Consider the following 72,089-nt stretch of genomic DNA (forward strand, 5'->3'; position numbering starts at 1 on the left):
ACTTCCTTTCATTGCTGATAACCTGTATCAAATCTTGGGAGTGTTTGATGGGGGACAGTGTAGAGAGAGCTTTACTCTGTATCTAACCCCGTGCTGTCCCTGTCCTGGGAGTGTTTGATGGGGGACAGTGTAGAGGGAGCTTTACTCTGTATCTAACCCCGTGTTGTCCCTGTCATGGGAGTGTTTGATGGGGGACAGTGTAGAGGGAGCTTTCCTCTGTATCTAACCCTGTGCTGTCCCTGTCCTGGGAGTGTTTGATGGGGGACAGTGTAGAGAGAGCTTTACTCTGTATCTAACCCCGTGCTGTCCCTGTCCTGGGAGTGTTTGATGGGGGACAGTGTAGAGAGAGCTTTACTCTGTATCTAACCCCGTGCTGTCCCTGTCCTGGGAGTGTTTGATGGGGGACAGTGTAGAGAGAGAGAGAAAGTGTGCAGGAGAGACGATGTGTGTATGAGAGTGAGAGGCAATGTAAGAAACAGAGAGGGGAACGTATTTTTGAGGGAGAGGGGAGAAATTGGAAAAAGACTAGAGGGGAAAGTTTTACACAAATGGGTGTTTGTGTGTGGAATGAACTGTCAGTGATGGATATGAGTATAATTACAAAATGTAAAAGGCAGTTGGATAAGGACATGGACAGGAAAGGGCTGGAGGGAGATGGGCCAGGAGCAGGCAGCTGGGACTAATTTAGTTTGGGATTAGGGTTGGGATGAAACGGATAGCTTAGGTATACAGCACTTTAAATCCTGAATCCCAGGGAGCTTTAGAAAGGTAGCATCAGACTTTTAAGACCATGTTGAGAGCGGACTGTCAGGATTACCCGGATGATTGGGATAAAGGAATCCCATTCATATTGTTTGCCATTAGAGAGGCCCCAAATGAATCTACTCAGTTCACTCCCTTCGAGTTCATCTTTGGGCATGGAGTGAGAGGCCCTTTGAAATTAATTAAAAAGAAATTGACAGGACAAAGTAAGAGATCTCACACTTCGTTATGTATCAGAGGTGAGGGAGAGATCAACTCGAGTTAGCTAAAGAGGGCACAGTATAGAATGAAGCAGGTGGCAGGTAAAACTCTGAGACACGGACATTTTTCTGAGGGGATGACGTGTGCAAACTGCTATTGGGGATAGTAGATCCCTTCAAACCCAGGTTTAGTAGTCCCTATCAAACTGCGAAAAATTTGAGTCAGGGCTGAAAATGTGTTGCTGGAAAAGCGCAGCAGGTCAGGCAGCATCCAAAGAGCAGGACAATCAACGTCTCGGACATGAGCCCTTCCTCAGTCAATTCACCTGCTCCTTGGATGCTGCCTGACCTGCTGCGCTTTTCCAGCAACACATTTTTAGCTCTGATCTCCAGCATCTGCAGACCTCACTTTCTCCTCAAAAATTTGAGTCAGGTCAGGTATGTCACGTGAATATGTAACTCTATTATACTAGCGGGAAGGAACTGGAGAAACAGGTGTTAGTTACTGCCCCGCTGAGTGAGGAATCAAATCCAGACAATGTGGATTTTGAGGCGCCTCAAAATATGTTAAAAAGTGAAGATGTCCTTGAGGAGTGGGATTGGTTAGTTAACTATCTGTCTCAGGAGCATAGAACGCAGCTGAGAGATCCGTTACTGCGGTTTCAGGACATATGTAAGAATCCGATGGGGAGGTTTAATGCTATCGTATATGAAGTGGACGCTGGGAATGCTGTTCCAATAAAACAACACCCCTATAGGCTTAATCCTTTCAAAGCCAGACAGATCCAGATGGAGGTGGAGGCCATGCGCAACGAGGATATCATCGAACTAAGTCAGAGCGAGTGGGGTTCACCGATCGTCTTAGTTCCCAAACCAGACGGGACTCAACAATTCTGCGTGGATTATCGGAAGGTCGACACCGTTACAAAATCGGACTCCGATCCAATTCCGGGATTGGAGGACTGTCTCGAAAAAGTCGGACAAGCCAGTTACGTCACCAAGTTGGCCTTACTGCGTGGTTACAGGCAGGTACCTTTATCAGAGACGGTGAAAGAAATTTCTGCGTTTGTAACCTGAAATGGGCTACATCAGTCTATAGGTGATGCCCTTTGGAATGAAGAACGCACCCACCACATTCCAAAGACTCATGAACAGGGTTGTGGCTGGGTTAACAAACTGTGCAGTCTACTTGGACGATGAAGTGATCTTTACTAAGTCCTGGAAAGATCACATTGAGCAGAGCTCTTTGAATAACTACGAGAAGCAAAACTTGTGATAAGCAAAACTGAATTCGTGAAAGCAGAGGTGATGTTCGAGGAACGTAACATTGGTCACGAAATCTTTTCTGAACCCTTTCAAGTTTCACAACATCTTTCCGATAGGAAGGAGACCAGAATTGCACACAATATTCCAACAGTTGCCTAACCAATGTCCTCTACAGCTGCAACATGACCCCCCAAACTCCTGTACTCAATACTCTGTCCAATAAAGGAAAGCATACCAAACGCCTTCTTCACTATCCTATCTACCTGCAACTCCACTTTAAGGAGCTATAAACCTGCACTCCAAGGTCTCTTTGTTCAGCAACACTGCCATTAAGTGTATAAGTCCTGCTAAGATTTGCTTTCCTAAAATGCAGCACCTCAAATTTATCTGAATTAAACTCCATCTGCCACTTCTCAGGTCATTGGCCCATCTGGTCCAGATCCTGTTGTAATCTGAGGTAAACCTCTTCGCTGTCCACTACACCTCCAATTTTGGTGTCATCTGCAAACTTACTAACTGTACCTCTTATGCTCGCATCCAAATCATTTATGTAAATGACAAAAAGTAGAGGACCCAGCACCGATCCTTGTGGCACTCCACTGGTCACAGGCCTCCTGTCTGAAAAACAACCCTCCACCACCACCCTCTCTTCTACCTTTGAGCCAGTTCTCTATCCAAATGGCTAGTTCTCCCTGTATTCCGTGAGATCTAACCTTGCTAACCAGTCTCCCATGGGGAACCTTGTCAAACGCCTTACTGAAGTCCATATAGATCACATCTACCGCTCTGCTCTCAATCTTCTTTGTTACTTCTTCAAAAAACTCAATCAAATTTGTGAGACATGATTTCCCACGCATAAAGCCATGTTGACTATCCCGAATCAGTCCTTGCCTTTCCAAATACATGTACATCCTGTCCCTCAGGATTTCCTCCAACAACTTGCCCACCACTGAGGTCAGGCTCACCGGTCTATAGTTCCCTGGCTTGTCCTTACCACCCTCCTTAAACAGTGGCACCACGTTTGCCAACCTCCAGTCTTCCGGCATCTCACCTGTGACTATCGATGACACAAATATCTCAGCAAGAGGCCCAGCAATCACTTCTCTAGCTTCCCACAGAGTTCTCGGGTACACCTGATCAGGTCCTGGAGATTTATCCAACTTTAACTGTTTCAAGAGATCCAGCACTTCCTCCTCTGTAATCTGGACATTTTGCAAGATGTCACCATCTATTTCCCTACAGTCTATATCTTCCATATCCTTTTCCACAGTAAATACTGATGCAAAATATTAATTTAGTATCTCCCCCATTTTCTGTGGCTCCACACAAAGGCCGCCTTGCTGATCTTTGAGGGGCCCTATTCTCTCCCTAGTTACCCTTTTGTCCTTAATGTATTTGTAAAAACCCTTTGGATTCTCTTTAATTCTATTTGCCAAAGCTATCCCATGTCCCCGTTTTGCCCTCCTGATTTCCCTCTTCAGTATACTTCTACTGCCTTTATACTCTTCTAAGGATTCACTCGATCTATCCTGACTGTACGTGACATATGCTTCCTTCTTTTTCTTAACCAAACCCTCAATTTCTTTAGTCATCCAGCATTCCCTATAGCTACCAGCCTTCCCTTTCACCCTGACAGGAATATACTTTCTCTGGATTCTCATTATCTCATTTCTGAAGGCTTCCCATTTTCCAACCGTCCCTTTACCTGCGAACATCTGCCTCCAATCAGCTTTCAAATGTTCTTGCCTAATACCATCAAAATTGGCCTTTCTCCAATTTAGAACTTCAACTTTTAGATCTGATCTATCCTTTTCCATCACTATTTTAAAACTAACAGAATTATGGTCGCTGGCCCCAAAGTGCTCCCCCACTGACACCTCAGTCACCTGCCCTGCCTTATTTCCCAAGAGTAGGTCAGGTTTTGCACCTTCCCTAGTAGGTACATCCACATACTGAATCTGAAAATTGTCTTGTACACACTTAAGAAATTCCTCTCCATCTAAACCTTTAACACTATGGCAGTCCCAGTCGATGTTTGGAAAGTTAAAATCCCCTACCATAACCACACTATTATTCTTACAGATAACTGAGATCCCCTTATAAGTTTGTTTCTCAATTTCCCTCTTATTATTGAGGGGTCGATAATACAATCCCAATAAGGTGATCATCCCTTTCTTATTTCTCAGTTCCACCCAAATAACTTCCCTGGATGTATTTCCGGGAATATCCTCCCTCAGCACTGCTGTAATGCTATCCCTTATCAAAAACGCCACTCCCCCTCCTCTCTTGCCTCCCTTTCTGTCCTTCCTGTAGCATTTGTATCCTGGAACATTAAGCTGCCAGTCCTGCCCATCCCTGAGCCATGTTTCCATAATTGCTATGATATCCCAGTCCCATGTTCCCAACCTGAGTTCATCTGCCTTCCCTGTCCCTGCCTGCCCTGACTGTTTGACTCACTTCTGTTCTCAGTTATACCCATCTCAGATCGATCTCTTTCCTCACTATCTCCCTGGGTCCCACCCCCCCACCTTACTAGTTTAAATCCTCCCAAGCGGTTCTAGCAAATTTCCCTGCCAGTATATTAGTCCCCTTCCAATTTAGGTGCAATCCATCCTTCTTGTACAGGTCACTTCTACCTCAAAAGAGATTCCAATGATCCAAAAATGTGAATCCTTCTCCCATACACCAACTCCTCAGCCATGCATTCATCTGCTCTATCCTTCTATTCCTGCCCTCACTAGCTCGTAGCACTGGGAGTAATCCAGATATTACTACCCTTGAGGACCTCCTTTTTAAATTTCTGTCTAACTCTCTGTAATCTCCCTTCAGAGTCTCAACCTTTTCCCTTCTAATGTCATTGGTTCCAATGTGGACAATGACCTCCTGCTGGCCCCTCTCCCCCGTGAGAACATTCTGCACCCTCTCTGAGACACCCTTGATCCTGGCACCAGGGAAATAACACACCATTCTGCTTTTTCGCTGCTGGCTACAGAAACATCTGTCTGTACCTCTGACTACAGAATCCCCTAACAAAATTGGTCTCTGGGAAGCCGACATACCCCTCGTTGCATTAGAGCCAGTCTCAATACCAGAAGCTTGGCTGTTCGTGCTGCATTCCCCTGAGAATCCATCACCCCCTACATTTATGCTTTCCTTTATTGGTCAGAGTATTGAGTACAGGAGTTGGGAGGTCATGTTGCGGCTGTATAGGGCATTGGTTAGGCCACTGTTGGAATATTGTGTGCAATTCTGGTCGCCTTCCTATCGGAAGAATGTTGAGAAACTTGAAAGGGTTCAGAAAAGATTTACAAGGATGTTGCCAGGGTTGGAGGGTTTGAGCTATCGGGAGAGGTTGAACAAGCTGGGGCTGTTTTCCCTGGAACATCGGAGGCTGAGGGGTGACCTTATAGAGGTTTACAAAATTATGAGGGGCATGGATAGGGTAAATACACAAAGTCTTTTCCCTGGGGTCGGGGAGTCCAGAACTAGAGGGGCATAGGTTTAGGGTGAGAGGGGAAAGATATAAAAGGGAACTAAGGGGCAACTTTTTCACACAGGGTGGTACGTGTATGGAATGAGCTGCCAGAGGAAGTGGTGGAGGCTGGTACAATTGCAACATTTAAGAGGCATTTGGATGGGTATATGAATAGGAAGGGTTTGGAGGGATATGGGCCGGGTGCTGGCAGGTGGGACTAGATTGGGTTGGGATATCTGGTCAGTATGGACGGGTTGGACCGAAGGGTCTGTTTCTGTGCTGTACATCTCTATGAGTCTAAGAGCTTACGTTCGAAACATTGGCTCCGCTGCTCCTTGGTTGCTGCCTGACCAGCTGTGCTTTTCCAGCACCACACCTTTTGACTCTTAAAAAGGTTGAGTTAAGACAGAATGAGCAGATAGGAATCAAAGATGAGGGCAAGTGTTGGAATTCTGGACGACTAGAAGCAGATTGCTCATTGGTGGAGGGATGCAGACATCATTGAACTGAACGGGGGTCTGTGAGATTGTCATGGGATGAAGTGTTACATTTCCTGAGTCATTGGCTCCCTTCCTGAATACAGCCGTTTACTTTGGGATTGGTACATTCCGAATTAGACTGCGACCACGACCTCAGACCATGGTCTAATTTGTGTGGAGGAAAGAACTGGAATCAATCGAGTTAATGATCACAGAAAGCAATAAAAAGGTACGTACACATTCTGGGAACAAGAGATTATGAGGAATAATAAACCACTTATTCAAAATGGCGGGAAACTGAGGACATATCGCTGACATTGCAAAGCTATATCAGCAAGACAAACGTGTTTTAAAAGCTGCAAAAAGCTTTACCTTTTTGGGTGATGAACAATTACCTGATTAATTCTTCCAGATACATTAATGTTTCACATCAGGAATGAAAATAGAAATCAGAAGGAACATTTTAGCAAATGACACACTGATCAGTCCATGTGCTGGATGTAAGCGGAGTAGAACAGGAAAACATGTATTCCTCATTCAAGGAAGCTTCTGGAAGGACAGGTATTTGGGATGTTGGGAATGATTAGAGAGGTTGAAAACAGGTACAATGATGGTAATGGAAGGAAGGGTTCCAGTGATGGTGGACAGGCAGTTGCGTGGTTAGACCTTACGCAGGACAGTGGTTGGCAGATGCTAAAGCGAGCTGAAAAGAATGGAAGGCAGCGAGTCACCACAAACAGGCATTTTCTTCCAAATTGATGGGAGTATAGTTGTGGTGCTCTCCAGACATGGCTGTTTGACACACTCCATTTCAGTACACATTAGATGACTCAAACTTACAATGACCGGCCCAATTCCAAGGGAGGATATGGTAACTGTCTTAAGACGGGCAGAGGAAGAGGAGTCAACAGGAACTCTGATGAACAGGCATGTCAACTTGAAACATTATCCACTCCATGGATATTACTTGCCCTCGCTGTGGTCGGCAGCATTTGTTGTTTTCAGACCCAACAGAAAGTCTAGTTTGGAAAACACTTTCAGCCGAGGATTTATCCACCTCTCTCCAAACAGAGACACGCACGAGAATTCCTAAAAGCATAGAGTTCCGGTTGGAATGCCATCAACAAACACATCGACTTGGACCCCATTTACCACCCCCTGAGAAAAAGAGCAGGAAATGTCATCACCCGTAGGAAATGATGTCACTACAGGAAACGACATAACACACAGAGTTAAGTAGCAGAGATAGGTAAATAATAGGGAAACAGTGGGGGAAAACAACTCAGACTTAAGTAGCCCGTAGTGTTAGGTAAGGGGTAAATGTAGGGGTATGGGTGGGTTGCGCTTTGGCGGGTCGGTGTGGACTTGTTGGGCCGAAGGGCCTGTTTCCACACTATAAATCTAATCTAATCTAATCTAGTATAGATTTATTTCCTCATTGTTGTTGCTAATATGTATGCTAGATCAGAGATTGAATGTATTTTCTTATAAGCCATATGCTATAAAGCCAGGCCTTGAAGAAACCTAAAAGGTTTTCGTATTTCTAACAGATATTTCTATTTAAAAGATAGATTGATTGTGTTGTCAATAACAATGGAACCTGAGCATACAGAAAATAAATCTGCATTAACACCCATTAATTCAGAAACATGATCCCCTTGGCAAGTCCTGCATTGCAAGACTGTTGCTTAATAAAGTATTAGGTTTTAATGAAAAAAAAGGCATTTCTTTAAATCAGTTTTCATCAATTTATAGCCACTTTTATGTACAAATGATCATTTTTACATGTTGTTACAGTAATCAAGTACTGATTTGCTGCAATTGAAGTTGGTCTAAGAATCCAAAATCTTATCAAATGCTGATTTTTGATTCTTCAGTTAAAATCACATGAATTCTGCAATTTTCCATTTGAGCACAAACAAAATGAAGTAAATGTTATAGTCTGGACACAACCATAAAAGGTCAATAACCATCTGTTGTAGTTTTTGAAATATTGGTAGCAGGCATGTTCCGTTTCTCCTCGACCTTGGCCTGTAACAAGGTATGCTCCACAACTCCTATCCGAATATCCGTTGGAGTTACCTTGGGCTGACAAGTGGGGAATAACATTAGTGCCACACCAAGGCCAGGCAATGACCATCTCCAATAACAGACGAGCTAACTGCCTGGCATTCAAGGGAGTTACCATCTCGGAATGCCCCACTGTTAACATCCTGGGGGTTATCATTGACCAGAAACTCAACTAGACTCACCACATAAACACTGCGGCTACAAGGGCAGACCAGAGACTGGGAACACTGCAGCGAGTAACGCACCCCTGACTCCCCAAAGCCTGTCCACCATTCCTGATGAAGGGCTTTTGCCCGAAATGTCGATTCAACTGCTCCTTGGATATCGCCTGACCTGCTGTGCTTTTCCAGCACCACACTCTTGATTCTAATTTCCAGCATTTGCAGTTCTGACTTTTGCCTGTCCATCAGGAGGGGGAGGGAATACTCCCCACTTGCACCTGGATGGGGGCAGCTCCAGCAACACTCAAGTAGCTCCACACGATCCAGGGACAAAACATCCCCCGCTGGATTGGCCCCACACCCACAAACATCCCCTCCCTCCCCCCACCGACGCTCAGTAGCAGCAGTGTGTACCATCCCCTCCCTCCCCCACCGACGCTCAGTAGCAGCAGTGTGTACCATCCCCTCCCCCCCCACTCAGTAACAGCAGTGTGTACCATCCCCTCTGTAACAGCAGTGTGTACCATCCCCCCACCCCCCTCAGTAACAGCAGTGTGTACCATCCCCTCCCTCCCCCACCCCCCCTCAGTAACAGCAGTGTGTACTATCCCCTCCCTCCCCCACCCCCCCTCAGTAACAGCAGTGTGTACTATCCCCTCCCTCCCCCCCCACTGATGCTCAGTAACAGCAGTGTGTACCATCCCCTCCCCCCTCAGTAACAGCAGTGTGTACCATCCCCTCCCTCCCCCACCCCCCCTCAGTAACAGCAGTGTGTACCATCCCCTCCCTCCCCCCACTGATGCTCAGTAACAACAGAGTGTACCATCCCCTACCCCCCCTCAGTAACAGCAGTGTGTACCATCCCCTCCCTCCCCCCACCCCCCCTCAGTAACAGCAGTGTGTACCATCCCCTCAGTAACAGCAGTGTGTACCATCCCCCCCCTCAGTAACAGCAGTGTGTACCATCCCCCCCCCCCTCAGTAACAGCAGTGTGTACCAGTTACAAGACCCACTGCAGAAACTCACCAAAGACCCTCAGGCAGCACCTTCCAAACCCATGGCCACTTCCATCTGGAAGGACAAGGGGCAGCAGGTACATGGGAACACCACCCCCTGCAAGTTCCCCTCCCCTCACCCTCCCGACTTGGAAATATATCGGCCGTTCCTTCCCGGGTCAGAATCCTGGAATTCCCTTCCTCAGGGGCATTGTGGGTCTACCCACAGCACATGGACTGCAGCGGGTCAAGGAGGCAGCTCACCCCCACCTTCTCAAGGGGGACAACTAGGGACAGGAGGACGATAAGTGATGGGCCCAGCCAGGGACCCCCACAAAAGAAATAAATAAAAGAAAAAGTTAGTTTCTGAGGCAGATCAGACTCTGCAGGTGCATGTCCCTTCCCCATTGTCCAATCATCGACTCAAAGAGAATGATGGCCGTGTTAGAGATTAGTTATTGTGAGGGGACAATGAGGTAAAATAAATGAGAACTGAGCTAGCTCTTTCCCAAATTGAGGGTGAGGTCTTTCAGTGAAGTTGTTAAGGCAAAGAGGTTAATTAGCAGTATTTATAAACTGAGGGAGGACTGGGCCTGGGGGTTGGAGAGTTGAGTGATCACTTACTTATTTGGCTGATGGGGGCTTGTTAATTAAGTAAGTGGGCTCAATGAGTGACCTTCACTTGGGTGTAACAGGGCCTTTGTAGGGGGACAGAAGAAAAATAATGGAAGTGATGAGTAGGTTTGGTCATGCCTCTGACTAGGCAAATGTTTTAGGTTGACTTCTTGCAGTTGGGGGAAGTTGAATTGTTTTAGAATGAAGGTAGAGTAGACTAAAATGCAAGTTAGTGTGAAAGATTAAAAGACAGCAGGTGTGTTTTTGTTGGTGTAGGGTTGGCTGGTTAGGGTTAGCTTTTGGGGTTGAGAGAGGGGATAGGTTAGATATCTGGAGGGGTTATGAATAGTGATATGATGTTTAGCTGTTTGACTGATCTTTGAAAGTAACATTGGAATTAGTAATGAGAAACTAGATGAGGTGGATGCTAGTCTGAAATTGTTGAGCCTGGGTGCAGATATCTGCTTTTGAGATGTGTAGCATTTTTCAAGCTTATGTTGAGTACATTGGAATGAAGGTGGATGGGTTGGAGTGGGAGTAAGGTGGGGATGTAAATTGGCAGGTAGTTGCTGTATGGTCTCAAATTAACCTTTTCCCACTTTGTTCTTAGTCTTTCACCCCTGCTTTGAATGTTGTGTTTTGGGGTTGAGATGCAAACACTTGGAACAAGGCTCACTTTTCATTTGCTGAAAATGTGTTGTTGGAAAAGCGCAGCAGGTCAGGCAGCATCCAAGGAGCAGGAGAATTGGCATTTTGGGCATGAGTCCTTCAGGAAGGCTTTATTTTGCAAATAAAGTGTTTCAACAACAGTGCCATGTTCTTCTATCCATCCCCTCCCCTTTTGGAATCAGGTTTGCTCGTTTCCCATGAGCTGAGAAACCTGTACAAACGATCCCTGACTGCAAGGGGAATAAAAAACATCATGTGTTTAACTTGGAGTGTTACCTTTTTTGAGCTGAAAGGGTTGATTTGAGGTAATGTTTTATCGATTGTGTATGTGAAATTGTACTTTGGGGATGCTGGTGTTGGACTGGAGTGTATAAAGTTTAAAATTCTCTCAACACCAGGTTAGAGTCCAACCGGTTTTATTGGAAGCACTAGCTTTGAGTGACGCTCCTTCAGGTGGTTGTGGAGAATAAGACTGAGGCAGACTTGCAAACACAGACTTGTAGGCTTTTTTGCTACAAATTCTTGCTGCTCCTTCATCAGGTGGTTGTGGAGTGTAAGAATTTATAGCAAAAGTTTACAAGTCTGTGTTTGCAAGTTTGTCTCAGTTTTATTCTCCACAACCACCTGATGAAGGAGCAGCACTCTGAAAGCTAGTGCTTTCAAATAAACCTGTTGGACTATAACCTGGTGATGTGATTTTTCTCTTTTAAATTACTTTCTAAAACTGTGCACCAGCCAAGATTACCAATGAAGGTACTAACTTGATCGTTCCCTTGCCTGAAGCTAAACCACCTGGCAAAGGGCTTTTGCCTGAAATGTTTTTGGCTCTTGCTCCTCTGCTGTGTTTTTCCAGCACCACAGTCTGGTCCCTGAACTTAAACCAACACCAGTCGTGTCTCAGCTGAATGGTGACACCTTGTGGCTGTCTGGTAGACATTAAAACCTCTCCTTTCCTGTGCCGGAGACTGACTGACTGTGGATAGCAATTTAGATTTTTAAATTGGATAAAGAGTAATTTTAGGTTTTAGCTTTGGGTTGGTGTAAGGTTTGTAATGGAGCTACCTAAGGGTGTGACTTTTGTGCTTCACCTTTTCTACGTATTAGTGATCCAGTAATACAGGGCAACTTTTTTTTCTCTCAGAGGGTGGTACGTGTGGAATGAGCTGCCAGAGGAAGTGGTGGAGGCTGGTACAACTACAGCATTTAAAAGGCGTCTGGATGGGTATATGAATAGGAAGGGTTTGGAGGGATATGGGCCGGGTGCTGGCAGGTGGGACTAGATTGGGTTGGGATATCTGGGTCAGGTTGGACTGAAGGGTCTGGTTCTGTGCTGTACATCTGACTATAAGTACGCCAGGGCACCATTCCAAATCCTGTAAATGATACGAAATTTGAGCATAGTGTAGAATTTCAAGATAGCTTGCCACCCATCCATCCACCAACAATCCTCCTGTAGACGAGCGAGAGGGGGGACTGGTGATATTGGATGTCTGCAATTAATTTCCAGCCTATTATTTTGAGCAGATTTTTTTCATCTGAACTGAGACGATAGTGCTGCTTCAGTGGATGTGTATCCAATTAAATGTGGATAGATTAATCCAGCTCTGTCCAATTAACTTGATTTGAGATTCTATTGATCCATCTGACTAATAATTGCTTATTAATTTGAGTAACTGAGTTGTAATGTTAACACCAATTTATCAATCAGAAGTTGAAATTTGCTATAAATTAACTTTTTTACAAGTTTATTTTAACCAAAAGAAAAATTGCCATTGGTTGGTTATGCTGTAAGTTTTTAAAACATATGGGGCTTAATATCTCTCCCCAGGGTGGGGCAATGTTTAGAACATGAGGGGCATCAATATGAAACAGTTGCTCTGAAACCTGAAGGGAAATTCAGGAGAAACCTCTTTTTGTTGGGGGGGCCGGTGGGGGGAGGAAAAGAGAATTATGGTGCTTGCTTCCTTGTTGGGGGAGGGGGAAGGAGGAAGAGATTAGGGGAGAGTGAATGTGAGGTTTGCTCACTTGGGTGGGGTGGGAGATGGAGATATGTCAGATTTGCTTCCCCTAGGGGTGGAGAGAGGAAATGTGGGACTTCCTCACTTGGGGGGAGGATGGACAGAAGGTGTAGAGAATAAGATTTACTTCCCCAAGAGTGGAGGGAGAATGGAAGAAGGTGGAATATTACCCTTCTCCCCACCCCAACCTCCCCCCAAGAGGGTTGATGTGAACTATATCTCAGGGGTGAGCTGGAAAAACACATGGGCATCGATATTTGTATTTGTGAAACTTTACTCTAGAAACTTTCTGTTACTCCTTTCAGATTATAGCGGGGGGGGAATTTCTTTCCTTTATAGTTGCTGCTCTCTTGCCTTGGACTGTTATCTCTTCTGGTCCTTAACTCCTTTGCTAATATTTTGTCTGTTTCCTCTAACACACGTACTCACCCATTTTAACCACCTCCATTCTGATTGGTCAATGCCAACATCTTGGCATTTAATCTCTGAAATCCTACCAATGATCAGAGGATTTAAGGCTTCAAGATCAGACACAAGGCCTGGCTTTAGGGGCAGATGTGGAAGCAGCGACTAGGAATAATTTCCAGGAAATTGGCTGGACCCTTGAGGGAAATACAGCTGTGGGACTATGGTGGGAAGGTGGGACTGACTGGATTACTCGACTGAGACCTGACATAGGTTTGATGGGGCTGAATGACCACCCCCCCCCCCCCCCGGTGCCACTGAATGGTGATCCTTGGGGTGACTGCCTCATGGTGCCAGGGACCCAGGTTCAATTCCAACCTTGGGTGACTGTGCAAGCTCCACACAGACATTGTCCCTGCGTCTGTGTGGGTTTCCTCCCACAATCCAAAGATGTGCAGGTTAGGGTGGATTGGCCATGCTAAATTGTCCCATAGTGCCCAGGGATGTGCAGGTTAGGGTGGATTGGCCATGCTAAATTGTCCCATAGTGTCCAGGGATGTGTAGGTTAGGGTGGATTAGTCAGGGTAAATGTGGTGGGGGAGTGGGTCTGGGTGGGTTACTCATCAGAGGGTCAGGTATGGATGTGTTGGACAAAATGGCCTGAATACACACTGTAGGAATTCTGTCTAATATAATTTTTAACATTTTTAGGAGTGCATTTTCTCAGTGAATACAAGTACAGGTTTTTTTATGATGGGACTGTAGTAAGTGGGCCTGTAATGTTGGTGATTGGTAAGTGTTACACAATGCTATTTGACTTTCTATTTCTTGCCCAAACCAGGAGGCCAATAGGTCGATGGCCATTGTAATGAATTCCCACAGAGCGAACTGCTGTAAAGATTCACTTGCTGAGGTCAGGTGTTGAGGTGCCACCAGAGACGTTAACAAACTAACACTGGTTTATACTCAGTCTGGTGTATCTGCAGCAGAAATCCAGAAGATTTGTTGAGCGGTTTGTCCACTCTCTACCTGAAAACCTAGAGCTGGGGATCCTAACATGTGGGGGATAATTGCACTGTGGGTTTTTGGAGACTAGGCTCCTTACGCATAGATCAGTAAAATTACCAGAGTGTTTAGCAATGTGAATTGAATTAGAACATAGAACAGTACAGTGCAGCACAGACCCTTCAGCCCTTGATGGTGTGCCAGCCTTTTATCCTACTAAGATTAAACTAACCTACATACCCTATATTGTACCATTATACATGTGCCTAAAATGAGTTGCTTCACTGTCCTGGTGTGTCTGACTACTCCCATTGCTGGCAATGCATTCCATGCACACCATGCTGTAAAGAATCCATCTTCCCTAAACCTTCCTACAATCACCTTAAAATGATGCCCCCTTGTGGTAGCCATTCCCACCCTGGGGGAAAAGTCTGTCTACCCACTCTACCTCTGCCCATCATCTTGTACACCTCTTTCAAATCACTCCTGCTCTCTCTTCACTCCAGTGAGAAAAGTCCTAGCTCCCTTGACCTTTCTTCATAAGATGTGCCCTCCAGTCCAGGCAGCATCCTGGTAAATCTCCTCTGTACCCTCTCTAATGCTTCCATAGGCCTCCTATAATGGGGTGACTGGAACTGAACACAATACCTCAAGTGTAGTCTAACCAGGGCTCAGAGTTCAGCATAACCTCATGGCTCTTAAACTCTATGTCCAGCACTCTCAGCAAGTGCTCCCTAAACAACCTCCACACTTCTGTTGTGCATTTTCCTGTGAACATCTCTTCCCAGTTTATGCTCCCCTGTTCCTGCTGAATAGCGTTGTAATACTCCTTCCCCCAATTAAGTACACTCTCATACCATCTGCTCCTATCCCTCTCCATGACTAATAGCAAAAGTCAGGGAGTTGTGATCACGAGCATTGAAATGCTCTGACACTTGGTCTGGTTCATTGCCAAATCCAATATGGCCTCCCCTTTAGTCAGTTTCTCTACCTCCTTGAGTCTGGAATGATTCCTGGACAAACCTATCTAAAACTACTCCATTCAAACCATTTGAACTAATGAGGATCCAATCAATATTAGGGAAGTTAGTCACCCATGACGACGACGCGATTACTTCTGCACCTTTCCAAAATTTGCACCCCAATTTGTCCCTGTTATAATTGGGGGAGGGGTCTGTTGAAAACTCCCAATAAAGCGACTGCTCCTTTCCTGTTTGGCTTCCACCCATACTGACTCTGTAGACAAACCCTTCTCAACCTCCCTTTCTGCAGCTGTGATACTAATCCTGAATGGTAGTGCCACAGTTTCACCTCTTTTAATTCCCCCTCCTATATATTCCTTTTTGAACCATCTAAGCCCTGGAACATCCACCAACCATTCCTGCCCCTGTGATATCCAAGTCTCTGTAATGGCTACAACATCATAGCTCCAAGTACTGATCCATGCTCTAAGATCATCACCCTCATTCCTGACACTACTTGTGTTTAAAATAGACAAACTTCAACCCATCACCTGACTGTAACCTTGCCCTATCAACTGTCCATCCCTCATCACAGTCTCTCTGCATTCTGTGTCTGGCTGTTCACTAGCTACCCCATTCTCTGATCCATAGCTCCGGTTCCCATCCCCCTGCCAACCTAGTTTTAAACCCTCCCAGAAAGCTCTAGCAAACCTCCTGACCAGGATCTGGGTGCCCCTTCCTTTCAGGTGCGACTCATCCTCCATGTTCAGGTCTCATCTTCCCTCAAAGGTATCCCAATGATCCACGTATCTGAAGTCCTCCCTCCTACACCAGCGCTGTAACCACATGTCCAGCTGCACTCGCTCTCTGTTCCTAGCAATCCTGAGATTACTACTCTGCTCATCCTGCCTTTTTTAAATTGGATTAGTGTGGAAACAGGCCCTTCGGCCCAACACTGACCCTCCGAAGCGCAACCCACCCATTCCCCCACATTTACCCCTTTTCCTAACACTATGGGCAGTTTAGTAAGGCCAAGTCACCTGACCTGCACATTTTTGGATTGTGGGAGGAAACTGGAGAACATGCAAACTCCACACAGTCAGTCGCCTGAGGCGGGAATTGAACCCAGGTCTCTGGCACTGTGAGGCAGCAGTGCTAACCACTGTGCCACCGTCCCACCCACTAGGTTAGTTTCCAACCTAACTCCCTCTATTCTCTTCAGGTCCTCCTCCCTTTTCTGAGCTGGGGTTGGTTTGCCAGCTGGATTTCAGATGGGTAATTTGACCCACCAAGTGCCTTTGACACTTTGACTAAAGAAAGTGGTTACTAGTGAGGGGAGATGTTGGCTGTTGGTTTGTTTGGTTTGAGGGGATAAGGGGATTAGCTCGCAAGGCCTCCATTTGTAGCCCATCCCTAACTGCCCTCGAATGAGAGGGGCTTGAGGGGTATTTTAAGAATCTAACATTGCTGTGGATCTGGAGTCCCATGTAGACCTGGGTGGGGGGAGCAGATTCCCTTCCCTAAGAAGAACGAGTGAACAAGTTGGGTGTTTGACAACTGATGATGGCTTCATCACTTTTGTCCCCTAATGTCTGTTATTGGGTGGTTCAGTGACTAGCTCTGCTGCCTCATGGTGCCAGGGACTTGGGTTCAATTCCAGCCTCTGGTGACAGTGTGCAAACTCCACACAGATATTCTCCCAGTGGCTGCACAGGCCCCTCCAGCTGCTCCAGTTTCCTCCCACAATCCAAAGATGTGCAGGTTAGGGTGGATTGGCCATGCTAAATTACCCATAGTGCCCAGGGATGTGCAGGTTAGGGTGGATTGGCCATGCTAAATTGTCCCATAGTGCCCAGGGATGTGCAGGTTAGGGTGGATTGGCCATGCTAAATTGTCCCATAGTGTCCCAGGGATGTGCAGGTTAGGGTGGATTGGCCATGCTAAATTGTCCCATAGTGTCCCAGGGATGTGCAGGTTAGGTGCATTAGTAAAGGGTAAATGAGGAGTAATAGGGTGCTGGAATGGGCCTGGGTGGGTTACTCTTTGGAAGGTCGGTGTGGACTTGTTGAGCTGAATGACATGTTTCCACACTTGAGGGATACTATGATTCTAATCCGACTTCAGGCTCTACAAACTAGCCCTGAGAGATTGGAACCCATCGTTCCAGAGGATTAATGTGGATTCTCTGTCCAGTGACATTCCCACTATGACATTCTCTCCTCTGCTTTTTCCCAACATTCTCCAGGCTGAGGGCTCTGGGACAGTTTTGTGTTCTTTCACACTGTGTAGCTTTTTAACTATGTCGCATTTTTCTTTCTTTTTTTTTCAGTTGGCGAGTATGGACTTGGAAGTTGAGGGGATTCTGGAGAGACTTTGGGATGCCATGGAACGCGGTGGGATATCGGAAATGGCGCCTCTAGTGGAGGCGGAGAGGAAGAGGGTGGAGTGCGTGACGGTCCATGTGGCGGTCACTGGGACCTCCCGAGCGGGGAAGTCCACCTTCATCCGCTCTGCCATGGGCTTTCAAGATGGCGAAGAGGGTGCCCCCACCACCGACCTGAGCCAGCAGCTGGTGAAGCCGGCACCGTATCAGAGGCCAGGATCCCCCGGCTGTACGTTCTGGGAGCTGCCTAACGTCGAAGGGACCGGCTTCTCGCCGGGGGACTACTTGCGGGCGGCGGAGGTGGACCGCTACACTGGCTTCTACGTCCTCTCATCGGGCCGCTTCACCTGGCAGGCGGCAGCCCTCGCCGATGAGCTGAGGCGGCTGGGCAAGCCCTTCTACTTCATCCTCACCAAGATCGACGCGGACGCGCGCGGTCACAAGGACGCGGAGTTTGCCCGCGAGGCCCTGCGCGTCGTTGCCGCCAATCGCTTTGCCCACTTGGATGTGGGCTACGCTATTGGCCGCTTCTACTGCGTCTCCTGCCTCGAGAGTGACCGGTTCGACTTCCCAGCCTGCATCCGGGCCCTGCAAAAGGACGCCATGCCTGCTCTTCAGAGGCACGCCCTCCTGCTGTCCCTGCCCCATCTCGCTGACAAGACCGAACTGAAGAACTCGCTGAAGGCGTTGATCCCACTGTCGGCCGTCTACAGTTGCGTCATCGACCCCCTCCCGGTCGAGCAGCTGCCTTACCAGGCAAACGTCCGCTTCCTGTGCGACGAAATCCGGCTGTACCGCCTCCTGTTGGGCCTTGACTACCAGGCCCTGAGCAAGAGGGCCAGGCTGATCGGGCAGCCCGCCTTTGTCCTCTCGGACGAGATCCAGACCCGCATGGCCAGGGAGCTGACCGAGAAGGCCGTGGCGGAGGAGCTGCTGAGGTGGACGGAGAAGAATGTCCTGGTGTCCCCCAACAATGTGAAGTGGATCCCCCTCCTGGAGAGCCTGCCTGGGGGGAAGCTCTCTGGCGCCTCCACCATCAGGCTGCTGGACGCCATGTTGGAGCAGTTCATGGACGATGTCTACCGGGTTCAGAGAAAAGTGGCCAATGTGCTAAGGGGTGACTGACCTCGCTGGAGGTTCAACGGCATACCGACTAATGGGGAAACTCCCCACTGCAATATCAGTCCATTTTGTGTCCTGTCTCGCAGTTTCGTACTCCCCATGTGGTTTGTGCCCCTCCCTAATCTATTCTATCAAAGCAGAGGGATTTCCCACATAACCAAATGCTTTATTTCCTCTCTGATAACGCTTCAACTTACTTCAACAGGAGGCCGTTTTCTGTTGAGGTGACTTAATGAGATTGGTGACTTCCATTTGGTATCCAAGGTAACCGAACATGAAGGCCTCACTTTTGGGAGGCATTCCTTCCACTGAATTGGGTTACGTGCTGGTAACTGCCCAACCACCTCAGTTCACTTCAACCCTTCATTTAGTCAACCCCACACTTTGAATAAGCCTCAACTATTTGCAGAATGCGGTTCGCACCACTTGTACACTTTTTTTTAATCCCCATCTCGGAGTTTTGATGGAATAGTGGGGACTTTTTTTTTCTAACCCCTCCCTGATCTGTTTTAAAGTAATAATATCCATTTTCAGGTACATGTTGTGACAGTATTTACCATCAGTAAATGGAAGCTCTCCAGGGTATCTACCATCAGGCTGCTGGACACCATTTTGGAAGAGTTCATACGATGTCTACTGGTTTCAGAGGAAAGTGAACAGTAGATGGAACCCCCATTGTGTGTGAATTGATCTGAGATGGTTAACTTTTTTATTTTTGTGAAGGTGAATAATATGAATGTAAACAAATTTCTCAATTTAATCGACATTGTGTCTGGGGGATGAAACATTACCAAACTGTGTTCTCAGGGGATTTGAAATTTTTTAATATCTGAAACACATTGACACTTGTTGAGCCCAATTTATTTGGAGAGAAGGACAGATTTTTCTGTGAAAGGAAATCCTTTGGTTACAGACCTCCCTAGAGGAGGTGGTATTGCAAACACACCACTATGGGAGAAGAGAAAATATGATACACCTGCAGCAGGAAACTGAATTGAAGACGGAAATGTCTACAGGAGACCAAATAAAAACGATCATGATGTAGGAGCTCAAGATTTGATGAAGGACGCAAATGGTTTGGTTTTCTCAAACTGATTATAGCAGAGAGTCTCATTTTTGCCTTTCCTAAGTATTCACGTGAAAGGAATATAAAACTGTCAGAATTCATATGTAACTGGCAGCTTTATTAATATTGATTTGTATCTTGATCTTAATTGAATTATGAAGTGTGCACATGGACTATCCACTGACTTCTTAGTAATGTCACTGAATAACTTAAATCATGCCACCGAAACCTTTTTTTAAGAATAACTTCAACATTTTACTAACTGTCGGGTGTGTCTCACATGCACCATTCTTTCAGTTCCGGTCCTATTCTAGAATTTTCTGTGTAAAGTTTCCACTAATAGTCCTAGGGCCAACAATTGGAGCAAATGTTTTTCCTGTGTGTGAGGGATTACTTTAATAAAATTTGAGTAACTTTATTTTTTTTTCTGCATATTCTAGAGTTGGCTGGCTCTTTGTTTGCTTCCCCACCCCCCAACCCCAATTAGCTGTAATTCCTGTTTTGTACTGTAAATAGCCCTAGCTATAGGTTGTTTCTCTAACCCTGGATAACTTCAAACACACGTTCAAAACAGTCAGCACTGAAGGTGGCCTTTCCACGGAGATCTATCTCGAACCTGAATGGCCATCCACGTGGTTTTCAAGAATACAGTCGAGGTTCCTGTCTCTGATTTTCTTTTTTCAGGCAGAGTCTGTTTAAAACCTGCATTGCCCTCTGGGTGAGAGTTTAACCTCTCTGTTCCTATTAATCCTTTTACCAAATAAGAAGTAAATCTGTTTTCTCCCCCACCCCTGGATTTGTTCCTTTTTCCAAGTGAAGTGCTCTCTGGGACGCTGTGTGTGGCTGCAAACGATTCATTTTTAGGTGGCTCTTGGTGCATTTCTGCTGGCTGTGAAGGGTCAGTGAGACTTAGCTGCCATGTGTGAAGCTGCTAGTTGATGTTGGGTGGTTTTTTATTTGATGTTGGCATCTGTTGCCAAGCTGCCACAGAAATTGGCTGTTGTGGTGGCATATGCCAGTCCATAGAGGTCATGACTCTTCTCTTTTTGGCTAGTGGTTCCCTGATTGGTCCTTTGTTATGAAGTTGAAGGTGTGTACTATACATTCTTCTTTTCTCTCTAAAGAGTGAACGCTGAACTGAACTGAGATTACAAGTACATGTGAATATGACTAGATGACTGTGTCTCAGTAGTGGAAAACTTGAAAATATACTTTTTTTTGTGAAATGGATACCTGAATTTTGGTTCCTGTTTTTGACAACAGAAGATGAGGTGTCCTTCCTTCTGCCTTGAGCCCCTCCAACCACATGGCATCAATGTTTTAGATTTTTTTTCACCAATTTCTCCTCCTTTTTTTCTCTCTTTTCCACCCTCCCTGCCACTTTATCCCAGATCTGAACCTCCAACTCAGCACCACCCTCTTGAACAGTCCTCCCTGTACATTTTCCTTCTCGCCCTCCACTCTGATCACCATCACCACCCCGCCCCCACAACACACACACACCTTCATCTACCTATTGTGTTCCCAGCCCCCAACCCTCTCCCATTTATCTCTCAGTCCCTTTGCAACTACCCCTCCCATTCCTGATGAGAGCTCATGCTCAAAATGTCGACTCTTCTGCTCTTTGGATGCTGCCTGACCTGCTGTTTTTCAGCACAACCCTTTTTTTTTGGACTCTGATCTGCAGTGCTCCCTTTCTCCTAGTTTAAATTATGCCCCAGGATACAAAAACACAAACCCAATTTGATGTTGGCAAAACAAAAAAGTCAATGAGACAATCCTCCTGGGGAGGGGGAGAACGGGTATAAGAATATAGACACTTTGACCCAAGAGCAACTGCTGGAGAGCTAATTACCCATGTAACATCTTACTCTTAAAACTCGAAAGTCCTCTCTATTAAAGGCATCTTTTTCATGTGAAACATACCCTCAGTAAAAAGAAAGACGACCCAGGGAGATCAGCAGCCAGAAGAATGAAGATACAAGAAGATAGTGACTGTGTGGTTTTGAAATTAAGTTAATGTAATTTTTAGTAAGTGGAACAGTATATTCAAAGTTTGAGAAGATTTGTAGCTTGGGTGCTTGTTGTTGTGGTTCTGTTCACCGAGCTGGGAATTTGTGTTGCAGATGTTTCGTCCTCTGACTGGGTGACATCCTCAGTGCTTGGGAGCCTCCTGTGAAGCGCTTCTGTGATCTTTCCTCTGCCATTTGTAGTGGAGTGAATTCTCCTAGATGTCACCTAGACAGGGGACGAAACGTCTGCAACACAAATTCCCAGCTCGGCAAACAACCACAACAAGGAACAGTATATTGCCATAGAACTGGAGGCATATAGTAAGCAGTTAAGAGAAAATGAGGCTTAGAGTTGTGAATAGTTGTTTTATGTTTAGAATTTTAAAAAATTACTTTTAGTTTTTAACTAGGTGAATTTGGAAGTTTTTTTCTCATTCTGAGACGAGCATTTTCTGGATGTAATTAACAGGGATTCACCCCAGCATAAGATTGTTTTGGGGTGTCCATGTAACCCTGAAGTTTTTTTTTCCCCCAGCATGCTGGCCATCTGTCTCCACCTACCTCCCCAGTACAGAAGATCTTTGGGCAACTTTGCAATGCTCTTGGAAACTCTCTCTTTTTTGAGTTGACTGTATAAGGTGAAATGAGTCTTATTCGCTCTATATATTGGCCCCTCCATCACTTTTTTTATATAGACTTTGCTGAATTGTGCACTAGCATCCTGTGGTCTAAGAAAAAAATGGATGTTGGTTCATCTGTCTGTGTGTGTGTGTGTTGTCTTTAATTCAGTCATGGGACACTAGGATGACTTGTGGGCTAGCCCTTGAACCTTGCTAGGCCTTTTAGGAGGACAATTTTGAGTCAACTATATTGCTGTTGATCTGGAGTCTCATGTATGCCAGAACAGGTGAGGATGGCAGATTTCCTTCCCTGATGGACATTAGTGAACCTGGTAGAGGTTTTTTCCAACACTCTCTATTCGTGGTCATATTCTTGATGTCCTTTATCAAAGAATCTGAAATTGAGCTCAAATTTCACCATGTGCCATGGCAGGATTTGGACCTAGGTCCACAGGACATTAATCCAGAAATTCAGCTAATATTCTTTTTCTTGTCATGTGCAATCCAGTATAGGAGTACAGTGAAAAGTTTACAATGGTACCATCTTAGGTACAAAGTAATACCACTTTACTGTCATCTCATTTAGCATTTTGAAGGGCCTAATTTTAAAGGCTAAAGTCTAGAACCTGTCATTTGGAGGGAGGCTTGGAAGTTGAAGATACCTGTCCCTGACTCTTTTTTTTATCTGCCACCATCTCTGACACCCAACCACGTCAGCGCAAAGTGTTCTATCTGTTTAATTTACTTAAACAAGGTATGTCCACCAGCAATGACATCTCTCTCAACTCAACACAAGTGAGCAGAGAGAGACCCTAACGTAACTCAACTGCTTCCAGGGCATGTTGCTTATGCTGCTGACCTCTGAAGCAATTTTGGGGTGTAACCTTTTGCAGAGGTCAAACATTCTCCACCAGCCCACGTTGAGTCACTGGCTTGTGGTACTGATAAAAGGAACCAGTTTATTCAGGAGATAGGGTTTGGATATAGAGAAATGAATGGGGGGGTGAGAATGTACAGACCAGTGGAGGGACTATTCAATCTGTCCCTTAAAACACCATCTAACTCCAATGCTGGATGCATTGGACCTAGTCGCTATCTCTGAATCCATTAAACCTGTAAAAGTGAGCTTTTTTTTTTAAAATGTTGATCAGAAACATTTTTCTCCAAGTAGAGTTTTGTAATTCCCTCTGAATTTTTATTAGAGAGAGCTTGCAGAACTCTAAATCGGTTGAGGTCAGCAGTACAAGCAACATGTCCAAGTGGAAGTTGTTTTGAGTTACTTTTGGGTCTCTCTGCTCACTGTGACTCGAGAGAGAGAGAGAGGATATTGCTAGTGGATGTAATTGTTTAAGCTAACTTAATAGGCAGAATGCTTTGCGCAGATGTGATTGGAAGTCTGAGACTAATACACATTTATTAAAAGTTGGAACCAGAGTATTCTGGGCTCGTCTATCTCAGCATTGTTTCTGCTATAAAGGAGCTTTTGTATACTTAGACAGTAAAAAGTAAATTGTCATAATCCTACAACATGGAAACAGACCCTCCAGTCTGACACATTTCCAAACTAAGCTAAGTCTCGGCTTCTAATCCAACGAACTTATTTGAAATCACAAGCTTTTGGAGCACTGATTTTGAAATAAACCTGTTGGACAATAACCTAGTGTCATGTGATTTCTGGCTTTGTCTACCTCAGTCCAATAGCAGCACCTCCACATCAATCTAAACTAGTCCCACCTGCCTGCACTTGGCCTGTATAATGTGTTTTTAAACATTGTTTCATCCACCCTTGGATCTTTTTTTTAATCGTTCTCACCTTTTTTAAATGTGCCCTCCTAGTCTCAAACCCCCACCCTAGGGAAGCGGCACCTGCCTTTCACCTTATCTATACCCCATATATGATTTTACAAACCTCTATCTGGTCATGCCTCAGCCTCCTACACTCCAGTGAAAAATGTCCCAGCCTATCTTTATAGCTCAAACCCTCCATTCCTGGCAAAGTCCTCGTAAAGCTGGACCTTCTCCAATTTAGTAATATCCCTCCTGAAACAGGGCAACCACATCTGGACACACTACTCCAGCACAGGCCTCACTAATGTCCTGCACAACCTAAACATGATGTCCAAATCCTATTCTCAAAGGTGTGAGCAATGGAGGTAAGTGTGTCAATGCTTTCTTAACCACGTTGTAAGGAGGTTAGGCCCAAACTACTGGAGGTGGTTGAGACTTGCTTCTTGAATATAAGCAGGGAAAGGCAGGAGACACTACCTTACTCAGATGATGGGGAGAACATGGCACTTGTTACCATAGGGAGTGATCCAGTTGAATAAAATTTAAGGGGATATTGGGTACAAACATAAATGTCGAAGGAAGGATGGAATTGAAGGATGTGTTGATGGGTCGAGCTGACAAGAAGGTCAGGGGTGGTTATGTAGAACAGCAATCACAGGTAAGAAACAAATGGGCAATTTGGCCTATTTCTGTGCAGCAGTTCACCCAAAGCATTAAGTTTATCCCCTACGTTAGCCTTTCACACTTTTTACAACTATATAATTGTTTAACAACTTTGTTTGAATGTTCAAAACCTTTATTGGATTTTTTTTTTAAAAAACTGATTAGAGTTTTTGTGCCAGAAAAGAAGCTCAATAGTAATTATGGCACCACAGGTGATGGTCATGGATTTGTTGAGACAAAAGTGGCCATTCAGCCTACTCCTGGCTGGCTCTAGAGAAATCCAGACAGTCCCTATTCGCCTTGCTCTATGCCTGTACCCTAAAACTTTCCCTTCAATACCTATTGCTCGAAACGTCGAATTCTCTATTCCTGAGATGCTGCCTAACCTGCTGTGCTTTGACCAGCAACACATTTGCAGCTGTGATCTCCAGCATCTGCAGACCTCATTTTTTACTCAAAGATTTTAACCTACTGCGAATCCTCTTACAAGGATGCCTTCCTTGAAGAAGCTCTCTTCCTCCCTCTACAAGGATTTCAGTGAGTCCCTCTCTCACTGCACCCCCCAGGTCATCCTCCATCGCCCCTCCCCCTAGTCCCTCCTCCCTACCTTTTATCTCAGCCTGCTTGGCTCTCTCACTCTTATTCCTGATGAAGGGCTTATGCTCGAAACGTCGAATTCTCTATTCCTGAGATGCTGCCTAACCTGCTGTGCTTTGACCAGCAACACATTTGCAGCTGTGATCTCCAGCATCTGCAGACCTCATTTTTTACTCTATTCTTCATTGTCTCTGCTTCTGCCATTTTTTTTGAGGTAGCCAGTTCCAGCTTATTACCACTCGCTCTGTTTTAATACAAAATGGCCCCTTGACATCCTCGCGGTTACATCTTTTACCCCAAGCCTTAAGTCTGGTTTCCCCAGTGAATGGGATTAACCTTTGGTATGTTTATTTGTTCAGACATTGGAGGTCTGTTGAAAAAGTGCATGTTCTCTTAGCCCTTCCTCTTAAAGTTTTTGGAGAAGCAATACCCCCCACCCCCCAGTCGTCATAATGACATCTGAGAAGATGTTTTCTTTCTCAGGCACCTTTGGGAATAAGGTACCCTTTCTTTATTGACAGTATTAGGTCCTTTTGAGGCTCCTTTGGTGGGAGCATGGGAAGGGGAGGGTCTCCTCAGGGCGGGAAGGGCTGATTAACCGTCAGCGTCACGTGGCGCCGATTTGAAATGCCGCGCCGCGCCACGCGCCGGTCGGACACGGGGCCGCCTGATTGGACCGCCGTCGGCCGACGCGCGTCGTGATTGGTCTGCGGTGGTGAGTGGCCACGCCCCTTAGCGGTGCCCGCTCATGGACTATATAAAGGCGGGGCGCCCACAAATTGGGGCAGTAGTTATTTGGGGCTGTGAAGGATAGGGAGGGTGACTGAATAGAGCCCAACAGCATAGTCATAAAATCCTTAACAGAGGCAACACTATATTAAACATAAAACCCATTTTTAGTTATTGGAAGATTTTTCTTTCTTGAAAAGTGTTCCCAAAGCAATAGGCAGCCAAGATCTCATTGGCATGCCAGTTTGTGTGGGGTCAAAGGTCAATGTCCCTCAAATTTGCTCAGGGAGGACACAAAACTCTGTTTTCTTTTTATCTGACCGTAACTCAGCATTAGTGAACCTTGTGTGTAGTGTTCTCTGGGAAGGCGGAGCGTTTGCGCAAGGTGTCGGAGGATAAATTCTGATTAAAAATTGTGGCATTAAGTCAGCCAAGAGTGTCAGATTCGAGGGAAGCAGGGGACCAATCAACAAGGAGAAATAAGACGGTCAACCATCTCAGAGTGTAATAGTAGGTTCAGGTAAGATGGAAGAATAGGAGTTAGGCATGCAATCATATTGTAAGTTGTGCACATGGGATGAAATTTCAATTGAAGTGACCCAGGTCATCTCTATTGTAATGGGCATGGTGGCTCAGAGGTCGGCACTGCTGTCTCACAGCACCAGAGACCCGGGTTCGACCTTGGGTGACTGTCTGCGTGGAGTTTGCACCTTCTGCTCCTGACTGTGTGGGTTTCCTCCGGGTGCTCCTGTTTCCTAAAACATGCAGGCTTAAGTGGATTGGCCACGGGAAATAAGGAGTTGCAGGGATAGCTTGGGTCTGGATGGGATACCCTTCAGAGAGTTGATATGGACTTGATGGGCCGAATGGCCTGTTTCCATATTGTCGGGATTCTATGATTCTTCTACTTTTTGGGACGATGGTGGCCCAGTGGTTAGCATTGCTGCCTCACGGTGCCAGGGATCTGGGTTCGATTCCACCCTTGTCGAGTTTGCACATTCTCCCCCGTTTGGATAGGCTTGCTCCGGTCTCCTCCTACAGTCCAAAGATGTGCAAATTAGGTGAATTGGCCATGCTATGTTTCCCCATAGTGTTCAAGGATGTGTAGTTTAGGTGTATTAGTCAAGAGAAATATAGAGTAGGGGAATGGGTCTGGGTGGAATGCTCCTCTGAGGGTCAGTGTAGACTTCTTGGGACAAATGGCCTGCTTCCACATTGTAGGGATTCTGCTATCATATTAATGGTGGAAGTCTGAGATAGTGATAGTGTAAGGGGCATCGAGGTGTAAGCATTCTTGGATTATGTTCAGAATAATTTTCTACAGCACTTTGCATTCTTTCTTATGGGAATGAACACAGTGGTTTTTGGGAATGAGGTGTGGCGAGTGGAGCCAATGTCAGTTGAGCAGCATTTGAAGGACAGTGACCATTTATACAATAAAGTTTACGATGATGACAGAAAGTGATAACGGTCAGTCTAGAACCAGAACAGTTGAAAATGCGTTGCTGGTTAAAGCACAGCAGGTCAGGCAGCATCCAAGGAATAGGAAATTCATCGTTTCGGGCATAAGCCCTTCATCAGGAATGAGGAGAGGGTGGCAGGCAGGTTAAGATAAAAGGTAGGGAGGAGGGACTTGGGGGAGGGGCGATGGAGATGTGATAGGTGGAAGGAGGTCAAGGTGAGGGTGATAGGCCGGAGTGGGGTGGGGGCGGAGAGGTCAGGAAGAAGATTGCAGGTTAGGAGGGCGGTGCTGAGTTGAGGGAACCGACTGAGACAAGGTGGGGGGAGGGGAAATGAGGAAACTGGAGAAATCTGAGTTCATCCCTTATGGTTGGAGGGTTCCCAGGCGGAAGATGAGGCGCTCTTCCTCCAGCCGTCGTGTTGTTATGTTTTGCCGGTGGAGGAGTCCAAGGACCTGCATGTCCTCGGTGGAGTGGGAGGGAGAGTTAAAGTGTTGAGCCACGAATGGTTGGGTTGGTTGGTCCGGGCGTCCCTGAGGTATTCTCCGAAGCGTTCTGCAAGTAAGCGGCCCGTCTCCCCAATGTAGAGGAGGCCACATCGGGTGCAGCGGATGCAATAGATGATGTGTGTGGAGGTACAGATGAATTTGTGGCGGATATGGAAGGATCCCTTGGGGCCTTGGAGGGATGTGAGGGAGGAGGTGTGGGCGCAAGCCTTGGAGGGATGTGAGGGAGGAGGTGTGGGTGCAAGTGTGAGGGAGGAGAACCAGAACAATCAACTAGCAGAGAGCTGACTTCATGGGGACAAGAAAGAAGCTGGGCCAGATAGACTGGAACTAAAGGTTGGTATAAATGAACAGTGGGCCACCTTCAAAGAGGAGATGAACTGAGCACAGTCAGGATATATTCCTCCAAAAGAGAAAGTGGGACAAACAAATGCAGAGCTCCTGGATGATGAAGGAAGCGAAACAAATTAAGGAAGAGAACAAAAAGTGTGCTTTTGATAGGTCTCGGATTGAGAACCAAGCTGAGTATTGGAAGGGCAGGGAAGAGGGGTTACGAGAAAGGTCTGCCGACGACCATGAGTGGAAATCCCAAAAGTCTTCTCTCAGCACATTAACGGAAAAAGGTGGAGGGCTGACTGGGGACAAAAAAAGTGATTTGCCTCCAGGCAAGAGGCGTAACTGATATGTTAAATGAATAGTGTTTACCTGGCAAGGCAGATACTGCCTAGGCCATGGTCACATGGTGTTTTGGTGAGGTAAATGGTACGTGTGAAAAATCTTTTTCATCCAGTGAGTATTCAGGTCGGGAATGGACTTGCTCAAATGTGATGAAGGCGAGTTCAGTTGAGTCACTGAAGAAGGCTTTGGATGATTCTGTAAACACAGGTACAAACAAAATGCAGGGTTTCTGGTGGAGAAAATGCAGGAGAATGAACGAAATCCGAGAGCAGCAGCAGACCAGGTTAAAAAAACTGAACTGCGGATGCAGTAAATCAGAAACAAGAACACAAGTTGCTGGAAAAGCTCAGCAGCTCTGGCAGCATCTGTGAACAGAAGTCGGAGTTGACGTTTCAGGTCCAGTGACCCTTCCTCAGAACGTAGTTACTTGGTTCCTGCTGTATGGAAACGTTCTGTGATCTTGGGAACATCAATTGTCACGTGCTATTTAGAGGCTGAGAGGAAAGGGATGGACAAAGTGTAGTAGAAAGATGGAATCAGTATTCTGCTTGTTACTCTATCAATAAGAGTTCATAGGTGCTCATGGATAGAAATCGGATGGTTAAGGAAGAGGAACAGTCTTCAATCTATCATTTTCAGATTGGCAAAATGAAATGAGTCGCGTGCTGCAAGGATCAGTGCTGGGCCCACAACTGTTTACAGTTTATGTAAATGATGGATGAAGGAGCCAAATGTACGGGTGAATAAAGATAGGAAAGTAAGTAGTAATGAAGACATAAGCAAGCTATAAAGTGACATAGATAGGTTAAGTGAATGGGCAAAGATCTGGAAAATGGGGTATAATATGGGAAGATGACAAATTGTCCATTTTCGAAGCAAATTCTCTCAATGATAAGAGATTGCAGAGATCTGAGATGCAGAGGCATCTGGATGTCAAAGCACATGAATCACTAAAGGTTAGTACGCAGGTAAAGAAAGTAATTAGGAAAGCTAATAGAATGCTATCCTTTATTGCAAGAAAAATTAAGTACAGAAATAAGAAAGTTGCACTTCATTCATTCGTGGCATTCGCGAGAACACATCTGGAGCGCATAGTTTTAATTTGTTCATGGGATGTACACGTCTTTAACTAGGTCAGTATTTATTACCCATCCCTAATTGCCCTGGAAAGATCATGATAAGCTGCCTTCTTAAATTGCTGAAATCCTTACAGTGTAGGGATTTCTAGATTGCTTTTAGGAAAGTAGTTCCAGGGTTTTTTACCCAGTGGCAGTGAAGGGATGGCGTTGAAGCTGGGAAACAGGATGGTATGTGGCCTGGAAGTAACTTGTAAGTGGTGGCACTCCTTTGCATCCACTTTCAGCTTCAAGGTGATTTGGAAGGTGCTAGAGGAGCTTTTGTGAATTCCTGCAGTGCATCTTATAGTTTGGCAGCTGTGTGTACAATGTGAGTGGATGTTGAAGATGCTGCATGGGATGTCAATCAATTGAGCTGTTTGGTTCTGGATGGTGTTTTGCATCTTGAATCTGGTTGGAGCTGCGTTACCTGGGCAGGTGGGGGTTTCTGTCATGCTCCTGAGTTGTGTCTTGGAGGTGTATTACTTGTTGCAGAATCCTTGCCCCTGACCTGCTGCTTTAGCTGCAGTATATGTATGGCTAGAACACTTCAGTTTTTGATCAATGGGACATGCAGAAAGTTGACAGTAGGATATTCACTAATGGTAATGCAATTAAACATTGGGATCATTGGTTAGATTTTGGCCTGTTGGAGATGGTCATTGACTGAGTCTTGTGTGGCCCAAATCATATTTGCCACTTATCATGTCTGATATTGTCTGGGTTTTTCAGCATATGGCATGATCACTTTGGTAACTAAAATGTTGTGAATGGTGCTGAACGTTGTACAATCATCAATGAATAACACCACTTCCGACCTTTTGGCAGAAGAACGATCATGGATAAGGTAGCTGAAGATGCTTGGGCATTGGACACTACCTTGAGGAACTCCTGCAGTGATTTCCAGAAGTTGAGATGATTGACTTCATCTCACAACCACAACCATCTTCCTTCGTGCTCGGTATGACTCTAGCCAAGGGAGAATTTTCGCTTGATTCCTTTTGACCAGTTTTGCGTGAGTCCCTTGATGCGATGGTGGGTCAAATACTGCCTTCATGTCAAGCACGACCATTCTGACCTTACCTCTGGAGTTCATGATGGACATGGAAGTCCTCCACCCAGTCTACATTCTGTGTCCTTACCACCCTCAGTGTCTCCGCCAACATGGAGGGTTCGTGGGTTGAGGGGTGTGTGCTTTAGGAGGTAATTGGCAGGTGATTTCCTGGCTCAAGTTTTTTCTAATTCCAATAGATTTAAGCTTTGTGGGGTACTCCATCTTGATTATGTACAATTGTGCTACCACGTCTTGTGGTAAGGAGGATATTTGGTGGGCTGTTAGGTCTGTCATTGTCTTGTGTGAATTCGATGCCAGGTGTTCCATCCAGATTCTTTCTTTCCTTTTAAATTTTAGAGTCATTTTGAAACAAATGATTGGCTTCTTAGGCCATTTCAGAGTTAATTTACTGTTAGTTTGGATTCGCATGTAGGCCAGACCAGTTAAGAACAATGGTGAACCAGGTGGGGTTTTCCAAACAGTCAACCATGGTTCTGTAAACATCATTACGCTGGTGTTTTAATTCCAGATTTTATTGTGATGTTGTCATTTGAACCAATGTCCCCAGAGATTAGTCTGGAATTCTGGATGACAGGACCACTGACGTAACATATGTTATCACCCCCTCTTGATAAATACAGTCCTACATACAGATTTGTCTCCCTACTTAAGCAAGGGTCTAAATGCTTGTTTACTAGACTGATACCTGGAATGAGTGAACTGTTTCCTTAGGGAATGTTGGACATTTCGGGCCTGTGGTTTAGAAGCATAAGACGTGATCTGATTAAAACATATGCGATCCTGAGGGATCTTGTCAAGATGAATATAGAAAGGATGTTCCATCTTATGGGTAAATCTTGATCTTGGGGTCACTGTTCCTTTTTTTAAAAAAAAAAGGCATTGCCGGTCTATGACCAGAGTAAGACAATTCTATTTCATTCCAAAGAGTAGAGGCCCAGCCTGCTCAGCCTTTCCTCATAACACAAACACCTTAATCCCAGGAATAAACTAAGTGAAATGTCTTTAAACTGTCTCCAGTGGAAGTATAGCCTTCCTTAAACAGTTTGTTTTTTGTTGTTTGAGGGATGTTTAACAGTGGAGCAAAAAGATTTACCCCATCAGGCAAGATTTGATTGGGAAGTAAGTTAAAACTCATGAATTGACAGTGTCTTAACTCCTCTTACCTCTCATTCTTTTTGCTGTGAATTGTCTATAACTTAGGGCTCCTGAATTATGGCCCTTTGAATGCTCAGTACTGATAAAGCTCAGGAAAAGGACAATTAAGCAACGAGTTACAATGAGTGTTTTACTGGCGATCTTCATAATCTGCAATGTCATTCTCAGAGGTAAGACTTTCTGACAGCTAATCAGTTGTTTAGATTATTGTTGCTTGGCATGGCTAGATCATTATCAGGATCAAAGTGTCAGGTCTTTCTGTTCTCATGATATGTATCAACTGCACTTCAGTTGGGACCACTTCTACCTCTGTGGCAAATTGGACTTGGGCTCAAGTCTCACCTGATGTTTGGAAATAAGGCAAGTCAACTTTTTTGTTTAAGAATATGTTTGTTTTTGAATGTAGTGTGGATTGTGTCAGTTGCTGACTGATCCCAAATGTTAAAATATGGGCAGAGTTTTCAGAGCAGGTTGTTGGGTCATGAAATGATTGTTACTGGTGTAACAAAAGTATTACGTTTATAAGAGATACACGACGATTATAAACATGGTTAAAACTGTAGAATGATAATTAAAACTGGGCCATGTACAGTGTAAATACATGAAGAGGTCACTCTGAAGTGCATACCTTTTGCCACACTTTGTAAACCAACATTTGTTGTCATTGCATTGCCCTCCCTCAAGGTTTTTAGCCTGCCTGGGTGATGCTCGGAAACTAAGCTGAAAAACAATCTTTTCATTAAGTGCTTCCATAATAACCAAGAACCTTCAGGGTAAATCATTACCAACAACCTGCTCTAAAATATCTTGAAGCAACATTCAAAAACAAACAATTGAAATCACACAGTGCACTGCATTTTAAAAAAAACTGTATTTCCACTGTTAATGAATGTTTTATTTTTAAAAATCTCTTTGGCAAAAGTAATCAGTTCTTCCTTGGACCTTACTCTATCTGCATAGCAAGCTTTTGGGATATATTGTTAAGTGATAAAGAAGGATGAAAACATTACCTCTTTTCACCATCAGCTGTGGGGATAATTCAGGTTATTGGAGTCGTGGGCTTATCCCAAGAGGAGAAAGTGAGGACTGCAGATGCTGGAGATCAGAGCTGAAAATGTGTTGCTGGAAAAGCGCAGCAGGTCAGGCAGCATCCAAAGAGCAGGAGAATCAACGTTTTGGGCATGAGCCCTTCTTCAGTCTCTTAACGCAAGAGACTGGAAAATACAGAATCAAATCCCATCTGAAGGAACTGTGGCCAGTTGTGGACCACCCATTTCAGAGAGCAAGCAGATATAGGAGGGATTGCAAGGTGGATTGACCAGAATAATAACCTAAGCTAAAATGTTTAAGTCGGGTTCAGTGACTGAGCCTATATTCCCTTGAGTCTGGAAGACTAAAAGTCATCTAATCGAATCGTCAGTCCCCGATGGTTAAATAATTGAATAAGGATGGCAGGGAAACTATTTTCTCTGGTGAAGGCAGATGGGATTTGATGGTGGAGTCCAGACCATGGCAGCATAACTTGAGGAAAAAGCTTGACAGTTCAAACTGTCACACAAAAAGGAGTAGAAATCGGGAGGCAAGCTCTTTGAGATCCTGGAGTCGACTGCCATCCCTCAACCACCATTACTAACAGAGATAGATATTCTGCTTCTTATTAGTTGTCGCTTGTGAAAGCTTGGTGCATACAAATGGCTGCAGTGTTTCCTACGTTAAACTGTGCCTCATAGGGTACATAATTGACGGGGAGTGGGGATGTTTTCAAACATCTTGCAGTTATGGAAAAATGCAAATATTTTCTTTAATAAATTCTGATCATGTTGATGACAGCCGAGTGTTTATTAGGTTCTTCTAGAATAAAATCCTCTAGGCTGACAGGGAACATGATCAAATCTCAAGCTGCGCGGATTTTGGATCATACATACTTGAAGAGCACAGCAGTTCAGGCAGCATCCAAAGTGCAGCGAAGCTCACTGCCTTATTCCTGATGAAGGGCTTTTGCCCGAAACATCGATTTCGCTGCACTTTGGATGCTGCCTGAACTGCTGTGCTCTTCCAGCACCACTGATCCAGAATCTGGTTTCCAGCATCTGCAGTCATTGTTTTTACCTGATACATACTTAGTCAGTTGGGATCATTGGAGAAACGTTAGTGATGTGTTTCTGACTTACTGGTTTCTCATTGGCTAGCTCGGAGCCATTTCATCCTGCTCGTTCTCATTTGTTCTAGTACTTGCAATCCAATGCAAGAAGTGTGTGCCTGAGATTGGTCCAACGTGTAAAACCTCCCATTGCTTCAATTCGAATAGGTGTTTATCTGAATTATCGTCTGTAAATAACAGTAAGTAGAAATGTTTTATTATAGAATGATACATTGCAGAGGACTTTCAGCTCTCAAACAGGCCAGTCGGCACATCCTGTCCTCCATGCTGGGCTTTATACTGCACGTCAGCTTTCCCCCTGAGCTCCTGTACCTCAGACAGATGCCTGTGCTGTCGCTGGACAGGAACAGCTTGGCTAGTGTTCCCGATGTGGCATTTGAAATTCACCTTTTGGGCTTGCAAGTTCTGGTCCAGATATCAATGACACACACACACTCCAGCTTGGATACAGTCCTCGCACTATCTACAGTAGTACATCATACTTTCTTAGAAGTCTCACAACTAAGGTCTGTCTCATCAACACATTTCCTGATGTCATTTCAGTGCAGCTGACCAAACTGCTTTACCCCTTATTTTTTAAGCTTTTCTGTAGCCAAGTTATTTGTCTGATCTCTTTCCCTGTGTCTGTATCTCTCTCTTTCTGTCTCTCTGTCTGTCTGTCTGTGTCTCTCTCTCTCTCACTCTGTTTCTCTCTCTCTCTCTCTCTCTCTCTTTCTTTCTCTCTCTCTCTCTCTCTCTTTCTTTCTCTCTTTCTTTCTCTCTCTCTCTGTCTCTCTGTCTGTCTGTTTCTCTCTCACTCCCTGTCTCTTTCTTTCTCTCTCTCTCTCTCTCTGTTTCTCTCTCTGAAATCTGCAAATTTCTGTGTATCCTAACTCAAAGATTTCAAGTAAACACCTTTATATCTTCCTGGCAAGCAACACCTGAAGTGATCTGCAGCTGGCCTTTAAATAGTGTGCTTTAGCAATTTCAATAAGCTCCAAAGTGATAGGCATTTCTGTCTCTCTAGCTGCACAGTGCCATGCTGTTAGTGTCACTCTGCATCTCAAACCAGCTGCCCAACCAACTGAGCTAAACCAGTATCCCAGTGAAGAACATGTGAAGTCATATGGAGATGGTATAATGTCATGGGTCCAATGGTAATGTCACTAATTAGTCATCCTGAACTTCAGGCCAATGCTCTGGGAACATCATCTCAACCCAACCATGGCAGATGGTGAAATTTGAATTAAATTAACAAAACTGGAATTTAAAAGGCTAGCCTGATGGTGACTGCTGCTTCACTAATGTCCATGAGGGAAGGAAATCTACTGTTCTTTCCTGGTTTGACTTACATGTGACTCTAAACCCACAGCAATGTGATTGGCTCTTAATTTCCCTCCGAAATGGCCGAGTGAACTCCTCTGTCCCGGGGCAATTTGGAATGGATAGTAAATGCTGGCCCAGCCAACAATGCTCACGATGTTACTTGAACTAATGAAAATTGCTCACTTGGAGAACACGACATTCTGAATGGACTTCTGCTGCACTATAGTAATTCTGTGATGATAACTCTTATCAAGGCATTAATGACAAAAGGTCATTTTTCCCCCCCCCCCCAGGGTCATTCATTGTCAGGACTTGTGCCAACAGAGCGCCCTGTGGTGTATCCATAAACACGGGTAATGTTAAGCACAGTATCATATGCTGCCAAAGTAACCGATGCAACAACCACACCATGCCAGGTAATATTATACACTTACATTGCAACGAGGTGGCTGGGTTTAGCGGGGGAGGACTGCAGCACTTGTTCTTGGAGTCCTGGAGTTGGTTATGCTAATCCTAATCCTTAGATTTGAGCGCCCAGCCTGGTCTGACGGTGCAGTACGATGGAACGACTGCACTTTGTTTAGGGTTTTCGAAGCAAAGTCCAGTCTGCTGTCTTGGTGAGCATAAAAGACTCCACTACCACGATTTTGAGGTAAGTTTTGAGGGCATAGTATCATCCTGAGGCAAAAATCTGAGACCTAAGAGCAGGAGAAGGTCATTGGGCTGTCAAAGCTCTTCCACCACTCAAAGAGATAATGACTGCTCTGACTGTAACCTCAGCTCCACGTCCTACCTGTTACTTCATAACGTGTGACTCACTTGTTGATCTAAAACTGATCCAGATTCGCCTTGAAATGTTTAATGACTCAGACTCCACTGCAATGTCAGGAAGGGAATTCCAAAGACTACTCTATAAGAGAAGAAAGTTGTCTGAAATGGGAAATTCCCTGTCTTTCAGCTGTCTGTCTTAGTTCTGGAAACTTACTCAAGTTTTCCCTTTCTTGTATTTCAATAAGATCACCCCTCATTGTTCTAAATCCTGATGAGTGCAGGCCCCTTCTGCTTGATCTTTCCTTCCAAAGCAATCCCATTCCAAAAATCAACCAAATCAACCTTCTGTGTGCTGCCTCCAATCCCTCCTTCATCAAGTTAAAAACCACACAACACCAGGTTATAGTCCAACTGGGTTTATTTGAACGCACTAGCTTTCGGAGCGTTGCTCCTTCTTCAGGTGGTTGTGGACTGTAAGATCGCAAATCACAGAATTTATAGCAAAAGTTTACAGTGTGATGTAACTGAAATTACATGTTGAAAAAGACCTGGATTGTTTGTTAAGTCTCGCAGCTTTTAGAATGACCACGTTGGTTTCAGTTACCTTCTCAAGTTGAGACTGTAACTTCTGAAAAACAGTTCTGGGATTTACATATGAAAGAACTGAAACCAACATGGTCATTCTAAAAGATGAGACTATCGCCTGATGAAGAAGCATCGCTCCGAAAGCTAGTGTGCTTCCAATTAAACCTGTTGGACTATAACCTGGTGTTGTGTGATTTTTAACTTTGTACACCCCAGTCCAACACCGGCATCTCCAAGTCATTGAGTTGGGAGATATTGGGAGCTTGCTGTGTTCATTTTAGTTGTAGCAATATGGCAGTTAATGCACTTTAAAAATACTGAAGGAGAGAAAATGATTAACATATTCATAGAGTCCTAGAGACTTCCAACTCAGCTGTGCTGACTGGATATCCGAGATAAATTTAGTCCCGTTTGCCAGCATTTGGCCCATATCTCTCCTACTCGTATACCCATTCAGATGCCTTTTAAATATAATTGTACCGGCTTCCACCACTTCCTCTGACTGCTCATTCCATACGCACACCACCCTCTGTGTGAAAACGTTGCCCCTTAGGGGCTCCTCTGACCTTAAACCTCAGCCCTCCAGTATTTGACCCCCCCACCTTGTGTATTCACCCTATCCATACCCCTCATGATTTAATAAACCTCTATAAGGTCACCCCTCAGCCTCCGATGCTCCAGGGAAAATAGCCTCAGCCTATTTAGCCTCTTCCTGTAGCTCAATCCCTCCATCCTTGTAAATATACAGTAGCTGGTCCCAGTGAAAGAGATTTGGTCACGTCATTGACATTTCCAACACATACTTGCATATCCCCTAGTCTGCTGCAATCTTATTTGGAGACGGACTGGGAACAGATTCCCAGATTTGCCTTCCACTTTCCACACAATTATTCACCATAGTCTAATATAGTGTTCAATGCCACTAAGTCTTATATGGATCTGTCCTTTGTTAAAGGATACAAAATGGTCATGGATGAAGCTGCACTCTTTAGTCGTTGTATTGCAGTTAATTGGCAGGAGGTTATAGGTTCAGTTGGCAGTCTGGAATCTTGAGTATAAAACTCCAGGGGGCAGTCCAGGGTAGTTTTGTATGGCACTGCAGTGTTGCAGGGTCAGCATTGAGGGTGTGGTGCACTGTTGAAAGGTCAGTAGCAAAGGCGCACTGCACTTCTGGAAGAACAGTCCTGAGGAAATGCTGCACTGGTGGATGGTCGGGAATGAGGAGGTGCTACACTGTTGGAAGGTCAGCAATCTGGGAGAGTCGGTATTGAGGGAGCACTTCAATGTTTGAATGTCAGTGCTGAGGGAGTGCCGCACTGTCGGAGGGTCAGTGCTGAGGGAGCGCTGCACCCTCGGAGGGTCAATGCTGAGGGAGCGCCGCACTGTCAGAGGGTCAGTGCTGAGGGAGTGCCGCATTGTTGGAGGGTCAGTGCTGAGGGAGAGGTGCACTGTTGGAGGGTCAGTGCTGAGGGAGCGCCGCACCGTCGGAGGGAGCGCTGCACTGTCGGAGGGTCAGTGCTGAGGAAGTGGGCACTGTCGGACGGTCTGTGCTGAGGGAGTGGGCACTGTCGGAGGGTCAATGCTGAGGGAGCGCCGCCCTGTCGGAGGGTCAGTGCTGAGGGAATGCCGCACTTTCGGAGGGTCAGTGCTGAGGGAGTGGGCACTGTCAGAGGGTCAGTGCTGAGGAAGTGGGCACTGTCGGATGGTCTGTGCTGAGGGAGTGGGCACTGTTGGAGGGTCAATGCTGAGGGAGCGCCGCACTGTCAGAGGGTCGGTGCTGAGGGAGCGCCGCACTGTCAGAGAGTCAGTGCTGAGGGAGTGGGCACTGTCGGAGGGTCAGTGCTGAGGGAGCGCCGCACTGTCGGAGGGTCAGTGCTGAGGGAGCGCCGCACTGTCGGAGGGTCAGTGCTGAGGGAGCGCCGCACTGTCGGAGGGTCAGTGCTGAGGGAGCGCCGCACTGTCGGAGGGTCAGTGCTGAGGGAGCGCCACACTGTCGGAGGGTCAGTGCTGAGGGAGCGCCGCACTGTCGGAGGGTCAGTGCTGAGGGAGCGCCGCACCGTCGTAGGGTCAGTGCTGAGGGAGCGCCGCACTGTCGGAGGGTTAGTGCTGAGGGAGTGGGCACTGTCAAAGGGTCAGTGCTGAGGGAGTGGGCACTGTCGGAGGGTCGGTGCTGAGGGAGCGCCGCACTGTCGGAGGGTTAGTGCTGAGGGAGTGGGCACTGTCAAAGGGTCAGTGCTGAGGGAGTGGGCACTGTCGGAGGGTCGGTGCTGAGGGAGCGCCGCACTATCGGAGGGTCAATGCTGAGGGAGCGCCGCACTGTCGGAGGGTGAGTGCTGAGGGTGTGGGCACTGTCGGAGGGTCAGTGCTGAATAAGTGGGCACTTTCGGAGGGTCAGTGCTGAGGGAATGCCACACTGTCGGAGGGTCAGTGCTGAGGGAGCGCCGCACTGTCGGAGGGTCAGTGCTGAGGGAGCGCCACACTGTCGGAGGGTCAGTGCTGAGGGAGCGCCGCACTGTCGGAGGGTCAGTGCTGAGGGAGCGCCGCACCGTCGTAGGGTCAGTGCTGAGGGAGCGCCGCACTGTCGGAGGGTTAGTGCTGAGGGAGTGGGCACTGTCAAAGGGTCAGTGCTGAGGGAGTGGGCACCGTCGTAGGGTCAGTGCTGAGGGAGCGCCGCACTGTCGGAGGGTTAGTGCTGAGGGAGTGGGCACTGTCAAAGGGTCAGTGCTGAGGGAGTGGGCACTGTCGGAGGGTCAATGCTGAGGGAGCGCCGCACTGTCGGAGGGTGAGTGCTGAGGGTGTGGGCACTGTCGGAGGGTCAGTGCTGAATAAGTGGGCACTTTCGGAGGGTCAGTGCTGAGGGAATGCCACACTGTCGGAGGGTCAGTGCTGAGGGAGCGCCGCACTGTCGGAGGGTCAGTGCTGAGGGAGCGCCGCACTGTCGGAGGGTCAGTGCTGAGGGAGCGCCGCACTGTCGGAGGGTCAGTGCTGAGGGAGCGCCGCACTGTCGGAGGGTCAGTGCTGAGGGAGTGCCGCACTGTCGGAGGGTCAGTGCTGAGGGAGCGCCGCACTGTCAGAGGGTCAGTGCCGAGGGAGCGCCGCACTGTCGGAGGGTCAGTGCTGAGGGAGCGCCGCACTGTCGGAGGGTCAGTGCTGAGGGAGCGCCGCACTGTCGGAGGGTCAGTGCTGAGGGAGCGCCGCACTGTCGGAGGGTCAGTGCTGAGGGAGCGCCGCACTGTCGGAAGGTCAGTGCTGAGGGAATGCCGCAGTGTTAGAGGTTGTAACTAAAATCTTTTGTTTTTGCTTTACAACTATGACAGCTCTTGAAAATATAAATAGCTTTTGCTGGAAACCACTTTGGGATGTTGTGAGTTTAAAATGGGTCATATCGAATTGCTTAGTATTTCTTTTGATTTAGAAGGTGAATGGAAATGTTTTAAATCACAACACTGACGCTGGTCTGATTAATAACAGAGCGTAAAAACGGCATGGAATGCTATGGGTGTGCTGACAACAATTGTCGTGAGAATGTAAAGCCTGTTGCTTGCACTTCGAATCAGAAATTTTGTGCCTGGGGTTATTTCAAAGGACCATTTAATCGTTAAGTACTCTTCTTAATCTCTATTCTTCATGAAATTACCTTGTGTTATTGGCATACTTGCGATTGCTTCAATACTGTCTAATATAACTCGATGCTTTCCAAGGGTCAAGCAAACATCCTGTTTGCTCCCAGGACCATCTGTGCAGTCAGTCTTCCTGATTCTGAGCACCTTTCGTTGGGCTTTATGCCCAGATGTGAATCCACCTCGACAAGTCTAGGTTTAGTCCTGATGTACTGCTGAGCCAATGCACATCACATCCCAATAATCAACATGTACCCGTTTCTATAACCCGTTATTTTAATCCCACATCTCTTCAAATACACATTCCCTCCTCTTTAACGCCCATGTCATGTTTTTAAAATCATTTAATCATTGTTTAATCATCACTCCATCACTTGCTGATCTCAATGTGAGCTCTTCCAAAACTCCATTACTCCAAACTTGTGCCAGAATCCATTAACTTCTCCCCCTGAGGCTTGGTAACCTACTGGCTCCCAGTTCTACAATAGCTTAATTTTATAATTCTCATCTTTGTTTTCAAATCTCACCTCTAAACACCTGCATCTCCTCCAGTGCCCACAACCCTCCCTATCTCTGTGATCTCCTCCAGCCCCTACATCCCTCCCCATCTCTGTAACCTCCTCCAGACCCTACACCCCCTCCCTATCTCTGTGACCTCCTCCAGACCCTACACCCCCTCCCTATCTCTGTGACCTCCTCCAGACGCTACACCCCTCTGTATCTCTGTATTGTCCCCTAGTGCCTAAACCTTTCCCTATCTCTGTAACCTCACACAACCCCTAAACCCCCCCTCCCTATCTCTGTAACCGCCCCAGCTGTACACCTCTGCCTATCTCGGTAACCTCCTTCAACCCCTACACGCCACTCTATCCCCGTAACCTCCTCCATTCCCTACATCTCTCCCTGTCTCTGTAACCTCCTCCATTCCCTACATCTCTCCCTGTCTCTGTAACCTGCACTGGGGCTTCCAACATTTTGAGGTCTTGGAGTTCTGCTGACTCTGGCCTTTTGACCATGTTCCAATTTCCGTTGTTACATCAGTCATGGACTTTACTGACCCATTGTCTGCAGAATCAAATACCATTGCATCTGAAATGCTATCAGATCCCGATCACTGAGGATATCTTGCTCATTACCATCAGTCTTCATGTCCATTTCCATTCAAGTAAAGACTCCTGTAACGGGAACACTAATCCAATATAATAGCTACAACCTCCCAGCCCTTCAGCTTTCAGGCCCGGGACAACAGGGTTGCCCTCCTTCTGTCCTGCTAGTGCAAAGCTGGTTACCTGGGCAAGACTAAAGACATTTTGGCACATCCTTAACCCTCTGAAACCCTCAAATACCCACTCAAACCAAGGAAACCCCTCTCCCCTGCCCTTGCCTGCACCTTTGCCATTTCCCCCAGTCCTGGCAAATTCCATTTCCCTTTCCCCTCACCTCTCTCCTCCCCACCACATGCCCCACCTGCCTGATTGCTCTTAAGGTTTACCTGTTAAATGAAAGCCAGTCTTAGGACAGGAGGCCATTCAGCCCCTTCTCAAGCTTGTTACCCAGGAACAGGAGGAAGCTCCATTCAGCCCCTTCCTCAAGGCTGACACAGGAACAGAAGGAGGCCATTCAGCCCCTTCTCAAGCCTGTTACCCAGGAACAGGAGGAAGCTCCATTCAGCCCCTTCCTCAAGGCTAACACAGGAACAGACGGAGGCCATTCAGCCCCTTCTCGAGCTTGTTACACAGAATCAGGAGGAGGCCGTTCAGCCCTCTTGAACCTGTTAAACCCAGAATAGATGGAGGCCCATTCAGATCTCTTGAGACTGTTAGACAGAAACATGAGGAGACCTTTGAGTGCTCTTTGAGCCTGTTGAAGAGGCAGATGCCCCTTCAGTCCCCAAGAATGGGAAGTTCCCCCACTCAAGGCATTAGCTTCTAAAGAAATGCTTCCTAACCTGCTCAGCTTCATATTTTCTTCATCCTTTCTCATTTTGAAGGGTTTGCTGATCTGCTTCTGGATGCATCTATGAATATGTCAACAAATGAAGATCAAGGTATGCTACCTGCTCTCTGCTGTTTTTTTTCAATGACAACCCTCCATCATTTTGGTCATGACAAAATTTATTTTTGGCCTTCACAGCAGGGCCTTGTCATAATTTTCAGCCCTGACAGTCTATTAATCTTTCAGATGGTGAAAGTCGCTCAGTCCGTTTCCCGTTTCGAGGCTGTGCGAGTGCGGAGGTTTGTGGGATTGCCATTTCAACTGTCAACAAAATCAGCTGCTGCTGTGGGCCGTTGTGCAACAGGAGCATCAGTCCACAGTACAACATGCTGCTCCTCCTGGTGACAGGACTCCTTCCTTCCCTCAGGATGCCCATGTAGCTGAAATCTGAGAGACTACAGCCTTCGAATGGACAAATGAAGTCCTGACAGGAGGGCCTGGTCTGAAAACCTTTTTGAGGGATGTGAACATTGAGGAAAAGTCTTACTCTTCCTCCTCCGTGTCTTTCAGGACCTCACTTCTTACCAAAGTGATTTCACTCCCAGTGTGGGGACTTTTAAATCAGAATTTGTATTGGGAGATACATGGTAGCAAACTTGCACACAGCAAGCTCCCAGGAATAAGATCATATTACCTTTTAGTGATACACTTAAGTTTACACTTAAGTATGCTACACCCAACACCTACTCCCTGCTGATCTGCCAAACTGTGACTATGAAAACATTTACATCCACTAGAGAACAAGGAAAAAACCGTTAATTTAGAACTTTACCCAAAGGACCTCCGACAGTGCGACGCTCCCTCAGCACTGGACCCTCTGACAGTGCGGCGCTCCCTCAGTACTGACCCTCTGACATTTTGGCGCTCCCTCAGCACTGACCCTCCGACAGTGCGGCGCTCCCTCAGCACTGACCCTCCGACAGTGCGGTGCTCCCTCAGCACTGACCCTCCGACAGTGCAGCGCTGCCTCAGTATTGACCCTCCAAAAGTGTGGCGCTCCCACAGAACTGGCAAACCAACAACGTGGTGCTCCTTTAGCACTGACCCTCTGAATGTGCAGCAGCACTCGCTCACAGTTGAATATTTTGGGATCTTGTTGTACTCCAATCTGCTACCATGATTCCTACATTTCAACAGTGACCCCTCTGCATAAACACAATTATCTGTGAATCCTGAAAGTGATGAAAAATGCGAGTCTCTTACATTGGTGGATTTGGTGGGTTGGGTGGTGGAGTGTGATAGGTGGCAAGTCATGCATTTGTGACACATTCATTAACCTTCTTCACTCTGCCTGTTTGATAGAGGCAGCTTCTGCATTGGATGGTAGCCCTTGTAGCACAGCTGCAAGCTGGACTTTGACAAGACCTTCCTCGCTGACCGTGTGCCAGTCAATCCTTTCAGCTCACTGTTCCACGTGAGATTCCAGTTTGGTCAATCAGCTGGCATTAACCTCTTATCCAGAGGTTTTCCCTGGACATTGTTGCAGGATTTCTCCAGCTTTCACCACACACTGGTGGAATGATAACACCCTTTATACCATCTGGAACAGCCCTTGTTCTCTAACCTTTGAAACTGTATGTAGACTTGAACAATTCAAATGTGTATTAGGTGCTTTCTATACAACACTATATAAGGATATTTTGGAAATGAAATTAATCATTTACTACTGGCTGTGCTGTATTCATTTGGGATTGGTCTTTTCGTGTTTATAGAGAAAGTGAGGACTGCAGATGCTGGAGATCAGAATCGAAAAGTGTGGTGCTAGAAAAGCACAACAGGCCAGGCAGCAACTGAGGAGCAAGAGAATCAATGTTATGGGCATGAGCCCTACATTCCTGCTTCCTGAACGTAGATTCTCCTGCTCCTCGGATGCTGCCTGACCTGCTGTGCTTTTCCAGCACTGTACATGATTGAGTGATATCACTCTCCACCTCTCAGTGCCTGCTTTGGGAACAAATTGAAGCTGCCTTGAGATTTAACTCCTGCCTCAAGGTAAGTTCAGATCCGCGTAGGACTCTTTACTTACCTCTAAAGAGCATTGGCAACATTCTCAAAAAGTAGTAACAATGTGAGGAAGGGATGGGCTGAAATGTTTTTCTACGTGTGCACAGATATTGGCAGTTATTGCAAATGGGATGGAGTGTCTGTGAATTCTTGCTGCATCTGTAACAGGGTCTTAGTGAGACTGGACTCATTCTAGTGAAGTACCAAGTACAGTTTAATCACCTTACTTCAGAGAGGATATACTCGTTTTAGAAGCAGCTCAGAGCAGCTTCTGCAGGCTCGTTCCTGACTCCTGGGGGGAGGTGGGACAGCTAGAACCGAGACCCATTGGAGTTCAGAGGAATGTGAAGTAATCTTATTGAAATGTCTGCGGAGAGGGGGGGTGCTTGACCAGACCCATGCTGGGTTGATGTTTCCTCTTGTAATGGAATCTAGAATTAAGGGTCTCCCATTTAATTCAGAGATAAGGAACAATTTTGTCTCCGAGATATGCTCGTGTTCGGACCCCCATCTCTCAGACAGCAGTGGTGGCTGCATCAATTGGACAGGTTTCTGACTCCCAAGGGAGGCATGCATTTCAGAGGCAGCTGGAGCAGTGGAGTCGAGGCCTCATTGAGATCAGCCATGATCCTACAGTTTCCCAGAGCAGATCTGATGGGACAAATGGCCTCCCCCTGCTTTTATTTCTTATAATCTTAAATTAGCATGTTCTTAGGAAGAGTAAGTTTCAAAGATGGACTTCTTGGAGTGCAAGATGTGTTAGGACATCCTGAGGTGGTGGTAGCAGAGTAGCAGTGCAACTCTGAGGGTCTCCCTGTTAGGTTTTATTTCATAATTGCACATTTGCAATGTTTTAGATGTTCGAGGCTCAATATGAATCTGTATGCGTCTGTGTGCATCTATCTGTCTCTGCGTGTGTGTGTGTGTGTGTGTCTGTCTGTCTCTGAATATTTGTATGTCTGTGTTTCAGTGTGTGTGTGTTTTTGTCTCTGCGTTTCTAAGTTAGTATGTCTCTGTCTCCCCCAGAGTGGAGAAGAGCTCTCTACTATCTGCTGGGAGGAGAAAGTGAGGACTGCAGATGCTGGAGATCAGAGCTGAAAATGTGTTGCTGGAAAAGCGCAGCATCCAAGGAACAGGAGATTCGACCTTTCGGGCATAAGCCCTTCTTCAGGAGTCTACTATCTGCTGCACAAGTTCTATGCTGCTACCCTGTCAGCAGTTTACATCCCACTCCATGTGGAAGTGAAAGGTACTCTTGATAAAATATACAGTGCGACAAATAGTCTTGATATGGAAAACCCCAAAGCCTTGTTTATTATAGCTGGTGATTTCAACCAGGCCAACCTCAAGAAAGGTTATGCTCGAAACATCGACTCTCTCGCTCCTCGGATGCTGCCTGACCTGCTGTGCATTCTCCAGCGTCACTCTTTTTCAACCTTAGCTCAACCAAGCTAATGTTAATTTGTCTCCTGTCCCACCAGAGGCCCAAACACCCTGGATCATTGCTACGTAACCAAAGATGTCTGTTGCTGCATTCCCTGCCTCGCATTTTGGTAAATCAGACCACAAGACTGTGCTCCTTCTCCCGGCTTACTAGCGAAAACTGAAGCATGAGGATCCAGTCCAGAAAGTCATACAGTGCTGGTCTGAGGTAACCGATGAGCTCCTACCTGATGCTTGGAGTCAGACTAGGCCAAATTGAAGAACTCACCACCCAACCTAAATGAGTGTGTTGGCACTGTCACAGACTTCATCAGTAAGAGTGTAGAGGACTGCGTACAAAAGAAGTTAATCCAAGTGTTCCCCAACTGGAAACCATCGGTGACCACGGGAGATCCACTCTCTAATGAAGTCCAAGCCCGAGGCGTTCAAGTTGGCTGACCCTGACTGACACAGGAAATCTAGGTTTGACCTTCGCAAGGTCATTAAGGACGCCAAGTGACAATAGCAGATTAAGCTAGAGTCCCAGACTAACCACACAAACACACATGTTGATTGCAGGCTATGAAGCGAAGTCAAATTGAATCACTGACTGACACAGGAAATCTAGGTTTGATCTTCACAAGGTCATTAGGGACGCCAAGTGACAATAGCAGATTAAGCTAGAGTCCCAGACTAACCACACAAACACATATTGATTGCAAGCTATGAAGCAAAGTCAAATTGAATCACTGACAACAATGTATCCTTTCCCGATGACTTCAATGCACTTTATGCTCATTTTGAACAGATGGTCAGTGCAATGATGTCTTATAATCTGCCCCGACAGCCTTTGGTAAACCTGTACTCACAGTCACTGCCACAGATGTCAGTTCAGAGAATCCCCACAGTACGGAAGCAAACCATTTGGCCCAATGAGTCCACACCGACCTTCCAAAGCACATCCCACCCAGACCCACTTTCCTACTCTATCCCTATAAAACCCATATTTCACATGGCAAGACCATCTCGCCTGCACATTCCCAGGTACTACGGGCAACTTAGCATGGCCGATTCCTGTACATCTTTGGACTGTGGGAGGAAACCACGCAGACACAGGGAGAATGTGCAAAGTTTGTGGGAAGCCAGGGAAATGAACGTTGGGTCCCTTGCTGACATTTTTGTGTCATCAATAGCCACAGCTGAGGTGCCAGAAGACTGGAATTAGGCTAAAGTGCTGCCATTATTTAAAGAAAAGTGGTAAGGATAAAGCCAGGGAACTATAGATTGGTGAGCCTGTTGTCATTGGTGGGTAAGTTGTTGGGATTCTGTGGGTCAGGATTTACATGTATTTGGAAAGGCCAGGACTGATTAGGGATAATCAATGTGGCTTTGTGCATGTGAAATCATGTCTCACTAACTTAATTGATATTGAGGAGCCAGTGTTGGACTGAGGTGGACAAAGTTAAAAATCACACAACACCATGTTATAATCCAACAGGTTTATTGAATCCCACTACGTTATACACTCATGCACAAACACATATACAGGGACACTCTTACACACTCTCACGCAGACCCTCTCTCGTACATACAAACACACAAGCTCACAGGCTTATACTCCATCACACCCACACACACACTTTACCAAACTTTCACACACGCACATACTCTCTCACATGCACTCACTCTATCATGCACGCACACACACACACATAAGTCTATGGGGTGAATTTGTATTTGCAGATACATTCTATTTTGCTCAAAAAATGTACAATCTGCAGGCAATGATGTATGTAATATTTTGTAAATTCCCCTTTGGAAATAGAACCAGTCTGACTCAAGACTGGGATACAGACAGACTCTGACCTCACATCTTTAATGAATTGTCTTAGCTTGAGAAGGTGACTTAAAAGAAGTTTTGGGATTTACATATTATTGACCTGAAACCTGAAACCCACTTCTAGAATACTGCATTTAATTCTGGTCTCCCTGCTATGGGAAAGATGATGTTAAATTTGAAAGGGTTCAGGAAAAATTAATAAGGATGTTGCCAGGGTTGGAGGGTTTGAGCTACAGGGAGAGGCTGAATAGGCTGGGGATGTTTTCCCTGGAGCCTGAGAGGTGACCTTATAAAGGTTTACAAAATCATGATGGGCATGGATAGGATAAATAGGCAAGGTCTTTCTTCCCAGAGTAGGCGAATCCAAAACTAGAGGGCACTAGTTGACAGCGAGAGTGGAAAGATTTAAAAGGGACCTAAGGGTCAATGTTTCATGCAGAGGGTGGTGTGTGCATGGAAGGAGCTGCCAGAGGAAGTGGTGAAGTCTGGTACAATTACAGCATTTAAAAGACATCTGAATGGAAGGGTTTAGAGGGATATGGACAAGTGCTGGCAAATAGGACTAGATCAGATTGGTCAGTGTGGGCGAATTGGACTGAAGGGTCTGTTTCTGTGCTGCATCTATAGACAGTGATCAGAATTAACGTTCTGGGTCCAGTGGCCCTTCCTTGTGTGTGTGTGTGTGTGTGTGTGTGTGTATACGTGTGTACAATCGGTGGGAATGCAGCCCCACAGAGAGTCAACTTTTTTTCTAGCAGCCATCTGTTCTGAGAAAGGGGCACGAGACATTAACTCTCATTTCTTGCCACAGATGCTGCCAGACCTGCTGAACTTATCCAGAAAACTTCTGTTTTTGTTTCTGATCTCCAGCATCGGCAGTTCTTTAGAAAATAACTTGACTCTCGTTGAGGATGAAAGAGAAACAGCAAAAACAAAACCTAACAAATTTAAAAGAAAAAAGTTGAACACAAGCGAAGACCGAAGTCTACCTTATCCACTATCAAATTGAAAAAATAACCAATGTTCGAGGGACAACAGTACGTCATCCTTGCTAAAATCAAAAGGACTAATTCTCCTCCTTGTGATCTCGATTTTTATCTTCAGAAATTTGATTTCCCTATCTATATTATCTACCCATATTTATATCTGTCGTTTTCTGTCTTATTTATGAATGTGTGTGCGATTTTTGGGGTTCAAGGGGTACAGTTTAAGGTGCCTTTCTTTGATCTCTGCCATTTGTTAACAAATAAGTCTGTTTAACAATTGATGGTTATTTTTCTATTAATGATGAAACTTGATGTGAGTTGCTTTTGTCCTGGAGAGCACTCAGTCAGACAAATTGATCACCCTGGTGGTTTAATTCGTTCGTTACAGATTGGTGACAGCTTGTGGAACAGTGGAGGTCAAATCTGAATGCAGTATTCCCAATTAAATCATAAAACAAACACATGTAAGTTGTAGGTAACTACTGTAAAAGATTTCAAAGTGTCACAAATGACCTTTTTAAAAAAATGCCCCTTTCTCAGAACAGATGGCAGCTAGAAAAAGTTGACTCTGTAGAAAAAAGCTGCATTCCCACCTATTGTACACACAAAAGGAAGGGCCACTGGATCCAAAACGTTAATTCTGATCACTCTCTACAGATGCAGCACAGAAACAGACCTTTCAGTCCAATTTGCCCACACTGACCAATCTGATCTAATCTGATTTTTGCCAGCACTTGCACATATCCCTCTAATGAGGTTCCCCAGTTTGCTGTGATTCCAGACAGAATATTACAATGTGTTTTGCTCCTGGGTAAGGAGGGTTGAAAAAGGGCCCCTTTATTTCCTCTGCTGGAAATGTGTTGCTGGAAAAGCGCAGCAGGTCAGGCAGCATCCAAGGAGCAGGAGAATCGACGTTTTGGGCATGAGGCCTTCTTCAGGAGTGAGGAAGGTGTGCCAAGCGGGCTGAGATAAAAGGCTGGGAGGAGGGACTTGGGGGAGGGGCGTTGGGAATGCGATAGGTAGAAGGAGGTTAAGGTGAGGATGATAGGCTGGAGTGGGAGTGGGGTCGGAGAGGTCAGGAAGAAGATTGCAGGTTAAGAAGGTGGTGCTGAGTCAGGCAGCATCCAAGGAGCAGGAGGTCAGGCAGCATCCAGCATCTGCAGTCCTCACTTTTTCCCTTTATTTCCTCACCCACCCCCTCAGTCAGTTGCACCAAGATTAACTGGAAGGATCTCTTCCCTTATAGATTCCATAGAATCCATACAGTGTGAAAACCAGCTGTTTGGCCTATCAAGTCCACACCAATCCTCCGAAGACCATCCCATCCAGACCCACCCCCCCTCATCCTACCCCTGTAGCCCTGCATTTCCCATGGCCAATCCACCTACATTGCACATCCCTCGATGCTACGGGCAATTTAGCACAGCCAATCCACCCGAACCTGCACATCTTTGGATTGTAGGAGGAAACTCACACATACATAGGGAGAATGTGCAAACTCCCCATGCTCCTGTGTCACCCAAGCCTGGAATCCAACCCCTGTCTCTCATGCTGTGAGGCAGCAGTGCTTACTGCTGAGCCACTGTGTCACTGACAACTTCAGAAGTTCATTTAGGTTTGAAGAAAAGAGACAATTTAACCAGGCTTCCTGAGTTAAACAAAGAATAAGTGAATTAGTTACTAACCGTACAAAGAAATAACAAAAATGCACACAGATTAGAAATGAGAAATGAGTCCAAAAAATAACAAAACTTAATAGGTAAATGATAAGTCTCAGCGGTTCATGAAAAGTAGATAGTAGAAAGCACAGTAGGTGAGGCAGCATTTGAGGAGCAAGAGAGTCAAAGTTTCAGGCATAACCCTTGTTCAGGACTCTCTTGCTTGGTTTATGCCTGAAACATCACTCTCTTGCTCCTCAGATGCTGCCTGACCTGCTGCGCTTTATCCTGTGCTGCATTTTATTGACTCAGACTTCTCCAGCATCTGCAGTCCTCACTGTCTCCTAAGAGACTGTTATAGCCATGAAGTGCTGGTAATGTTTAAGTTGGTGTTTCAGCAATCAATTCAATGAATCTTGACTTTGCTTATAAACTGAGTTTCCATTGTTATCTTTCCTTTCCTTATTGATTGGCTTTAAGCATTCAGGGCCAGAGAATATTTTTTCTTTTAACTACAGCACATCAGCCCACTAATGTACAGACCAGGGGTTGCAATTTGTGTTTGACCCCTGTTTTGTATATTTCTTAAAGATTAAACCACAAACATGCCTTTTGACTCACGTCGACAGTATGGAATATAATCTACAGGCGATGTTATTCTGCTACAAGGAGGTAATTGTGTTGTCTTGCACTTCTCAGTTTTTGAAGTCTTTCTCTGTAAAACTACCTTAGCATCTTCCCAGACATGTCATTCCATGGGCTTGCACAGGGGGTCTTTTGGCAGTTGGTGAATTCCAGACTTAATAGTTGCATTATCAGAAATGCTTGGGGGTCTAATCTGTTATCATAACAACATTTTGCTAAGTGCCAGGTATAATTGTGTCCTATTCTTGAATTTCTGTGCATTCTTTCCAGTCAAGCCTTGAACTTGTGTCAATAAACTCTTTTTCCTCTTTTCCTTTCTTTAGAGTGGTCTCCTCCCTGTATGTGAGGGATTGCTTTAATAAAATGAACTAACTGGTTCTGCAGCATGTTCTGACTTTGGCTGCCTTGGTATTGTTTCCCTGAGCTGTAAATAGTCTGATGTACAGGTTGTTCCCCTAACCTTAGATAACTTCAAAAACCCAAATGTTCAAACCCAAACCAGCCCTAGAGGTGGCCATTCCGCCCATCGTGTCTGTGTCAGCTGAGCTCATGGTCCACCACATTGTTGATCACAGCAAAGCAAGCGCAGCTCCATTTTTCTTCAAATGTGACAGAATTCTAAACCTACCCACCGTCCTTTGGGTAAGAGTTTCTCCTGAATTCTACTTTGAATACTTCTATCGGTTGTTTTAAAGCTGTGCTGCTTGACATTTGACTTCTATCAGGGAAATGCATTATTTTTTCATTCATGGGATGAGGACATTGCTCGCTTGGCAGCATTTACTGCCCATCCCTAATAGCCCAGAGGGCAGTTAAGAGTCAACCGCATTGCTGTGGGTCTGGAGTCACATTGGAGGCCAGAGTGGGTAAGGATGACGGTTTCCTTCCCCAAAGGATGTTTTCCTGACAATTGACAATGGATTCATGGTCATCGTTAGACACCTGATTCCAGATACTTTTATTGAATTCAAATTCCGCCATCTGCCGTGGGGGGTTTCAAACCCGAGTCCCCAGATATTATCTGGGTCTCTCTGCTGATAATGCCATTAGGCCATCATCTCCTTCCATTTATAACATGTAGTGGCATACACCCTGTTAAGATGGGGAATGGCAATCTTCATTTAGTTCACCTCTGCTCCCGGCTGAAAAAGTCCATTCTTGTGAGGCATACTCTAATAATGTGGAGTGTGTGAATTGTTTTATGATAAAGGTTAGATGGGCCAACCTTGCATTGATTGGATTTTGGAAGAGTGGGAGGCAACTTGACTGAAGCATACAAGGTGTTGAGGTGTCAGCATCTAAAAATAAGGCAGAGGTGGGCTGAGATATTCCTGCTCCTTTGGAACTCTTTGGTTGCCACACGACCAGAAGGACGTGGAAACTTTGGAGAGAGTGCAGAAAAGGTTCACCAGTATGTTGCCAGGTCTCAAGGGCATTGACTATGAGGAAATGTTAAAAAGACTAGGATTGTTTTCACTGGAAGGACAGTAGCTGAGAGGAGACCTGATAGAGGTCTACAGAATTATGAGAGGCATAGTCAGGGAGATAGAGGCTGGATTACAAGGGGACACAGGTTCAAGGTGAGAGGGGACAAGTTTAAGGGAGATGTGCGAGGGAAGGTTTTCACAGAGAGTGGTAGGAGCCTGTAACGCACTGCCAGAAGAGGTGGTGGAAATAGGCATGTAGGCAACATTTAAGAGGGACGTGGGATGGTTACATAAATAGGGAAGGAATAGAGGGATATGGACTGAACAAGGGCATATTAGTTTTTAGTCTAGTGAGGGCATGAGGAGCGACACAGGCTTGGAGGGGTGAAGGGGCCTGTTCCTGCACTGTACGTCTCTTGTTGTCTGCTTGAAATGTGATGGAAACAGCAACGTTGATTAATTAAGACAGAGCTGAATACAGCACGGGGTGAAAGGTTATTGTAATTTAAAGTTACACTCAGATTGTATTAATCTTATTGAAAGGCAGAACAGGCTTTCAGGGGGCCGAGTGTTTATGTTAGGAACAATGTATAAGTTTAATTCAAAAAATGTACTTTGTGCATTAAGAAGTGGATGACATGTTCTGTCATTTTTCAATTTTCATCTGTGAGTTTGGGACTGTGGTACCTGAATGTATAGAAGCTTGCTTAGTTTACATAAACTTTAATGAGGTTTTACAACTTCAAAGTTAGGGGTTAATGAAGGGTTAATAAAAGTGCATTAAAACCGGTAGAAGAGGAAACATCTGTGTTGTGACCTAGCGACAGGGATCCAGTAACATACAGAGAAATCAGACAAACCATAAGTCACTTACACCGTATACTGATTATGTCAGAATGTGAAAGACCTCTGGACTCTGGGTTTAGAGAGCGTTGCTTTTAAATTGGAGTGAGTTTAGTTTGCGGCTTTTTTTTTAATGGGTCTTAAGAGAGCCAAATGGAAGTGATTATAAATAAAGATGTTTCCTGCAGCTGTACCAGTCTGGGAGCATTCTTCTAGGAAAAGTCAAAATGTTTTGACTTTTGACTGCGGTTTGGTGTTTGTAAGGACACTACTGGAATGAAAATAATAATATGAATGTGAATACTTTTCTGATGTCTATAATGAAATCTTCTCAACCTTTTGACTCATGTAACATTGTTGTTTCTCGTTTTTTTGTTTAACAAATGCTTTAATTTTTGTGTTGAAAGTGCACTGGTTACCACTTGTGAATGTGTTCAGTTACTGACCTGCACGGTTTTTAAAAAATGTTTGGATTTAACAAAACGGGCTTCTCTCTGGACCTGACATCAACTGGAATCATAAAATCTGTTCGAGAGTGTGTAGTGCTGGAAAAGCCCAGCAGGTCATGCAGCATCTGAGGAGCAGGAGAATCGACGTTTCAGGCAGGAGTCCTTCATCTCCTGCTCCTCGGATGCTGCATGACCTGCTGTGCTTTTCCAGCACCACACACTCTCGATTCTGATCTCCAGCATCCGCAGTCCTCACTTCCTTCTCATCAAATCTGTTGCCCCTCTGCTATAACCACTGACTGTTATGATAATAAATGGAGGACATTGTCATTCCCACTTTGTTGGTGAATGATTCCCAGCTGTTGACGGTCTATGTTTATCTCTGTACCTCCTTGAAGCTCTGATAGCCCACTGGTCGCCTGACTCTGGCTATGTCACCATGGGAGTTCAGCCATCTTCCATCCTGGATACAAGCCAGTTCCACAGGAACCTTGTCAGTGTGACTAAAGCCATAACACTTTAAGTGGAATGTCCAAGAAATGTTCAAGGGAATATTTACAAGACAATTAGTATACAAGTATTAGTCCTACCTCTGAGCATTTACAGAGTGGAACCTAGCAGTAGAGTTATGGCCAACTCAACACAAGAAGAAGCTCTCCACTTACACTGCACTCAATACCTGGGCTCCTCCATGATTATATACACCTCACTTATTTCTGCTGCAAAGTTCTTCTGTTCCAAACAACGTACAAATTGGGAACAGAAATAGGCCATTTAGCCCCTCAAGCCCAAACTGCCATTAGACAAAATCATAGCTTATCTGTTAGTTTCTCAACATTCTACACTCCCATCTACCCTGATAGCCTTTGATTATTTTGCCTAATGAGAATCTATCCACCTTCAAAACACTCCATATACCTCATCCCCATTGTCTTCTGAGGAACAGAGTTCTAAAGTCTGAAAGAGAAAAAAAAAATAATAATCTCTATTCTGAAAGGGTGGCCCCTAATTTTAAAACAGTGTCTCCTAGTTCTGGATGCACCCACAAAAGGAAGCATCCTTTCCACATCAACATTGCTAATTACCATTGTCAATCTGGTAAACCTCCTCCGAATTCTCTCCAACACATCTACATCCTTTCTTTAATGAGGAAACCAAAATGTAGATTTACCAGAATGTTGCCAAGGTTGGAGGGCTTGAGCTGTAGGGAGAGGCTGAACAGGCTGGGGCTGTTTTCCCTGGACTGTCGGAGGCTGAGGGGTGACCTCATGGAGGTTTATAAAATCATGAGGGATATGGATAGGGTAAGTAGACAAGATCTTTTCCCCTGGCGTGGGGGAATCCAGAACTAGAAGACATAAGTTTAGGGTGAGAGGGGGAAGATATAAAAGGGACCTAGCAGGCAACTTTTTCACTCGGAGGGTGGTACGTGTATGTAATGAGCTGCCAGAGGAAATGGTGGAGACTGGTACAATTACAACATTTAAAAGGCATCTGGATGGGTATATGAATAGGAAAGGTTATGAGCCAAATGCAGGCAAATGGGACTAGATTAGGTTAGGCTATCTGCTTGGCACAGACGAGTTGGACCGAAGGGTCTGTTTCCGTGCTGTACATCTCTATGACTCTATTTGAGATGTAGTCTCACCAATGCTCTGTATAGCTGAGATAGGGCATCTTTAATTTTATGCTCACTATCTCTTGTAATAAAGGATAGCATTTCATTAGTTTTCTTATTTGCTTGCAGTGCCTGCAGCCATGTTTTTGGGGCCTCAGTCACTAGAACACTGAGAGCCCTCTGCACCTTTGTATTCTGCAGTCATTCCTTAGCTTTATTATTCTTCCCTACAATGAACAATTTCCCTTTTCCCCCACATTATTCTCCATTTGCTGGGAACCAGTATTTCTTTTAAGGGAGATCTCAGGGCCTGGTTCCTTGAGAAAGTAAGGTGAGAATGTTGCCTATAAATTGGTTGTAATTTGAATGTGTAAAGTGGATTTGGAGGATTCTGATGGATAACTCTCAGCCTGTTTTCAAGACTGTCCTGAAGTTAATAACTCCCTGCAGACAGTTTGCATAATAGTAGAATGATTAATATATATTAACGCCAGCTGCATTGACATTCCAACTGCATGGAGCAGGGAAGGAATCAATGTCGTTCTGACAGCAGATAATCTTAATGTTTCCTTTCCCACACTTCAATAGATTGCAATACCCTTTCTCGAATGTGAAAGGTTTGGGGGAAAGATTTCAAAAACTAATCTCAAATGTCCAATCTTGTCCACATATAATTCCTTGAGCATGTAATTTTGAGTCTGACTTCCAGCATTAAGTATACTTAACAGCCTCTCTCAAGACGATATGCCAAGTGCTGAGGCACTAATTGAGGATTGGGGGGATTAACAAAAATTCAGTCGTGATTGTGAGTTTAATTTAATCAACATATGAGCAAAGAGAGTCTCAGATGTAGGCTGCGAGACGTGCAGAACATTTAGTACTATAGTTGGAGTAAAGAGTTGGAAGAAAGTGGTGGGGTTGTCATCTGAGGAGAAATTGGGTCATTTGAGCCTATATTTAGAAGAATGAGAGGAGATCTTATTGAAATATATAACATTCTCCCAGTATGGGACAACTGTATGCTTCTCTCAGTTGTGAGGATCCAGAACAATGGGTCATGATGTTAGGAATACGGGTTAAGCCATTTCAGACTGAGATGGGGAGAAATTTATTCCCTTTGGAATTACTCTGTTGCAGAAGGCTAGTCGAGGCCAAGTTGCTCAATACATTTAAGAAAGCAGGAGACAGATTTCTAGAGGCTAAAGGTGACTAGAGAATTGGGGAGAGAACGGAGTACAGCATTGAGATCGAGAATCAGCTATGATTATGTGGAATGATACAACTGTTTCTGTGCTGCATGACTCCTAATCTAAACAGTGCTCAATGCACCACTCCTGCTTATTTTACAGGTTTCCATGGATGTCTCTACCATGCACCTATCTGGATTAATGATATAATAGAGCAGATAACAATTAGGAAATGAATCAACAGCAAGGGGACTGGGACAAATTGAGCCTCAGATTAAGAGAAGGCTGAATCACAGTAACTGTTCCTCTCCAAAGAGAGGCAGGGCACTGAAAGTAAAATGCAGTCATGAAGGAGGTAGCAAAGGTTTCACTTGAAAAAACACAGCTTTCGGAACTAGAACAACACGGCAAACTACTGCTATGCCAGCAACTCAGCTAAGAGAGAGGTAGGACTTCTGCAAATGCCAGTTTGAGAAGGACAGAATAGCCCAAGATTGCAAACAGAAGTTGAAAATAATCAGATCATTACATTTTGATTTGTCACGGGACCAGTGGCTGATGATGGCCCTGGCAAGGCATGGTGGCTAATGAGACTGGAATATTACTTGGACAGGTGTTATAAACAGTTGACACTTACTCAAGTCTAAAGAAAAAATTCAGCACAGAACGAGAGGCTTAACCAGAGGAGTTAGAAACTGGGATGATCTGGTGAGGCATTTATAAGCAACCTTATTAGTTAATAAATTGTACTTGTTGGGTTTAAGCGATTACCTAGTCTGTGGCTGAATCAAGCTCTCCTACAGACAAAGAAGGATCTGATCAAAGAGCAGGCTATGAATTACATGAAGCAGGTTAAATAGAGAGGGCAAAACCAGAGTATACTTTGTGCAAAAACCAAGGTTTAGGACAGCATCATCTATAAAGTAGGCTCAAATGTGACGGGGCCTTTCCTTTAGAATGTCGACAAAAAATCCTGCTAAAACTGCTGAAAGGTCAGAAAACTGTAATTACATTACTTATATAGACTTGTGCACGACACAAAGGAAAACGCACCAAGAAGAATTTCCAGTAGGTGAACATCATGCTATCTTTCTTGTAGATATTAAGTTGGAAAGTGCTTCTAAAGTCAGAAGACAGGTACAAATTACTAATAATGTGATATTTAGTTCAGGAAATCATAAGTAAAGAAACTTAATTAATAGACTTTCAGCGAAGTTGTTTGGAGTCAATGGCAAAAAAGGAAGCAAGAATTGTTAACTTATAACAAGAATTCCTCAGTGTAATGTCTGAGGCCAAACCAGCTTCAGCTGCTTCCTCAATGACTTTCCCTCCATTATAAGGTCAGAGGTGAGGATGTTTGTTGATGATTGCACAGTGTTCAGCACCATTTGTAACTCCTCAGATACTGAAACAGTCAGTTTCAAATGCAGCAAAGATCTAGACATTATCCAGGCTTGGGTTGACAAATGGCAAGTAACATTCATGCCACACAAATGCCAGGCAATGACCATCTAACTACCACTCCTTGGCATTCAATGAAATACCATAACTGAATCCCACACTATCAACATTGTTTATCATTGACCAGACACTCAAATCGTCTCACCACATATGCACAGTGGCTACAAGAGCAGATCAGAGGCTAGGAATACTGCAGCAAGTCACTCACCTCCTGACTTCTCAATGCCTGTCCACCATCTACAAAGCACAAGTCAGGAGTGTGATGGAATACTCCCCATTTGCCTGGATGAATGCAGCTCCAACAACACTCAAGAAGCTCAACGCCATCCAAACCAGCAAGCGTGATTGCCACTACATTAAGCATCCCTCCCTCCACCACCAACGTTCAGTAGCAACAATGTGAACTATCTACAAGATGTACTGCAGAAATTCACCAAAGATCCTCAGATCCTTCCAAACCCATGATCACTTCCATCTAGTAGGACAAGGACATGGGAACACCACCATCTTCAAGCTTCCTTCCAAGCCACTCACCATCCTGATTTGGAAATACAGTTCCTTCACTGTTGCAAGATCAAAATCCTGGAAATCCCTCCCTCATGGCATTGTGGGTCAACTCAGGGCAGGTGGACTGCAGTGGGTCAAAAAGGCAGCTCACTACCACCTTCTCAAGAGTAACATAGGATGGGCATTACGTTCCCATTTCAGCCAAATTGATGCATTTTAAGAGAAATTGTGTCTGACAACCTTGATTGGGTTTTTTGAGGAAGTAACCAAGAAGATTGGAGGGCAAATGGGGTAGACATTGTTTACTTGGACTTTAGTAAAGCCTTTGACAAAGTTCCGCATGGTAGACTAATTAGTAAACTCAGATTACATGCTATTCAGGGTGAGCTTGCCAATTGGATTCAAAGCTGAAAATGTGTTGCTGGAAAAGCGCAGCAGGTCAGGCAGCATCCAAGGAACAGGAAATTCGATGTTTCGGGCATAAGCCCTTCATCATTCCTGATGAAGGGCTTATGCCCGAAACGTCGAATTTCCTGTTCCTTGGATGCTGCCTGACCTGCAGCGCTTTTCCAGCAACACATTTTCAGCTCTGATACTCCAGCATCTGCAGACCTCACTTTCTCCCCAATTGGATACAAAATTGACTTAACGGCAGAAGACAGACAGTGGTGGTGGAGGGTCGTTTTTCAGACTGGAGCGCCTGTGACCAACGATATTCCACATGGATCAGTTCTGGGTCCACTTTTATTTGTCATTTATATCAATGATTTAAATGAAAATATAGAAAGGATGTTTGGTAAGTTTGTGGATGACACCAACATTGGTGGTTAAATGGACAGTGAAGAAGGTTATCTAAGATTACAAAGATTTGGAGATGCGGGTGTTGGACTGGGGTGGACAAAATTAAAAATCACACAACACCAGGTTATAGTCCAACAGGTTTAATTGGAAGCATTAGCTTTCGGAGCATCGCTCTTTCATCACTATCACCTGATGAACCTGTTGGACTATAACCTGGTGTTGTGTGATTTTTAACTAAGATTACAAAGAGACTGGAATCAATTGGGTCAATGGGCTGAAGAGTGGCAGATGGATAAATGCGATGTATTGCATTTGGTAAAACAAGTAAAAGTAAAACTTAGACAATTTAAAGTAGGGCCCCGGGCGGTGTTGCAGAACAGAGAGACCTAGGAGTTCAGGTACATACATTTGCATCACTATAGATAGGATGGTTAAGGAGGCATTTAATATGTTTGCCTTTATTGCTCAGACCCTTGAGTAAAGGAGTTTGGACATTAGGTTGAGGTTGTACAGGACATTGGTGAGGTCCCTGTTGGAATACTGTGTCCAGTTATGATTACCCTGTTATAGGAAGCATATTATTAAGCTGGAGAGGGTTCAGAAGAGATTTATTAGGACACTATGGGACAATTTAGCATGGTCAATCCATCCTAACCTGCACATCCCTGGGCACTATGGGACAATTTAGCATGGCCAATCCACCCTAACCTGCACACCCCTGGGCACTATGGGACAATTTAGCATGGCCAATCCACCCTAACCTGCACACCCCTGGGCACTATGGGACAATTTAGCATGGCCAATCCACCCTAACCTGCACATCCCTGGACACTATGGGACAATTTAGCATGGCCAAACCACCCTAACCTGCACATCCCTGGGCACTATGGGACAATTTAGCATGGCCAATCCACCCTAACCTGCACACCCCTGGGCACTATGGGACAATTTAGCATGGCCAATCCACCCTAACCTGCACACCCCTGGGCACTATGGGACAATTTAGCATGGCCAATCCACCCTAACCTGCACGTCCCTGGACACTATGGGACAATTTAGCATGGCCAATCCACCCTAACCTGCACGTCCCTGGACACTATGGGACAATTTAGCATGGCCAATCCACCCTAACCTGCACACCCCTGGGCACTATGGGACAATTTAGCATGGCCAATCCACCCTAACCTGCACACCCCTGGACACTATGGAACAATTTAGCATGGCCAATCCACCCTAACCTGCACATCCCTGGACACTATGGGACAATTTAGCATAGCCAATCCACCCTAACCTGCACATCCCTGGGCACTATGGGACAATTTAGCATGGCCAATCCACCCTAACCTGCACACCCCTGGGCACTATGGGACAATTTAGCATGGCCAATCCACCCTAACCTGCACACCCCTGGGCACTATGGGACAATTTAGCATGGCCAATCCACCCTAACCTGCACGTCCCTGGACACTATGGAACAATTTAGCATGGCCAATCCACCCTAACCTGCACGTCCCTGGACACTATGGGACAATTTAGCATGGCCAATCCACCCTAACCTGCACATCCCTGGGCACTATGGGACAATTTAGCATGGCCAATCCACCCTAACCTGCACATCCCTGGGCACTATGGAACAATTTAGCATGGCCAATCCACCCTAACCTGCACGTCCCTGGGCACTATGGGACAATTTAGCATGGCCAATCCACCCTAACCTGCACATCCCTGGGCACTATGGGACAATTTAGCGTGGCCAATCCACCCTAACCTGCACGTCCCTGGGCACTATGGGACAATTTAGCATGGCCAATCCACCCTAACCTGCACATCCCTGGGCACTATGGGACAATTTAGCGTGGCCAATCCACCCTAACCTGCACATCCCTGGGCACTATGGGACAATTTAGCGTGGCCAATCCACCCTAACCTACACATCCCTGGGCACTATGGGACAATTTAGCATGGCCAATCCACCCTAACCCGCACACCCCTGGGCACTATGGGACAATTTAGCATGGCCAATCCACCCTAACCTGCACATCTCTGGACACTATGGGACAATTTAGCATGGCCAATCCACCCTAACCTGCACATCCCTGGGCACTATGGGACAATTTAGCATGGCCAATCCACCCTAACCTGCACATCCCTGGGCACTATGGGACAATTTAGCATGGCCAATCCACCCTAACCCGCACACCCCTGGGCACTATGGGACAATTTAGCATGGCCAATCCACCCTAACCTGCACATCTCTGGACACTATGGGACAATTTAGCATGGCCAATCCACCCTAACCTGCACATCCCTGGGCACTATGGGACAATTTAGCATGGCCAATCCACCCTAACCTGCACATCCCTGGGCACTATGGGACAATTTAGCATGGCCAATCCACCCTAACCTGCACACCCCTGGGCACTATGGGACAATTTAGCATGGCCAATCCACCCTAACCTGCACACCCCTGGGCACTATGGGACAATTTAGCATGGCCAATCCACCCTAACCTGCACGTCCCTGGACACTATGGAACAATTTAGCATGGCCAATCCACCCTAACCTGCACGTCCCTGGACACTATGGGACAATTTAGCATGGCCAATCCACCCTAACCTGCACACCCCTGGGCACTATGGGACAATTTAGCATGGCCAATCCACCCTAACCTGCACATCCCTGGGCACTATGGAACAATTTAGCATGGCCAATCCACCCTAACCTGCACATCCCTGGGCACTATGGGACAATTTAGCATGGCCAATCCACCCTAACCTGCACACCCCTGGGCACTATGGGACAATTTAGCATGGCCAATCCACCCTAACCTGCACATCCCTGGACACTATGGGACAATTTAGCATGGCCAATCCACCCTAACCTGCACATCCCTGGGCATTATGGGACAATTTAGCATGGCCAATCCACCCTAACCTGCACATCCCTGGACACTATGGGACAATTTAGCATGGCCAATCCACCCTAACCTGCACATCCCTGGACACTATGGGACAATTTAGCATGGCCAATCCACCCTAACCTGCACATCCCTGGACACTATGGGACAATTTAGCATGGCCAATCCACCCTAACCTGCACATCCCTGGACACTATGGGACAATTTAGCATGGCCAATCCACCCTAACCTGCACATCCCTGGGCACTATGGGACAATTTAGCATGGCCAATCCACCCTAACCTGCACATTTTTGGATTGTGGGAGGAAACCGGAGCACCCAGAGGAAACCCACGTAGACACGGGCAGAATGTGCAAACTCCACACAGAGAGTCGCCCGAGGCTGGAATCGAACCGGGGTCCCTGGTGCTGTGAGCCACCCAATGTGCCATCTTTTACAGGCTCCTTGACGACTTCTTCAAAAAGAAAACTCGCATCTTCTCCTTTAGAGACACCTTTGTCCATTAAAAATGTATGGTCTCTTCAGCCATCTCAGTGCCATTTGAGAAGATGTTCTTTCTCCCTGTGTTCGTTGTGCCCACTTTCCTGCCACCCTTGACCTTTGGGAAAATTATGATCTTTCCTATTTTCCTCTCTCTTTTTTTGTGTGGAGCTGCGTCCATTTTCGGTCACCTTCATGGCTTTTGGCGAAGATATGTGTTCTCTCTCAGGCACTCTCAATGCCCTTTGGGATGATGTTGTCCTCCTTTGGCCGTCGGGAATGCCTCTTGAGGGCTGCTCATGGCGGGAAGGGCCGAATAACCGCCCGCCTCTCGTGGCGCCTGTTTTGAAATTTGGCCGTTAACCAGGGTCCCCGCGAGGCCGCGCCACGCGCCCCGTCCGCACGGGACACCGGGGACCGCCCTGATTGGACCACCGCCCCGTCACATGACCGACGCGGCGAGTCGTGATTGGCAGGCCCCGCCCCTCCCGTGTCTGCCACGGGCTATAAAAGGCGGGAGCGGGGTTGGGATGTCAATGTTTGTGGAGTTGAGGGTAGAATTGAGATAACATGTAGAACAGAGGCAAGTTATATTAAATGTAAAACCTTCTTCTACACCATTACCCCCTGTCCCCAAACCTTGCATTAGGTGAGTATTTTTGGCTTTTAAGAAAGCAGCCCCTGAAGCCAAAGACCTCAATGGGATGTCAGTTTGGGTAGGGTCAAAGATCAACCTCCCATCGCCCATTGGTTCAGAGAGGACGCCAACTACGGGTTTGTTTTCTGACCGTAAGTCAGCGTTGTTGAGCTTCGAAGAGTAATTCTGAAGAGGCGACCGAGGAGGAAATTGGATAGGGGTTGTGGCCAAAAGCCAGCGAAGAGCGATGGGTCAAGTTCAATGGAAGCTGATGGCATGTTGAAATAAGGTGGTAAATGGCATGGTGGCTCAGTGGTTAGCATAACTGCCTCGCAGCACCATGGACGTGGGTTCAATTCCAGCTTCGGATGACTGTCTTATGTGTACGTTCTCCCTGGTCTGTGTGGGTGCCCTCCAGAGCTCTGGTTTCCTCCCACGGTCCAAAGATGTGCAGGTTAGGGTGGATTGGCCATGCTACATTGTCCCATAGTGCCCAGGGGTCTGCAGGTTAGGGTGGATTGGCCATGCTAAATTGTCCCATCGTGCCCAGGGGTGTGCAGGTTAGGGTGGATTGGCCATGCTAAATTGTCCCACAGTGGCCAGGGATGTGCAGGTTAGGGTGGATTGGCCATGCTGAATTGTCCCATAGTGTCCAGGGATGTGTAGGTTAGGGTGGATTGTCTATGTTAAGTTACACATAATGTCTGGGGATGTGCAGGTTCGGGTGGATTGACCACAGTAAGTTGCCCATAATGTCTGGGGATATACAGGTTCGGGTGGATTGACCACGGTAAGTTGCCCATAATATCATCTGGGGATGTGCAGGGCAGGTGGATTGACTGAGGTAAATGGGGGATTATGAGGATAGGGTAGGGAGAGGCTGGGTCTGGTTGGTCTGCTGTTCGAAGGATTGATGTTGATGTAATGGGCCGAATGGCCTCTTTCTGCACTCTAGGGATTCTATGATTCTTAAACAGTCCCAGAACACAGATAGAATGAATGGGTAAGAGGAATGTGTGCATGTGCACACCCTCGCTCACACACTCACAGACAAAATCATAATTGTACATCCTGCATTGGAGAAGAAGAGGAAACCATCAGTTTCAGCATGAGTGGACCAGGTGACCCGGGCAGAGAGTGCAGGATTCCTCAGGGCTCCTGCTCGCTGTGACCATTTTCCATTCTGGCTATTGGCAATGGGCCCTTCGAAGGAGCTAGCAGGAGCCTAGTCTGTGGCACCCACCGGATAGCCCAGTTGTACTGGGAAGGAGAGCAAAGAGTGGGGTGGGCAATATCATTGGGGGACCATGTGCTTACGAACGCAAAGGGAACCAGGAGAGAATATTAGAAAGTAGAAGTTAATAATTTACATTTGTCTTTACCCACAAGGCAAACGATGCCTCGACCATGGTCACAGACGTGCGAAGTCAGATTGGTTTAAAATTGACAAGGCGGAGATATTGGATAACGTACTGGGGCTGGATTAGGTGCATCCAAGGATATTGAAGAAAGTGAGGGTGGAATTGCAGAAGCAGTGGCAATAATCCTTTCACCTTCCTTGGACTCAGGGTCCATGTCAGAGGACTGGAAAATTGCGAACATTATGCCCTTGCTTATGCAAGATTGTATGGGTATCCTCATCAATTATATACCAGTCAGCTTAACTTTGGCTAATCTTCTGGAAACAATTATTCAGCATAGAATGAATTAATCAGAAAAGTCAGAATGGAACTTTTGAAGCAAAATACAGTCTACTTGTTGGAATTTTTCAAATGGCCAACATGGGGAAAGGTGTTGATGCAGTCTACATAGACTTACAAAAGGTGTACGACAAATAGACTTGTGAGGAAATCTATAGCACATTGAAAAACAAAGGACAATAACAACATAGATACCAAATTGGCCGAGGGTTTGGAACAGAGCAATGGTTGAATGTTTCTAGTGGAATTCCTTTGGGATTGGGATCCTTACATTTCCAGATATTTGTTAATGATCTAGATCTTGGTATCTAGGAGGCAGTTTCAAAGTTTGTGAATGACACAAAACTTGGAAACATAAACTGTGAAGAAGACAACACAGGAATTCAAAAGGACACTGACAAATCGGTGGAGTGAGCAGGTAGGTGGTGTTTGAAGTTTAGTGTGGAGGTGTATGATGTGAAGTACTTTGTTATGAAGAACATGAAGAAATGGTAAAAGATATTCTAAAGGATGTGCAGGAGCAGAGGACCATCGGTATATATGTGCATAAGTCATTGCAGATGACAGGTCAGGTAGGGAGAGCTGTTAATAAAACATACAGTATTCTACACTTCATTAATAGAGCAATAAGATACAAGAGTAGGAAGGTTATGATGGGACACTGGTTAGATCCTCGGTTAGAGTTTTGTGTACAGTCTTGGGTACCACACTGTAGGAAGGATATGAACACATTGGAGAGAGTCCAGAAGACATTTGAGAGTGGTTCCACTGATAAACTTCAATTATGAGGAAAGATTGGAGGAGTTGGGACTGTTTTCCTTGGAAAAGAGATGGCTTATGGGGAGATTGATAGTTTTCAAAATGGTGAAGCTCTGCCACAGAGTAGATAGGGAGATTGGCATTCATAAATCGATCAAGAATGAGAGGGCACAGTTTTAGTGTTTTGCTAAAGAAGCAAAAAAGAGTTGCCAGGTCTGGAACGGACAGCTTAGAAGTGTAGTGAAGATAGGTTCAACTGAGGCAGACAAAAAAGCATTGTAGGATTATTTTAAAAAGAAACAATGTGCTGGCTTATTGGGAAAAAAACAGAAATCTGGTACTAAGTTGCTGTGCATTTCGATAATATCACCTCTCATTCTGCTAAACTACAATGAATTGAAGCTTATAAGGCAGCTTTAATCCAGAAATCAGCTTAGTGTACCTTCTTGGAACTGTTTCCAATGCAAATGTGACCCTGCTTAAATAAGGAGACCAATATTGTTTGAAGAGGTTAGTATGTGAAGCAAAAAGCTTCACTCCAGTAGGTTAGAACTAGATTTGGAAGTAAGTTAAAACTGATGAACTGGCAATGTCATGATTCATCTTCCCTCATTCTTTTTTATTCTGAATTCTCTCCAATACAGGGCACCTGATTGCTTACCCTTTGCATATTCAATACTGACAAAACTCAGGACAAGTACGATAAGGCAATTATATACAATGAGGGTTTTACTGGTAGTATTTATTCTCTGCAACATTATTCTAGGAGGTAAGAATTCCTAGTAATTAATCAATTAGGGATATCACTGCTTGGCTTTGTAAGATTATTTGTGGGAGAAAAGGTAGTGTTTCAGTTCTCAGTATTCATTTATCATGGTTTGACTTAACGACAAACAGAGATAGGCATCAAGTACCATTTGACATTTGGAGATGGGGTGAATGAACCCTTTTTAAAATATATTGTTTGTTTTGAATGTGATATCTCTGCTGTTGTAGTGGGATTTATGAAAACATGGACAGAATTTTTCGAGCAGATCATTTGGTTGTGGTTTGACCTAATGCCCTGAGTGAGCGGCAGGATTGAAAACCCAGGCTGACGCTTGCAGCATCAATACTGAGATGACGTTGAACTGCTGGAGATACCTTAATCCAAATCCAGTCCCTGACATTCCCCTCAGATGGATATAAAAGATCCTTGAACCACCATTTCAAAGAGTGAGATCTGGGAAGGTTGCTGTCCGTCATCCCTCACCAGTCGTCTCCTGGGAATCAATCTCTCAACCATCGTCAGTGAAAGGCAGATGATCTGATTGTTACCACATTGCTGTTAGTGGGATCTTGTTGGTCCACCCATATTACACATCTTATGTCTTCATTGGCTGATAGTATTGTGATGAGCAGAGATACTCATTGAAGTTAAAGAGGACAAGAGAAAGATGCTAATAATCATGTTACAGATTTCTAAGAAATATATGACAATTACTAATTATCAGTTACGTTGTCAAACCTTTGGGATGAGTATTTAAGTTAGGCATATACAATATAAATGAAGAGGACAATCAGTAAAATGCATACCTTTGCTACACTGTGTTAACTCCATTAACTCAATGTTAATACAATTACACAGCTCTTAGTAGAAATTCTTCCCTGCCAAGGTGATGCTCTCTAACTACTAAAACTGAGAACATTTGTTTATTAAATTTCCATCTCACTAAGAAGTTTCAGACATCGCATCCAGTAACCTGTTCTGTAAACACTGCTCATATTTTGACAGTTCTGACATATTCCACTACAACAGTTAAGGAATTCAACATGACATTTGAAAATAACTAGTCAATAGTTGGTTTTGAAAAAAATGTTTTAAATTTTTTTTAAATCAACATACTAAAAGGTTAATTTACTCTGTCTCCAAATGTCAACAGATCATTTAAAAATATCCATGATCTGAATCCACAGCTTTTACCAAAAACAGATCAGTTATTCTTGGGACTGTATCCTATCTGTGTAGCCATTTCTTTTTAGATTTTATTGTTTTCAGAGAAGGACGAATGAAAATATTACCACCTCCCACATCAGTGGTGAGCATAATTCAGGTAATTGGAATTGCACTGGAGGAGGAATAGTCCTCCCCCAGGATGTTGGGAATGTTCTTTATCTGTTCTCCAACATCACTAAATTAAAAGCAGATGATCTGTGAGAGCTTCTACATGTAAATTAACTGTGGTGTTTCCTACATTGTAACTATGCCTCAGAATGTACATAATTAATGAAAGAGCTTTTGTGCATCTTGAAGTTGTGAAGGTATTTTTGAAATCCACATTGTTTCTATTATCACTGCTGACTAACTTATTAATGACACTTGAGTATTTATTAAGTTCTTCTGGGTTAGAGTTTTTACAGCGCTGATCCCTAAACCGACAACAAAGGTAGTCACACCCGAAGTTGTGATTGCTTTGAGTCCTCAATTACTTGGGATCATTAGGGAAATTCATTGATCTGTTACCTGTTTCACAGCTGTGATCCTTTCCAGCATAATCACTAACAATTCTGTTTTACTGTAGTATTTTCATTTAAGTGCAAGAACTGCCTGAATCTACCTGAGCCCCGATGTCAAGAAGTTGAATGCAATAATCCTGATGTCTGTGTAACCTCGTTATCGGTTGTGGATAATGGTGAGAAAAGAAATCTTTTATGATAGAATAGTACATTGCATGGAGCCTGCAGATGAGAAACATCCAGCGCACATGATCCATGATAGTGTTTCTGTTCCATAGAAGCTTCCACTCACCCACTCATCTCATCATATCTCCCTTCTGTTTATCCAGCTTCCCCCTTCAATACATCCCCACGACTTAACTTGACCAATCCCTGTGGGAGCGAGTTCCACCTTCTCCCCAGTTTCTGAGTGAAGAGGTTTCTCCTGAATTCTGATTGCAGTTTGTTAATGACTATCTGATATCGATGGCTCTAAGTTCTGTTTTTGCCCACAAGTGGAAACTTGACCTTTTCAGCTACACTATCAAAACTCCTTTCATAATTCTAAGGCCTTCTATTAAATCAGTCCTTGGATCTGACTTCCTGTTGGATTTAGCTGAGTTAGGCATCTGAATAAGCCAATAAACAACAAGATTAATAAAGCACCTTTCATGTGATAAATATTCCCAAGGCAGCATTGTAAAACAAACTATGACTCCATGCCCTGAGAAGGTACTATGACAAATGATTAACTTAGCCAAAGAGGTAGTTTTTAAGAAGTGTTTTAATAGATGAAAGAGAGGTTCAGAAAAATAGGTTGAAGGGGGAATGCCAGAGCTTTGTCGTAGTCATACAGCATGGAAACAGACCCTTTGGCCCAACCAGTCCATGCTGAACATAATCCCAAACTGAACTAGCCCCACCTGCTTGCTCTTGGCCCATATCACTGCAAACCTTTCCTATTCATGTTCTTATCCAAATGTCTTTTAAACATTGCAATTGTGCCCACATCCCACCACCTTCCTCTGGAAGTTCATTCCACACACGAACCACGCTCTGTATTTTTTTTAAAAATGCCTCTCGTGTCTTATTAAATTTATCTCCTCTCACCTTAAAAATGTGCTCCTTAGTCTTGAAACCTGCATCCTAGCAAAGAAAATACCTTCTGTTCACCCAATCTGCACCTCACATGATTTTATAAACTCCTATAAGGTCACCTCTCAACTTGCCATGCTCCAGTGAAAAAAGACCCAGTTTATCCAGCCTTTCTGTTTAACTCAAACCTTCCAAACCCGTCAACATCCTGGTAAATCTCCTGTGAACCCTCTCCAGCTTAATATCCTTCCTATAGCTGGGCAACCAGAACAGGACACAGTGTTCCAGAAAAGGTCTCCCCATGTTCTCTCCAACCTCAACATGACTTTCCAACTCCTCTACTCAAAGGACTGAGCAATGAAGACTAAATGTCTTTGTTGATCACCCTGTCTATATGTGACGCCAATTTCAAAGAATTATGTACCTGAGCCACTCGGTCTGTGTGTTCAACAACACTACCCAAGACCCGACGTTACTTGTATAAGTCCTGCCCTTGTTGGTTGTACCAGACTGCAGTACGTCACATTTATCCAAGTTGAACTCCATCTGCTGAAGCCCATTGACCCATTTGATCAAGATCCTCTTTTAATCTTCAAAAACCTTCACTGTTTACTATGCCATCAATTTTGGTGTCATCCGCAAACTTATTAAGCTTACCTTCTATATTCTCATCCAAATCATTGATGTAAATGACAATCAAAAGAGGACCCAGAATCGATCCCTGTGGAACACCACTGGTCACAGGCCTCCAGTCTGAAAAATAACCCTCCATCACCATTCTCTGTCCTGCCATTAAGCCAATTGTTTATCCAGTTGGGAAGTTCACCCTGAATCCCATAGATCTAACTTTACTAATTAATCTACCATTTTGGAACAAAGATAACTGCAGAGAGGCCGGGTCCCATCACCAAGTCACCCTTTATTTAGTTGTGCACGGTACACTGGCTGTGGCCAGGCAACTTGAAGTCAGTACTCAGTTGAGGAGATTCTAAACTCCTGTTTTTTTTTGAGGAGACTCTAAATATCCTGTTTATATTTTCTTTTTTTGTTTTCTTTTTTGAAAACCGACTTCTGGTTATATTGGTAAGCCAGGGCTTACCTGATTAGCCCAGGTTAACAACCCCAATCAAGTACCCTGTAGTCACTGAGGTCCACCTGGTTCCAATCACTACATCCCACCCCCTCTAAATCTGGGGATGTGGGCCTGATCGTTCGCCTGTAGCTTCTCTGGCGATGATTTCGGCCCAGGTCTGGTATCTCAGACTTGTACTGATGACGTGTACCAGACCATGGTCCACCTCTTGTGTCCAGAGTATCTCAGGAGAGTGTCCTCCTCTTTTTCTGGTGGTAACAATGTCCGGGCTGCATCCATTTTGGACTGAGGTTTTCTTGATATTAGATGGAGGGAGAGCACCTACAGTTTCTGACAGGTCTTCTGAGGGGTCAGGACACTTTTGCTGCTGCTGCATTTGCGAGGTAACAGCTTTCAGGTGATCTACATGTTTGGTCAGGACTGTATCATCTATCTGAAGTTTGTAAGTGATGGCACCTGACCTTGTATTCACCTCTTATATCCATACAGAGCCATTCCCATGGTTGCAGCACCAAACTTCGTCCCCTGAATTAAATAGTCTGTCTCGCTTAGAGAAGGCATTTGGTCAGCATTAGTATTCCTGCTGAAGGGGCCAGCATAGTCGACATGCACCTGAGTCCAGGTTTTACCATAAGAAATAGGAGTGGAAGTAAGGCCATTTGGCCCATCGAATCCACCCTGCCATTCAATCATGGCTAATGGGCATTTTAACGCCACTTACCCGCACTCTACCCAGCCATTCCCACAAATGTGTGGGTACTGCTGGTGGCAATTTCTGTCCTTTTGGGAACTCTGAGCACTGCTCCACCAATGCAGCTATGTCGCCATCCAACCCAGGTCACAGGGCATAGCTTCTTGCCAGCATCTTCAGCTTGGAAACCCTTGGATGACCCTGGTGGAGTTTGGCCAGTATCTAGTGACAACCTTTACTCTGGACAGTCACCCTTGCTCCCCAATCGAATATTTGCCTCGAAATGTTCATAAATCCTATCTTGTAAAATCATCTCCAACAATTAACCCACAACCAAAGTCAAACTCATAGGTCTATAGTTTCCTGATGAAGGGCTTTTGCCCAAAACGTTGATTTTCCTGCTCTTCGGATGCTGCCTGACCTGCTGTACTTTTCCAGCGCCACTCTAATCTTGACTCTAATGTCTAGCATCCACAGTACCCACTTTCGCCTATAGTCTCCTAGCTCCTCCTTAAACCTTTCTTAAACAAAGGTACAACATCCTTGTCATCGGGCAGTTATAGATGATGCAAATATTTCTACAAGGGGTCTGGCATGGGCCCCAATGTTAGTGTGATGGAAATCAGATGATGCGTAAGAGTCTAGAATTAAACAGCACAGAGACACAAAGGGTTGTTGGCCTGGAGGTGCTGGAGCTATATAAAAGACTATGTAACACAATGCCAGTACTGCGCATGGTTCTGGTTACCACATTCTAGAAAGGTTGTAATTCCACTCGAGGGGGTGATTTACCAGCATGTTGCTATGGCTGCAAGGTCCAAGCTGAGGAAAAACAGGATCAACTGGTGCTGTTCTCTTTGGCACAGTTGACGTTGAGAGGGGACCTAATAGGGGTGTATCAGGGG

The 72,089-nt window shown here is 45.3% G+C and overlaps 1 protein-coding gene across 1 annotated transcript; it reads left to right on the plus strand.

Annotated features, from left to right (window-relative positions):
- The first annotated feature begins 1,751 nt into the window (after positions 1–1,751).
- LOC132833919 (interferon-inducible GTPase 5-like) lies at positions 1,752–18,590 on the plus strand. Its single transcript, XM_060852580.1, has 2 exons — positions 1,752–1,991; positions 17,412–18,590. Exons 1-2 carry the CDS (start codon positions 1,752–1,754, stop codon positions 18,588–18,590), a joined length of 1,419 nt encoding a protein of 472 aa, XP_060708563.1.
- Positions 18,591–72,089: the final 53,499 nt, after the last annotated feature.

This window comes from Hemiscyllium ocellatum, chromosome 38 (genome assembly GCF_020745735.1).
Source record: "Hemiscyllium ocellatum isolate sHemOce1 chromosome 38, sHemOce1.pat.X.cur, whole genome shotgun sequence".
Lineage (NCBI taxonomy): Eukaryota > Metazoa > Chordata > Chondrichthyes > Orectolobiformes > Hemiscylliidae > Hemiscyllium > Hemiscyllium ocellatum.

Excerpts from the sequence above, each read along its gene's own strand:
- LOC132833919 (XM_060852580.1), top strand. The coding sequence starts at position 1,752 with ATGGAGGTGGAGGCCATGCGCAACGAGGATATCATCGAACTAAGTCAG. Across the intron at positions 1,992-17,411 it reads TACTGCGTGGTTACAGGCAG|TTGGCGAGTATGGACTTGGA; the intron begins GTACCTTTATCA and ends TTTTTTTTTCAG.